Source organism: Colobus angolensis, unplaced genomic scaffold (assembly GCF_000951035.1).
Source record: "Colobus angolensis palliatus isolate OR3802 unplaced genomic scaffold, Cang.pa_1.0 Scaffold145, whole genome shotgun sequence".
In the NCBI taxonomy this organism is placed as follows: domain Eukaryota; kingdom Metazoa; phylum Chordata; class Mammalia; order Primates; family Cercopithecidae; genus Colobus; species Colobus angolensis.
Window position 1 is genome coordinate 1,745,499 of NW_012114544.1, and position 62,361 is coordinate 1,807,859.

Consider the following 62,361-nt stretch of genomic DNA (forward strand, 5'->3'; position numbering starts at 1 on the left):
TACACCGGATGCAGTACGGAAGCAAAGAGAATCTCAGGGCTCTGATGGTTTAGAAGAAAGGGGGACCTTGCTTAAGGTGTGTACTCATTCAAGTGTGTACATTCTGGGAGCTAAGTTGTCTCTCCAGTCCTTGTTTTATAATTGCAGGACAGTTTTTTTAGTGGCATACCATTCTTCATTTGACATGGTGGTTATTTCAGTCATTGCTGGCAAACCAATGATTTTGAACCAAAAAGAAAAATATCAGGCCACGCATGGCAGATTGCTAGAGGCCAGGAGTTCGAGACCAGCCTGGCCAACGTGGCAAAACCCAGCCTCTAATAAAATTACAAAAAAATTGCCAGGCATGGTGGTGCACACCTGTGATCCCAGATACATCGGGAGGCTGAGGCACAAGAATTGCTTAAACCCAGGAGGCAGAGGTTGCAATGAGCTGAGATTGTGCCACTGCATGATTTGTCACTCCAGCCTGGGTGACAGAGTGAGACTCTGTCTCAAAAAAAAAAAGAGAGAGAGAGAAATATCAAGTAATAAGACAAGAGTTCCTTGACATCCATATCTGTTTAACAGTACTTAGAAATAGGAAAGCTTTAATTTCAATTTCCGTGTTCATCTCTTTCCTATTTGCAATGACAGCAGAGAGCATCCAAGCCGTGGGACCTGTTGGGGGCTGATCTGACTAGCCAATGAAATGTTCAGCAAAGAGAATCAGAACCCTAAATGTGTGTATGTGTGTGTGTATGTGTCTGTGTATGTGTGTATTATCCTTTTTTTTTTTTTTTTTTTGAGACAGAGTCTCGCTCTGTCGCCCAGGCTGGAGTACAGTGGCCGGATCTCAGCTCACTGCAAGCTCCGCCTCCCGGGTTTACGCCATTCTCCCGCCTCAGCCTCCCGGGTAGCTGGGACTACAGGCGCCCGCCACCTCGCCCGGCTATTTTTTTGTATTTTTTAGTAGAGACGGGGTTTCACCGTGTTAGCCAGGATGGTCTCGATCTCCTGACCTCGTGATCCGCCCGTCTCGGCCTCCCAAAGTGCTGGGATTACAGGCTTGAGCCACCGCGCCCGGCCTATCCTATTTTTATAGATTTTAAAATCTGAGCCTTTGTAATACTTAAAGATTTTAAAGTTGACTAAAGAGGATGTTCATTTTTCAGATCATTTTTCCTGATTCTTTTCCATGAAAATACCATAAAATATCCAAATGATTATCAAAACATTCATCCTGGGAGGCTTTGTACTTATTCTAGTGATGCTGTCATCTTTCAAAACACTTTTGAAACTTGTCATTTGGATGGATGGAGGTGATACCAGATGAGGAGTCTGAGAAGCAGCACAAATAAAATATGAGATGCTAGTAGCATGGCATAAATAACCGGATGCAATCTCCTCATACCAAACAATAGAATACTTTTGGACCCCTAAGTGGGGTGTATTTGGAAGTACTCACATCAGTACCATACCTGTTATCCCAGTTGATAAAATTGGTAGGAAATAGTCTAAAAGGATATGGACAGACTAAAGAATTACCAAGCCGTGAATAGCTCCTAAGAGAAACTGAGTTAACCTTTAAGATTCAGCCATTCAACAAATGTTGATTGAATACCTACTAGGTGCCAAGGGCCATACTACACAAAGGAGATACAGAGATAAGTAAGACACAGCCCCTGACTTTGAGGAGTGCAGAGTCTAGGGAGGGAGACAAGTATGCGTACATACAAACTTGGTAATGGCTCTGGTAGGAGGTTTTCAGGGAATACCATCATGCCCTCCCAGGACATGACCCTGGGATCCCTGTCAGCCATGGATAAGCCAAGAGGTACAAGTTAGCACCAAAAATATTTAAAAGAAGCATTGCAAGTGGTAAGTAGTTCTCTTAGAAGGATGTTTAATTTTTAAATTGTTTCTGCTATATGATTCCAATCTTAGATATAAATCAATCTACTTAACTGTATTTTTCAGGTCACTAAAAAGAAGTCTACTCTTCCAAATCCATTTCATTTGGGAAACTTGAAAAAGGACCTTCCAGAAAAAGAATTAGAAATATATAATAAAGTGAAGTAAGAAACTTTCTTATTCTTGTTCACTTAAACTCTTTCAGGAAGTTTTACAGTGAGAAAGTACAATTCTATAACATGTATTTTACTCAACAAATGTAATTCTGATATATCTTACATATTAAAGGTAAGATCTGTGGTATTTCTTTAATATTTCATTACACATTTAGGAAAATTACCATATTAGTATTATAAGAGAGAAAAAACACACAAAGTAATATTTCCTTTTTTTTTTTGAGACAAAGGCTTGCTCTGTCGCCCAGGCTGGAGTGCAGTGGCACCATCTCAGCTCACTGCAAGCTCCACCTCCTGGGTTTCCGCCATTTCTCCTGCCTCAGTCTCCCAAGTAGCTGGGACTATAGGTGCCCGCCACCACGCCCGGCTAATTTTTTGTATCTTTAGTAGAGACAGAGTTTCACCGTGTTAGCCAGGATGGTCTCAATCTCCTGACCTTGTGATCCGCCCGCCTCAGCCTCCCAAAGTGCTGGGACTGCAGGCGTGAGCCACCACACCCGGCCACAAAGTAGTATTTCAAAATGTGAAAGTCCCCCTTTATCTCTCCACAGGTAACCTCCCTTTTGTATATTTAATATAATTTTTAAATTAGAGTTTACTATTTTTTGGAGTGTTTAGTGGATGCAGTGGTGTGCTGTCCAGTTACACCTTAGCTCAGGGTATTCCTTCCCAACACTTGAGAATGGTGGTGGCTAATGCCTCACAGATCCCCTAGCCTTGTCACTCCCCTGGCTGTGTCCTACATGGAAACTTGTTGACTCAGCTAAAGTTACACTCCTCCCTGGGAGGAACCCACTTCTAATGACTAATAAATAAGTGAGTACAAAGGCTTGGCCCCTTGCCTAAATTGAAGACAACTCTGAAAGGCCAGCCAAGCTTCACAGTACCCAGTAGTATCGGCTGAGACTTGTTGCCACTGCAGGGCAGTTCATCTTCTCCCTTTGCTCAGGTCTGCTGAGTCACTCCACCCCATAGCTGTTTTTCCCAAGAGTACTTCCTAATAAGTTTCCTCCCGGTATATCTCACTCTCAGAGTTTGGGAACCAGGGAACTGGTCCCTTAACACTCTTTAGAAAGTAGGTATAATTTCAAACTTGCATCGAGTAGGGAATTCTGAGGTAAAAGAAAGTGAGGAGAGAATGTTTAGCAACTTAAACTGTATGTAATTAGTATAATATGAAATGTTATATATTCACTTCTTATGCACTTATGTGGTGACACGCAGGTCCGCCTGCGCCTTGGCAGGTATTTATGACATCGTGTGTGGGATCAACTGGTATAATAAACTCAATTGCATACTTTTATTTGAACAACTAGACACATACTAATAGAATTCACACACATACACACACACACATATACACACAATACAGAGCTACCACATTCTTAACTACTGAAACACTTGGCAATAAGTTCAAATGTATGTGTTACAAAGTTGTTAGGAAATTCTTTTTTTCTTAAGACAAAAAGTAACTTGTCTGCATAAAATAATATATCAGAAATCTGATGCATTAAAATTTAGTATTTAATGCCTCCAAATATAAATGTTTAATTTTTTGATAGTTAAACATGATTTTAAGACAAATAAATTGGAACCAAACCTTTTATGGAACCCAAAAGTACCCTCACAAAACTCTAGTCTTCCGTTTAACAAAAATTATTGCTCGGAAATTTTATTAACTCCATATCAGAATTTTTAAAATATGTATGTTATATTAGCATTGTCTCTAGTAAAAGGAGACTCTTTTTCTCAAGTTCAATGTTGTAAACATAAATTCACATGTGGTGTAAATCATAGGCTCTCCTATTTTAAAAGGTGCCAAAGACGTGTGTTTATTCTCATTATTGACATGCAAAGGTGTTTTTATACAATGCAGTTCATTTTAAAAGCATGATCTAAAACAGGATGTAATATATTATTCTAACCTATATGCACCTGTCTTTGTAAAATAAAATATATATAATATATTGAAAATAACATATAGAAAACATCTCATTCAGTAACTAAGTCCTACCCATTCTGCATTCCAGTAGTTCTTGAATCCATTCACCCCCCTATTGACACTGCCCTAGTTTAGGCTCCCATTTTCTTTCACCTGGTTTTATTGCAACAGCTTCCCAACTCCTGGCCTACCCTAAACCCATTCTCTATTGCAGGAGTGACCTTTCTGAAGACCAAATTTGATTTTATCTGCTTTTTTGTATAAATCTTTTATCTTCCTACTGGGTAATTGCTTATTTGGTGATTTTTTAAACTTTTAGTTAATATATACTGAGTGAGTTTATGGTTTCAAGAGCTAAACCTGCTTATTGTATTGTGGTTTACTTTTTAGAGAACAATGTAAAAGATAACAAAAATGTTAATTCTGACCCCCTCCAAAAGAAACTTATTTTGTAAAGAATAATGTTGTAAGTTATTTTGTAAAGAATAATTTTTGTTCTGTACTTTTTTTAACCTGAAGATCTCCAGATTAAAATGTATGTTTTAAATTATTTTCCTTTTAAAATAATCATAATTCTTTTCATCTTATTTAAGTTTTTATTTCTGGAAAGGTGGTCAGCCACTAGTTGTTAATGAGCCAGCTACCCTGTGGAAAAGTGAAAGAAGAATTTATAAATTATTTCCTTCCCTCCCTATCCCTGGTCTCAAAAGAGTTCCAAGGCCATAAATCAATGATAAGAAGTTTATTTGGATCATGCTGCCTGATTAACTGTTTAACAATAATTTAATCTGCATGGATGAGCTAGGCAGTATCTAGGCTAAGAGCTGAAATATGCCTTTTTCTTGTCTCTGCTATGGCTGGAAAAAAAAGATCAACTGATGATATTTTTTAGTATAGACAGCCTTTTACCATAGAAGGATTAAAATGGGGCAGCTTGAGTATTTGAGATGCAGGAGGGGAATTGCTGTAATCAGAAGTCGGCCCTGGAGAGGAAAAAGCATGGTTTTACAGAACAAGCTTCAGAGTCAGCTAAAATCTGCCATTTGGCTATGCGACCTCTCAAGCACGTTAATCCAAGTCCTCTGACCACTGATTTTCTCATGGCTAAAATGAGGATAGTAATGGATTTTACCTTGCAATATCATTATGAGAATTAAGACTAAGGTATTTTAAAACACCTACCCTGATATATAGAGGGCATTCACTATACGTTAACTATTATTATTATTTCATTGTTGCTATTACTATTGTTCTTTTGCTTATCTTACTACAGGTAGAAATTAACAGTATTTATAGGTTCTGCTGGCCTGTTTGAGACTAAACCAGGGAGGAAAGATGGGGAAGAAAGTAAAAAATGAGTAAGAGAACATAGGAAAGAAAGAAGATAGTAATAATGAGAAGTGGTAGAATACTACCACGAATTGTCATGGTATTATAGAATATTAATCAAATTTTTCAGGTTGTAATAATAATTTGATTTTTCTTCAGGAACATCAGTTTGACTATCATGGTAAAATACTTTAATGCTACTAACTTAAATGTATTTAGTTTGTTGGAAGGTATTTTTATATGTGGTCTACCCTAGAGGGATATCTTGTTTATGGCTTATAGCTATCTGGTTCAGACACGAGCTGAATTATTTAATACCAACCATGGAAAAAGAGGCAGTTAGCCAATTTGGGTTGTTTAGCAAAGGAGTGATTAAGTTACTTGCAAATGAATTGATATTTACTTATCCTTGCATAACATGTAGTATTTGCCTCCATTAAGGGAATGAATAACCCTAGCTTGTACTTCAGTTAAGGATGAAGAGGGAATTAAATGTTTGGCCCAGTTTCCCATCCCCAATTATACTACTAATATTATATTGTAGGTAAAAGCTTGTAAGAAGTCTACTAAATTCAAAATGAACCAATATTTTAAAATTTACTAAAATTTCTTTTTTCTTCTCATTTTTTCTTTTTAAGACTGACATCTGGTCCTGAGAACACACTTTTCCATTATGTTGCCTTAGAAACAGTGCAAGGAATCTTTATTACTCCTACCCTTGAAGAGGTGGCGCAGCTAAGTGGCTCTATCCACCCTCAGCTAATAAAGAATTTCCATCAGTGTTGTCTTTCCATTCGTGCAGTTTTCCAACAGACATTGGTTGAAGAGGTAGGGCACTGCTATAAATACAGTTTTCCGCCAGTTTAATTTCCAGATCTCTAAGCATTCTGTTCTCTAATCAATATGCCCTGCATTGTTTTCATTTAATTAAGTTTTTTTAAATAGTCACTCAATCTAACTTGGGTGCCAAAACATTTATACTCACAGTACTTCAAGGTTTTATTTCATACTGAATTTGATGTCTTGAGTTACTATTTCAGGAAATGGTAGGCCTGTGTTTTCTACAGCAAAGCACAATACAGTCATGTGTAATGTAAATTAACCTTCCACATTTCGTATCTGTGACTCAACCATTACTTGGGTAATAATATCTACCAATTGGTTCCTAAAATAACTTTGATAATTCTTTAAGTATTTAGCCAACAGTATAAGGTACTTTGGAATATAATGGGTTAAGGCAGGGGTCCCCAACCCCCGGGCCACATACCAGTAGCTGTCTGTGGCCTATTAGGAACCAGGCTGCACAGCAGGAGGTGAGTGGCGGTCCAGGAAGTCTTACCGCCTGAGCTCTGCCTGCTGTCAGATCAGCAGTGCGTAGGAGTGCAAACCCTATTATTGTGAACTGTGCATGTGAGGGATCTAGGCTGTAGACTTATGAGACTCTAATGCCTGATGATCCGAGGTAGAACAGTTTCATCTTGAAACGATCCCTCCCCCAGAAATTGGTCTCCGATGCCAAAAAGATTGGGGACCGCTGGGTTAAGATATAGCTATAGACACAAGACTACGGCAAATTTTTTGGCCTTTGGTTGGTTGATTGCTTGCTTGCTTTTCTATCCAGGATGAAGTTTCATTGAATGTTGTCATCTGTTGAATAAATAATAATGTTGTATACAATTACAATATCAGATCGTTTAAATGGCTGGAAAAGATAGGTGTTGATTTCTTGAAAAGGATAAAACATACAGAGGTTTACTTGTGACATTATACAGCCAAAAAACCTCTCTGAAAATGATTGTAATGTATATAGCAATACATGTGTTAAGGATGCCAAATTTGTGAAGAACTTGGGTTTAAAAGTGGAAGAACATTGGACAAGGAATAAGGAATCCCCGGACTGAACCTCACCTCCTCCTGTTTCCTTAGCTATGAAGCTAGTGGGATAGATTTTATCTTCTCTCCAGGCTCATTCAGCAGTAAAATTCTGTGTCTTATAGGATTTTTTCTTTGAGTCCTCAGAAATTGTTATTCTGTAGAAATACTGTGTTTGACCATATATTCCTATATGCTTTGGATTCTTATTCTCCTATTTTCCTTTTTAACATAACATAAATGTTATAAAGGAATATTTCACTTACTTATTTGATAATATTTAGTAATATAAATTAGTTTTCCCTATCTTATTTAAACATTGAGGTACCTACTCTGCACCAGACACTATTCTAGGAGCTTGGGATACAGCAGTGGACAAAACAAAGTCCCTTCCTTCATGAAGCCTATTTTCTAATGGAGGAAAGAAAAGAATTAGAAAATAGTATGCTAAGAAGAACCAGTGTCAAGCAAAATAATAGGACATGGTAAGGATGAGAGGTGGGAGTGACTATTTTGAAAGGTCTTTCTGATATGTCAAGTGATACTTGAACAGAGACCTGAATGAAGTGAGCGAGCAAGCCATGTGGCTCTCTCGGGGCAGAACTTCCAGCAAGGGGAACAGCAAATGCAAAGCGGCAGAGCATTACTGCCTGAGCTCCGCCTCCTGTAAGGTCAGCTGCGGCATTAGATTCTTAGAGGAGTGCAAACCCTACTGTGAACTGTCTATGCAAGGGATCTAGGTTGCCCAGTTCTTATGCGATTCTAATGCCTGATGATCTGAGGTGGAACAGTTTCATCCCGAAATCATCCCCTAGGGGCTGGAAGAGTGCTGGAGCAGACTGAGAAGAGAGTGGAGGAAGAGATCACAAAGGTAGCAGGGCCAGCTTATGCATGGCCAGATAGACTATGATAAGGACTTTGGGCTTTGTTCTGAAAGAGATCATACATTCTTGAACAGTTCTGCCCAAAGAAGGGACATGATCCATAATTTTGTTTAAAGAATCACTCAGGCTACTGTGGGTAGAACAGGAAACAGAATAGCAAGGGTGGAGGCAGGGACCAGTTAGGAGGCTTTCAAAATTCTGAAAGCAAGAAATGATTACAGCTTCTGGATTCTGGATATATTTTGGAGGGCAAACCAAAAAAAATTGTTGAAGGATTAAATAAAAGCTATGAAGGAAAGAAAAGGATCAAGAATCACTCCACTGTTTGGCCTGAAACTTATAAGAAGTCTTTATAGTCCAAATGAGTCATTGTTTTGCTAATGCTTGTAATCAGTATGAAATTTAGAGATTATGGGTCAAAGGAAGACAAAATGCTACTTTAAATATATATTTTTTCAATTTATTACAGAATTATCTGTTCATTTAGAACATATTTATTAAGCACCTGCTATGAACCAGGCACTGCTGGTTTTAAAACACACAAAGGAGATTGTATATTGTCTGTGCCCTGGGAAAAAAAGTTTATAATTTTCTATCTTCCACTGTGGAAGACAGGTCTATAAACTGCTAATATAATATAATGCACATACTAATAACATAGGGCTGTCAACAAAGTGTTCCCTAGAAAAGTCAAGGGACACTTTATCCATGAAGCCTCCTTTAGGATATGGTATTTAAATATTGAGGAAGAGTAGAAATTTTCCTGCAGATAAGAAGAATGTCATTGCAGGCACTTAAGTATTTGGATCAGCCAATTCAAATTAATCTGTGAAAACATTTTAAAGTAACACTAGTAATACCAGTTAATACTAACAATACTTATTAATTTACAGAAAAGGCAAGGACTAAATAGTGGAGACCGTTCAGATTCCACAAAGTCGGTGTCTTCTCTTAACCCTGTTAAAGAACATGGTGTGTTGTTTGAATGTTCACCTGGAAACTGGACTGATCAGAAAAAAGCACCACCAGTTATGGCCTACTGGGTAGTAGGGTAAGTGGGAAAAAAAGTATTTGAAAGTAAACTGTCAGAAAAGTGAAAGAAAAGTGATAAAGGAGATTAACATTTTAAAATGTAGACATGGAATTTTTAATCTAGCTATAATATTTTAATATATTTTATTTTATTTGCTAAGTATCTCCTTTAAATCCCTCCCAAGTATTTTTCTATTAAAAATTACCTTACAAAATTAAATTTTAATAATACACTGAAAGAATAATTCCACAGTTTTTCTCCTCTTCCCTTTTTCCCCTGCTTCATTCATTTCTTCCCCCTCTCTCCTTTCTTTCCCTCTTTCCATCCTCTCCCTTTTCTTCCCTTCCCCTCTCTCTGCCCTGTGCCACAAGACCATGCCCAATCAGGACCCTGCCCACCTTTGTTTCCATCTCCTGTCTTCCCTCCTCTTCCATCCGCTGTGCACCAGCTGCATGAGTACCAATCAAATCTTGTTTCTGCTGTTCCTTCTGCGTGGGATATTCTATCCCTTGACCTTTGCACTTCTGGATCCTTGATATTCAGACCAGTGCTAACAGGTAGGTCATCTTGTCAGAGAGGATCCATGATCTCTTTCCCTCACCAAAGTGGCTACTCAGTTATTCTCTATATCACTCTTTTATTGTTTATTTTCTTGTCCTTCTCCACTTCCCACCCTCATTACAATGTCAGCTTCATGAGGTCAGGAATTGTATCTGTCTTGTCCACCACTGGCACCTGCAACAGTACCTGGCACATAATATAGTCACTTGATAAATATGTGATGGTTGAGTAGGTGAGACTGTGCCTGGCAAAATGTGGAACTGGTGGTGGGGTTGGTGGGCGGTGGGCGGTATGGCAAACACAGAGACGTAGTCATTGCCTCTAAGGGCCTTATATCTAGCAAAAGAATTATGAAATATGCTCAAATTTCTATATATTTCTATATATTATATAGATATAGAGAGAAATCCTATATATGTGTGTGTTGTATATACATATATGTAAAATGAATCAGGTGATACAACCAAATGCTATAGAAATTCTGAGGGGGCAAAATCTAATGAACAAAGACCCAAACAATGGAAATTATACAGCACAGCAGTGAGCAGACTGGTTTGCCAGGATGGTAGAGGAATGACATATACATAGATTAAGTGAAAGATCAAGTTGGGAACCTAAGTTAGGACCACTGCGGAAGGTTCTTTGAGTTGGAGTAAAGGTTGGTGGAGGAAAGGGCACAGAATTAGTTCGGAGTAGGGGTAGTGGACATGTACCAGGTAGTATTAAGCTGTATGACAGATACTTTACAGACATTATCCAAAGCAGAAATGCCCATATGCTGGTCCATAGGATTTAGAATCACCCGAATCACTTGTTAAAATCTGAGATGCCTGGGCCCCAGATCTACTAAATCAAAATCTATGAGAGTGGGAATCTGTATTTTTAGTAAGCTCCCTTGTGATTATCGTATGAACCAGGCTTGGGAACATCAGTGTAAGCTTAATTCCATGTAGTTGTACTACTGGAAGATTCAACTGGGAGCAGCCAATGGAATGATGTGCACATGAGAGAGACTAGAAATGGGAAGACCAGTTAGGCACACATGTAGCTGTTCAGTGTAGTGTTAACTACGTTCATGACTATAGAAATAGAAAGAATCAAAAGGTATTGAATTATGATAATGCAGATTTATGCAGAACAGAAATTTAAGAAAATCAGACAGAATTACCTCCAGTTTAAATAGATCAATTTATATAAATCAGTATTGATTAGATTCAAATTTTAACTCAAGAAAATCAAATAAAATTTCAATGTTAATTCCAATTCAGTTGTTTGCCAAAAAAAGCTACCATATATTTAATGTTTTAATAAAAATTAAACATTAGAAAGTGAAGAGCAATAAAATATTTAATAACTATTGTGCCTATGATGCTAGTGCTATTGCCTTTATTGTAATAACTAGATTTACTATTTAAAAACTTAGTGGTATCATAATACATATTGATAAAATAGGATTATTACACTCCAGAGCAATAAAAACTATTGTCCTAAGGCATATATTATTTATTTAGAAATAAATCTAGCTGCTTTCTCCCTAGTATAGATTTAGATTCGTGGATTTTAAATTTACTACTGATACTTTCAGAAACAAAAATTAAATTAATTGGACAGTTAGAGTTTTTGTTGTTGTTGCTGTTGTTGTTGTTTTAATTTCTGAAATGAGTGTGTTCTTTTCTTCTGCAGGAGACTTTTTCTTCATCCAAAACCTCAAGAACTTTATGTCTGTTTTCATGACTCAGTCACAGAAATTGCCATTGAAATAGCTTTTAAATTGTTCTTTGGGTTAACCTTGTAGCCGTGCTTTCTTGATGTGTAGAAATACGTGCATAGAGGATTAAACACTGTCAGAATTGCTGAAATCAATACACAAAGAGATAAAATTTAGCTTCTTTTTACTTTTCAATATTGAACATAATATTGTTAAATATTGAGATGAAATGCTGTTGGATTTGATACATTAAATCTTAATGTAATATTGTAAGACTTTTGAGAATATACTTGATCAAAATATGAAAGAAGGGATTGTTAACTTATTGCTATTTTGATATATAATGTTAATTTATTGACTAGTTTGAAATAATGTGAAGTGTTTTTTTATATGATTAATATAGGAAATTACTCTTGAAAACTATCCAATTTATTGTTTGTTTTTCTCAAAATTCATACTTATATCTGGTGAAACAATTTTGATTGGGAGGAGGTGACCAGGTGCTGTAGCTAAGTAGTGCTATGACCATGAGCAAGTTTTTGTACCTCTCTAAGCTCAGAGTTTTCATGTAAAATGAGATGATTGCATTGAGGTTTCAAAAGTCCCTCTTAAGTAAAATGTGCTTTTATTTTAGTTTAGTTTTAGTTTTAGTTCTGGGGTACATGTGCAGGATGTTCAGGTTTGTTACATAGGTAAACATGTGCCATGGCGGTTTGCTCCACCTATCAACCTGTCACCTAGGTATTAAGCCTAGCATGCATTAGCTATTTTCCCTAATACTCTCCCTACCCCCACAACAGGCCCTGGTGTGTGTTGTTCCCCTCCCTTTGTCCATGTGTTCTCATGGTCAGCTCCCACTTACAAGTGAGAACCTACATTGTTTGGTTTTCTGTCCCTGCATTAGTTTGCTGAGGATAATGGCTTCCAGCTTCATCCATGTCCCTGCAAAGGACATGATCTCATTCCCTTTTGTGGCTGCCATAGTATTCTATGGTGTATACGTACCACATTTTCTTTATCCAGTCTATTGCTGATGGGCATTTGGGTTGATTCCATGTCTTTGCTACTGTAAATAGTGCTGTAATAAACATACATGTACATGTATCTTTATAGTAGAATGATTTATATTCCTTTGGGTATAAATTCAGTAATGGGATTGCTGGGTCAAATGGCATTTCTGGTTCTAGATCTTTGAAGAATCACCACACTGTCTTCCACAATGATTGAACTAATTTACATTCCCAACAGTGTAAAAGCATTCCTATTTCCCCACAACCTTGCCAGCATCTGTTATTTCTTGACTTTTTAATAATGGCCACTCTGGTGTGAGATGGTATCTCATTGTGGTTTTGATTTGCATTTCTCTAACAATCAGTGATATTGTGCTTTTTTTTCATATGTTTGTTGGCTGCATGAATGTCTTCTTTTGGGATGTGTCTGTTCATGTCCTTTGCCCAGTTTTTAATGTGGTTGTTTTTTTTTCTTGTAAATTTGTTTGAGTTCCTTATAGAGTCTGAATATTCCTTATATCATTGTCGGATGGATAGATTGCCAAAATTTTCTCCCACTCTGTAGGTTGCCTGTTCACTCTGATGATAGTTTCTTTTGCTGTGCAGAAGGTCTTTAGTTTAACTAGATCCCATTTGTCAAGTTTAGCTTTTATTGCAATTGCTTTTGTGATTGCATCATGAAATCTTCACCCATGCCTATGCCTTGAATGGTATTGCCTAGATTTTCTTCTAGGGATTTTATAGTTTTGGGATTTACATTTAAGCCTTTATTCCATCTTGAGTTAATCTTTGTATAAGGTGTAAGGAATGGGTCCAGTTTCTATTTTCTGCATATGGATAGCCAGTTCTCCCAGCGCCATTTATTAAATAAGGAATCCTTTCCTCATTGCTTGTTTTTCTCAGGTTTGTTGAAGATCACACAGTTGTAGATGTGCAATCTTATTTCTGAGTTCTCTATTCTGTTCCATTGGTCTATGTGTCAGTTTTCGTACCAGTACCATGCTGTTTTGGTTATTGTAGCCTTACAGTACAGTTTGAAGTCTGGTAGTGTGATGCTTCCAGCTTTGGTCTTTTGGCTTAGGATTGCCTTGGCTATACAGGCTCTTTTTTTTTGGTTCCATATGAATTTTAAAATAGTTTTTTTCTAATTCTGTGAAGAATAACAGTGGTAGTTTAATGGGAATAACATTGACTCTATGAATTACTTTGGGCAGTATGGCTATTTTCATGATATTGATTCTTCCTGTCTATGAGTATGGAATATTTTTCCATTTGTTTGTGTCCTCTCTGGTTTCCTTGAGCAGTGGTTTGTGTTCTCCTTGAAGAGGTCCTTCACTTTCCTTGCTAGCTGTATTCCTAGGTATTTCATTCTCTTTGAAGCAGTTGTGAGTAGGAGTTCATTCATGATTTGGATCTCTGCTTGCCTGTTGGTGTATAGGAATGCTGGTGACTTCTGCACAATGATTTTGTATCTTGAGACTTTGCTGAAGTTGCTTATCAGCTTAAGAAGCTTTTGGGTTGAGACAATGGGGTTTTCAAGACATAGGATAATGTCCTCTGCAAACAAAGATATTTTGACTTCCTCTCTTCCTGTTTGAATACCCTTTATTTCATTCTCTTGCCTGATTGCCCTGGCCAGAACTTCCAATACTATGTTGAATAGTGGTGAAAGAGGGCATCCTTGTCTTGTGCTGGTTTTCAAGGGGAATGCTTCCAGCTTTTGCCCATTCAGTATGATATTGGCTGTGAGTCTGTCATAAGTGGCTCTTATTATTCTGAAGTGTGTTCCTTCAATACCTAGTTTATTAAGAGTTTTTAACATGAAGGGATGTTGAATTTTATTGAAGGCCTTTTCTGCATCTATTGAGATAATCATGTGGTTTTTGTCTTTAATTCTGTTTGTGTGATGAATTACGTTTATTGATTTGCATATGTTGAACCAGCCTCACATCCTGGGAATGAAGCCAACTTGATCGTGGTGGATAAGCTTTTTGATGTGTTGCTGGATTCAGTTTGCCAGTATTTTATTGAGAATTTTTGCATTGATGTTCATCAGGGATACTGGCCTGAAGTTTTCTTTTTTTGTTGTATCTCTGCCAGATTTTGATATCAGGATGATGCTGGCCTCATAGAATGAGTTAGGGAGGAGTTCCTCCTTTTCAGTTATTTGGAATAGTTTCAGAAGAAGTGGTATCCGCTTCTCTTTGTATTTCTGGTAGAATTCAGCTGTAGATCCTTCTGGTCCTGGGCTTTTTTTGGTTTGTAGCCTATTAATTACTGCCTCAATTTCAGGACTTTTTATTGGTCTATTCAGCAATTCAGCTTCTTCCTGGTTCAGTCTTGGGAGGGTGTATGTGTCCAGAAATTTATCCATTTCTTCTAGATTTTCGAGTTTATTTGCACAGAGCTGTTATAGTATTCTCTGATGGTGGTTTATATTTCTGTGGGATCGGTGGTAATATCCCCTTTATCATTTTTTATTGTGTCTATTTGATTCTTCTCTCTTTTCTTCTTTATTAGTCTGGCTAATGGTCTATTTTGTTAATCTTTTCCAAAAAAAAAAAAACCCCGCCCCCAGATTCATTTATTTTTTGAAGGGTTTTTCATGTCTCTAGCTCCTTCATTTCCACTCTGATCTTGGTTATTTCTTGTCTTCTGCTGGTTTTCGGGTTTGTTTGCTCTTGGTTCACTAGTTCTTTTAGTTGTGATACTAGGGTGTCGATTTGAGATCCTTCCAGCTTTTTGATGTGGGCATTTAATGCTATAAATTTCCCTCTTAACACTGCTTTATCTGCATCCCAGAGATTCTGGTATGTCATCTCTTTGTTTTCATTGGTTTCAAAGAACTTCTTGATTTCTCTCTTAATTTCATTATTTACCCAGGGGTCATTCAGGAGCAGGTTGTTCAGTTTCCATGTAGTTGTGTGGTTTTGAGTGAGTTTCTTACTCTTGAGTTCCAATTTGATTGCACTGTGATCTGAGAGACTTTGTTATTATTTCAGTTCTTTTGCATTTGCTGAGGAGTGATTTACTTCTAATTGTGTGATCAATTTTAGAGTAAGTGCCATGTGGCACCAAGAAAAATGTATATTATGTTGTTTGGGGGTGGAGAGGTCTGTAGATATTTATCAGGTCTCACTTGATCCAGAGCTGAGTTCAAGTCCTGAATATCTTTGTTCATTTTCTGTCTCAATGATCTAATATTGACAGTGGGGTATTAAAGTCTCCCACTATTATTGTGTGGAAATCTAAGTCTCTTTGTGGGTCTCTAAGAACTTGTGTTATGAATCTGGATGCTCCTATATTGGATGCATATATATTTAGGATAGTTAGCTCTTCTTGTTGAATTGACCCCTTTACCAATATGTAATGCCTTTCTTTCTCTTTTTTTTAATCTTCGTTGGTTTAAAGTCTTTGTCAGAAACAAGTATTGCAACCTCTCCTTTTTTCTGTTTTCCTTTTGCTTGGTAGATTTTCCTCCATCCTTTTCAGTCTGTGTGTGTCCTTGCATGTGAAATGGGTCTCTTGAATACAGCACACTGATGGATTTTGACTGTTTATCCAGCTTGCCACTCTGCATCTTTTATTTGGGGTATTTAGTGCATTTACATTTAAGGTTAATATTGTTATGTGTGAAATTTTATTCTGACATCATGATACTAGTTGGTTATTTTGCAGACTTATTTTTTTTTTTTTTTGCTTCAGTGTTACTGATCTGTGTATTTCAGTGTTTCTTATAGTGGCTGGTAACAGTTTTTCCTTTCCATATTTAGTGCTTCCTTCAGGAGCACTTGCAAAGCAGGCCTAGTGGTGAGAAATTCCCTCAGCATTTGCTTGTCTGAAAAAGATTTTATTTCTCCTTCACTTATGAAGCTTAGTGTAGCCAGATATGAAATTCTAGGTTGGAAATTCTTTAAGAATGTTGAAAATTGGCCCCCAACCTCTTCTGGCTTATAAGGTTTCTGCTGAGAGGTCTGCTGTTAGTCTGATGGGCTTCCCTTTATAAGTGACCTGGCCCTTCTCTCTGACTGCCCTAAACATGTTGGGCATGATGGATGATTGACATTCATCCATCTCAGCCTCAGCCCAGGTCTGTGCCCTTGCTGGAGACATGTTGCAATCTTTTGGAGAAGAGGCATTTTGACTTTCTGAGTTTTCCATATCTTTGCATTCTTTCTCATCTTCATGGGTTTATCTACCTTTGATGTTTGAGGCTGCTGACTTTTGGATGGGGTTTTTTGTGGTTTCTTTTTTGTTGATGTTGTTGCACTCTGTTTTTCTTTTAGCAGTCAGACCCCTCTTCTGTAGGGCTGCTGCTGTTTGCCTGGGGTCCAATCCAGCCCCTATTTGCCTGGGTCTCTCGCATGCCCGGAGATATCACCAGTGGAGGCTGTAGACCAGTAAAGATGGCAGCCTGCTCCTTCCTCTGGGAGCTCTGTCCCAGAGGGGCACTGGCCTAATGCTAACCGGAAAGCTCCTGTATGAAGTGTCTGGAGACTCCTGTTGGGAGGTCTCAGTCAGGAGGAGCAGGGTCAGAGACCCACTTAAATAAGCAGTCTGTCTGCCCCTTGACAGGGTGGGTGTGCTACACTGAGGGGAATCCCCCTCATCTGGGCTGCCTTGACTCTCCAGAGCCAGCAGGCAGAAAAGACTAAGATCACTGATCCACGATACTGCAGCCATCCCTCCTCCTAGGGGCTCCTCTCAGAGTTATCAGTGTTTTGTCCATAAACCCCTGTCTGAGGATGCTGAGATTCACACAGGGAAGCCCTGTCCAGTGAAGAGGAGTGAATCCGGGTCCCACCCCATCTCACCAGCGCCAGCAGCAAGGGAAACTGGCCAATTGGAGCTGCAGTGATGGTGGGCTTCCCTACCTCCTTCCCCCACCTCTTCCCCCACTTCCAGAATTCAGTCTTCTTAGGCAGTTTCTAGCCGGCAGGGGAGGATTCCAAGCCAGTGGGTTTTAGCTTATGGAGTTCGGAGAGCAAGGCTGCTTGGCTGCCTGGCTTCAGCCCCTCCCCATGAGAGTGGACAGATCTCCTGTCTCACGGGAGTTCCCAGAACCAGAATATGCAAATACTCCAGTGTCTCAGTGCTTACTCAAAGTGGCTGCCCATCCAAGCACAGCTTTGTGCTTGGGACCCAAAGCTCTGGTAGCATGCACTCAGGAGGGGACCTCCTGATCTAAAGGTTGCAAGGATCTGTGGGAAAAGCCTGGTTTTCAGGAAGGGGAAGCAAAATCCTTTACCATCTCCCTTGGCTGGAGGAGGGAGTTGCCTTTGCCGTGTGCAGCTTCCAGATGGGGTCTTGCTCCACCCTGTTTTTGCTCACTCCCCGTGGGTCAGGCCAGCCACCTAGTCAGTCCCAATAAGAGAACTTTGGTACCTCAATTGAAGATGCAGAGTTCACTCGCAGTTTTCTTCCTTCTCGGTGGGAGCTGCAGAGCAGCGCTGCCTCTCTCTGACCATCTTGGCTCTCTGTTCACTTTTTTTTTTTTTTTTTTTTTTTTTTGCTTCTTGCGTATTGGTCACCTCCTAAATTAGTAATGTCCAAGTACTTATTCCTTATCGAATACTTTTCATTAATTTAACCCAGTACATACCTCACTGTGGGGAAAGGGGGGAAAGATGAAAATTAAACTTACTTTTTATTTATTTGATTCTCTTTAAGTTTCAGGTAAGCTCGATTTTGACTAAGATATATATGTATGTATTTTTTTTAACTATTTGTCAACTTTCATTGTTTTTGTTTTTGTTAAAATATATTCAGCAGCTGGGCTTGGTGGCTCATGCCTGTAATCTCAACACTTTGGGAGGTGGAGGCAGGTGGATCACTTGAGTCCACGAGTTCAAGACCAGCCTGGGCAACATAGCAAAAACTCTGTCTCTACAAAAAAATACAAAAATTAGCTGAGTGTGGTAGCACTCTCTTGTAACAGTCCCAGATACTTGGGAGGCTGAGGTGGGAGAATCACTTGAGCTCAGTCGGTTGTAGCTTCAGTGAGTTATGATCATTCCACTGCACTCTAGCCTGGGCAACACAGTGAAACCCTGTCTCAAAAAAAAAAAAAATTGCATTCAAATATATTACACATGCATTTTATATACTTCATGAATTTCAGGAAAGCTGCATGTAAATCTTTTTTTTAAACTAAATCATGTTAAAGACACTCAAAAAGTTAACTGAAATTCTACGGTGACTTCTTTTATAAAATACTAATTTTTGGCTGGGTGCGGTGGTGGCTCACACCTGTAATCCCAGCACTTTGGGAGGCCAAGGCAGGCAGATCATGAGGTCAAGAATTTGAGACCAGCCTGACCAACATGGTGAAACCCCATCTCTACAAAAAATACAAAAATTAGCTGGGCGTGGTGGTTTACGCCTGTAATCTCAGCTACTTAGGAGGCTGAGGCAGGAGACTCACTTGAACCCAGGAGGCAGAGGTTGCAGTGAGCCGAGATCACGCCCCTGCACTTCTGCCTGGGGGACAGAGCGAGACTCCATCTCAAATATATGTATATACTAATTTTTATCTTAGAAATATAGATCATTATGCATTGGGTTTTTTCAAAAGGGGGAACACTTTAGCGAACAATAGTTTACTTGACCTTTAGTTGGAAAAGAAAACTAATGGTGGATAATTTTCTTTGGCTATGAGAATTTGGTAGATTGAGAGAAAGGAAGAACATCAATACTGCATTTTTACTTGACATTTAACCTTTAGATCCTCCTAGAGGTTCGATGCCCCCAAGACATTCCAGCACTGAGCTGTTTCTTCTTCAGGTCTTAAGCTTTGAAGACAAGCTACACCAGCACATCTAAAATTGGTCTCTGCATTTTTCCGTCTTAAACATGAGCTGTCCAGCTTAATCAAAACTAATTGCAAAACAGTGGGTGTACTGTTTGAGTCATTTGGTCTTAAAAGAATCACTATTATCACTCTGTCATACTTTCAGAGATTTTCACCTAAGCATTTAAGTTGCAAACCACTACATATTTGTCCCAATAGTGACTAGTGGGCCTTAATTTTGGCATTCAAATTAGGGTAAAAAACCTTGGTTCTTGAAACGCTATAGAAAACAGATTGACACCAGGCACAGTTGCTCACACCTGTAACCCCAGCACTTTCGGAGGCTGAGGCAGGCGGATCACTTGAGGTCAGGAGTTTGAGACCAGCCTGGTCAACATGGTGAAACCCAGTCTCTACTAAAAATACAAAAAAAAAAAAAAAATAGCCAGGCATGGTGGCAGGTGCCTGAAGTCCCAGCTACATGGGAGGCTGAGGCAGGAGAATTACTTGAACCCGGGAGGTAAAGGCTGCAGTAAGCCTAGCTCGTGCCACTGCCACTCCAGTCTGGGCAACAGAACAAGGCTCTATTTAAAAAAAAAAAAAAAAAAAAAAAAAACTTGAAATATCCTCCCCTTAAGATCACAATATTGTCACATGCTACCATTTGACCCACAACTGCTGTCTTAGGACTGCTTATTTACATATATATGTATTAAGACACTTTGGTCAAAACAATTTATTAAATGTCTTAAATTTCTGGAAATGTCCCTGAAAATACCATGAACTACTTCTAATACTGATAATTATGAATAAATGTAGCTGTTGATCACCTCAGATTTTCATACAAACTGAACTAAGATAGGGTTTAATCATAGGGTACTTTTTGTTTCATTTAATGAAATTTTGATGTGTTGAACTGCTTTCCTGGTGTCAGAGAAACATGAGACCATCGCTCAATATTGGAAATAAAAAGGCAGAGCAGACTACTGATCTTAATAAAAAGAAAATTATTTGCTGTATCATAGATGTGCACTGTAATTTCCATGTTAAAGAGGCACTACATTTTTAGGAAATAAAATCACACATCTTATTTTTTCATTTCTAAATGGATACTGAACTAAGCTTTGCAGGCAAACTTAGCTGCCTATTTTTCCAAATATGTTCAGAATCACATCTGAAACATCAAACTGATTATCAGACAATAAAGTGCCTATTACTTTATTAAATAAAGGGGGACAAGATGATAGTGCAGATATCCTAGAAATATGCTTTAGAAGACAGAGAAACATTGTTAAGTTGAATTTTATTAGTATCATGCAAATGTTCCCTTCCACCACCGACTATTAATGTGAAAAATTATATATAGCTAGCATTTTTTAAAATATCAAATTGTCTCATCATGTTTTAGCCCCCCAAAATTACATTTTAGACTCTTACTTTCTCTCCTTCTCCCCTTTCTTTAGTTCTTGTTTGTTTTTGTCTTGCCAGAGAAGTGTAGCTAGTAAGGGAATGTTTCTTATTTGTGCCAAGGGAACATTGATGATGCTGTATAATGGCAAGATAGTATTTTGTAATACCTGCTTTTTTATATTTCTAATACAAATGAGCAAAGCTGTGAAACCAATTTACTAGGTTTTTCTGCTTTGAACATTATTGTACTTGTTAATTCTTTCTAAACAGTGCCTGGCACATATCGCTTGCTATAAAAGTGTTAGCTGCTACTGCTACCATTTATTATTATTATTAAATATTCATTGGTTGAAAACCAAGTAGTCAGCTAAATCATACCTGCTACTGTACAAAATGTTGGGAAAAAGCTGAGAAAAATCATTTATCAATAAACAGTTTTGAGAACAAGAATTTATACTTTGGATATTTTTAAATTATTAAATGTTATTGAAACTTTATGCACCAAAACTGTATGAAATAATTTTGCAGAGTTGTATTTCTGTATTCTATGTAATTAAAGCTATTTTTATACTATATTGATAGTTTTAAATAAAACTGATTTGGAGGTTTGTTTGCAGTTGTATTGCCTTTTCATGCATTCATCCAACATGTATTTATTGCATATCTACCCTGTGCCAAGCACTGATCTGGATGCAGAGGCTATAGCAATGAATAAAAGAGCTAAAAATTCCTGCCCTCGTGGAGTTTATGTTCCAATGGGAGAGGCATACCACAGACAAGATAAGTAAGTAAAATATGTAAATGCTGAGAGAAAAAATTATGAAGCAAGAGAAGGGGATGTAAGATGTGGCAGACAGGGTGACCAAGGAAAGGGTTGCTGAGGTGACTGCAGACCTGAAGTGAGGAAACTAATCATACTGATTTCTTCGGAGAGCAAAGTGAACAGAACAAAGGTCCAGAGACTACACTTTTAATACTAACATAAATTACTAGAATTTTTTTTTCCTTCCCTTATCAGTAAGTAAAAGCAATGCGGTAAATTACTCATTTTCAGCTCCGACCTACTGAAGAGTTGATTTAGTGCTCTTAACAAGGTTAAAAAGCTATTGGGCACGGTGGCTTACTACTGTAATCCCAGCACTTTGAAAGGCTGAGGCGGAAGGAATGCTTGAGTCCATGAGTTCAAGACAAGCTTGGGTTTGTCTTGATAGGGAGACCCCATCTCCACAAAAAATTTAAAAAATTAGCTGGATATGGTGGTCTTTGCCTGTAGTCCTAGCTACTTGGGAGGCTGAGGTGGGAGAATCACATGAGCCCAGGATTTCAAGGCTTCAGTGTGCCATGATCTTGCCATTGCACTCCAGTCTGGGTTCAGAGTGAGACTCCATCTCAACAAAAAGTTTTTTAAAAGGTTACAAAGCTACATTTCTAAGTTGATACTTTCACTTTTGTCTATCTTCTACCGATGAATACATGCCAGAAATAAGCTTGATACCATAAAGGAGTATGATACAAACATTGGCAACTATCAAATCAAATGTTAGAGGAGGGTAGAAAGAGAAAATTGCCCTGGGGAGCAGCAGAACACTTCCTTTCTGTCCTCGGAGATGGTTCCTTTGACCTTTCTTGGCATCTTAAAGAGACACTCTTACCTGTAGTGATTCAAGTAATTTCCCCCTTAAATTTCTCCCTATGTGCCTGATAATGCTTCAAATTCCCTTGAAGGAGAATGAAACCTTTCATTTTTCAGATGTTTGCTAATAAAAAGCCAATTGTTAATTGAATTTACAATGAATTTGACAGAGGATTTTGAAGTCAATGCAATGGAAAGACTTTGTTTTGTTTAAGCCTAGGAATTAATTAATGCTTTAGACACATTAATCTGGCTGCTGTGTGTGAAAGAGAGAAACAGAGATTTGAGTTGAAAAACCCAGTTAAGAGCTGAATAAGCCGGTCGGGTGCGGTAGCTCACGCCTGTAATCCCAGCACTTTGGGAGGCCAAGGCGGGTGGATCACTTGAGGTCAGGAGTTTGAGACCAGCTTGGCCAACATGATGAAACCCTGTCTCCACTAAAAGTACAAAACTTAGCTGGGTGTTATGGTGGATGCCTATAATCCCAGCTATTTGGGAGGCAGAGGCAGGAGAATTGCTTGAAACCTGGGTTTCAGTGAGCCAATATTGCACCACTGAATTCCAGCCTGGGCAACAGAGCGAGACTCTGTCTCAAAAAAAAGTTGAATAAGCCACCATGGAAAGGAAGTAGCACCAAACATATGACATCAGTAAGACTTGCCAATTGATTTTATGTGAGGTAATCAAAATATTGACAACATTCCTGGTCTGGAATCCTGACCTAAATGGTTTTTTACTAGTGACAAGTACTAGTAGAAGGGTTATAACACATTTAAGACAAAGGAAAAATTAGAACCTAACATTCAAAAAAAGCTAAAAACTCATCTCACATTTTATAGATGTGTTGTAAGGCTCTGCAGGTCCTACAGAGTAAGAGGTGATAAGATGGGATCTCCATTTATTTAAAACCACCAAACAAGCTGTAAAAAGGGACATATTAAATGTTACTATAGAAGGATCTCCACGATATATTAAGTGGAAAAAGTGAGGTGGAAGAAAAAGACAAATGTTATGTACAGGCTAGATGTACCTCTACTGAGTATTTTTGCCGAAAGAAGTCAAACCTGAATCTGCCAACCGCCTCTAAATGAGTTCTCAAAGTGCAGTCTGGAACACCCCTCTGTGTCACGGAGACAGGAACACCATGAGGTCAAAGGTATTTTCTTAAATGATACTATTATTTGCCTTTTTCACTTTCATTCTGTCCTGAATAAACTGGAGTTTTCAGTGGCTACATATGTGATATTGCAACAGACTGAATGCAAGAGCAGTAATGTGAATCTAGCTGTCTTTTATTAAGCCAGACATTAGAGATTCAAAAATATAAAACAATACTATTTTTCTACTACATTTTTTATTTAAAAGTCTTACTTACGCTATCCTGTAATGGATTATTTTTATTTTAAATGAATTAAATGTTTTTAAATTGTGTTTTAATTTCTGAGTAGTAAATGTCAATATACATAACAAAAACAGAAGCTTCATTGTGTCTTCGATAATTTTTTTTAAGAGACAGGGTCCTGCTCTGTTGCCCAGGCTGGAGTGCAGTGGTGAGATCATAGCTCACTGCAGCCTCCAACTCCTGGGATCAAGCAATCTTCCTGTCTCAGCCTCCTGAGTAGCTATACTTAGGACTACAGGCTTGTGCAGCCATGCCTAGCTTTTTTTTTTTTTTTTGTAAAGGAGGGGGTCTCACTATGTTGCCCAGGCTGGACTTGGCCCACAAGTTTTGGGATTACTGGTACCCGGCCTTTAATAATTTTTCAGTGAAAAAGAGGGGTCCCACAGTTGAAAAGTTTGTGAACTACTCTTCTAGATAGGTCATTGGCCCTCAACCCTAGAATTAGAATTACTTCAAATATTAGAATTACCTGGAGAATTTAAATACTGATGCCAGGCCTCTCACTTCTAGACGTCCTGATTTAATTGGGCAGGGCCTAATCCCAAGCATCAATTTGAAAAACAAAACAAAACACCACTCATCCCTTTGAATGTGCAGTCTGGATTGAGAACCACTGCTCTGGATATTATCAATTTAAATACAATATGAAAAAGAGAGAACATGTATTATGCTATGGGGGCATAATCAGCAAAACGACACAGAAAGTGACTAGGCAAAGGATCCCTGCTTAATTAAAGGAACGGATTAAAGCAATTTCCAAGGGAATTTGAAGGATTAACAGGCACATAGGGAGAAATTTAAGGGGAACATTACTTGAATCACACTACAAATAAGACTGTCTTTTTTAAGATGCCAAGAAAGGTCAAAGGAATCATCTCTGGTCAAAGAGAACATAACGGATTAAAGCGATTAAGAAAGTGAAGGGGATAATATTGGGAACTAAAACTAAATTCTGGCCGGTGGCTCACGCCTGTAATCCCAGCACTTTGGGAGGCCAAGGTGGGTGGCTCACAAAGTCAGGAGATTGAGACCAGCCTGGCTAACACGGTGAAACCCCGTCTCTACTAAAAATACAAAATAATTAGCCCGGTGTGGTGGCGGGTGCCTGTAGTCCCAGCTACTCTGGAGGCTGAGCCAGGAGAATGGTGTGAACCTGGGAGGCCGAGGTTGCAGTGAGCCGAGATGGCGCCACTGCACTCCAGCCTGGGTGACAGAGCAGAGACCGTCTCCAAAAAAAATAAACAAAAAATAAAAATAAAAAACTAAATTCTGTTAATGTCACACCGCTGGTTGACTGCTCTGGCCTAGTCTCAGCTACTAAATTTCTTCATACAGAACTGGCTCTGGTGGGTCCCTCCACTCACCTTTCCTGCTCGGTGCTCACCACCTCGGGACCCCTCCCTCCCTCATCAGAAAGCCCAGGCTCCACTAGTAGAAGTGCGCAGGCGTCACTGCGCACCCAGAAGCCGCGTGTCAGGCGTCACGTGTCAGGCGCCACGTGTCTGGCGCCTAGTGGCTGGAGGCCGTTGGAGCGCCTGCGCAGCTTTTCCGAACGCCCCACGCCAGCGCACAGCTATCCCAGCGTCCCAAGAGCCACTTCCTCGACAGGACGATGCTACAGCGGTTTTCAGCTTCCCTTCATCGTCACTCCCACACTCATTTGTAGCCACTGCTGCCGGTTTTTATATCCTTCTCCATCATGCATCGTGAGCCGGCGAAGAAGAAGGCAGAAAAGCGGCTGTTGGACGCCTCGTCTTTCGGGAAGGACCTTCTGGCCGGCGGAGTCGCGGCAGCTGTGTCCAAGACAGCGGTGGCGCCCATCGAGCGGGTGAAGCTGCTGCTGCAAGTGCAGGCGTCATCGAAGCAGATCAGCCCGGAGGCGCGGTACAAAGGCATGGTGGACTGCCTGGTGCGGATTCCTCGCGAGCAGGGTACGTAAAGGCAGGCCGCCCCGTCAGCCTCTCCTGGCGCCGCCGTCAGCTTCCCAGAGAAGAGGGGTGGCTGGGAGGGGCACGATTGTGGGCCCCACAACCATGGCTACAGCTGTAGGTAATGAATTTGCTTCTTACCCTTCCAGAATTTAGTTTCTGAACCTAACAGGCTCTGCTTTCCCAGGGCTGCCTTGGTCCTGACCAAGTCCTGGTACAGGGAAGACCACTGCCTTCTCTTTATCTAATCTGCTGCAGCGCGATTTACACCTTGGTACACCTGTACCAGGTCCAGAAGGAAAGTGGTTGACCTCCCAGGATTGAGGGACATGCCGTTAGGCACTCTGCTATAACTAGTGTTTTAAGTTGCTTAAATATTTGTTAATATAATCACCCCACTATGCTCCAGCATGGGCGACAGTGCGAGACCTTGTCTCAAAAACTGTATGTGTATTTGTTGAAATAGTACGTCTAAGAGAAGTACAAATATGGAAGCACTGGGGCCTCCCAGTACTCTGAAACCTATTAGTGAAAAGAGGTTCTGCTTATTCTTGAACTACTGAAGACCAAGGAGGCACTTCGTTCTGCCCAAAATTCAAGGGGGTGCTAAAACACACACACACACACAGACACACAACACATACACACACAAACCGTCAGTCATCAAGATAAAAAGTATTTTAAGGCCGGGCGCGGTGGCTCACGCCTATAAATCCTAGCACTTTGGAAGGCGGAGGCGGGCAAATCACTTGAGCTCGAACTCAAGAGTTCTAGATGAGCCTGGCTAACATGGCGAAACCCCGTCTCTACTAAATATACAAAAATTAGCCGGGCGTGGTGGCGCGCACCTGTAGTCCCAACTACTTGGGGCACACTGATGCGGGGGTTTCAGGGAACCCAGATCGCGCCACCGCACTCCAGACAGGATGAAGGAGTGAGACCCTGTCTCAAAAAAGCAAAACTTTAGGGTCCTTCCCTTTCCGAAGCCCCTCTCTTTCACTAGAGAGAGAGCTGTTCTCTTTTCTCTTTATTTTGTCTATTAAACCTCCACTCCTAAAAACAGAAGAAAAAAAAAAAAACAAGTTTGAACTATTTTAATACAATCTTTTAAAAAATCAAGTCATGGAAAAAAATTCATAACCAACACAATATGTACAAATTTAAAACAAAGATGGGCTCAGTATTACCAGCTTTTCTTTTTGCATCAAGTGCTGTCCTTATTTAAAATTTCATTTTTGTTCATCATGGATTTTTTCTATTAATATTGGAATGATTTAAAGGAATAAATAACAAAAGTGCTTGTAAACCATCGCTGCAAAATGGCTCCCAGGTTAGCTAAAGGGATAAGTTTATCAGATATTTTTTATAATCCACCCATATAGTTGGATTCAATAGAAAAATCTGTATGCTCTTTTAAAAAGAAATAGACCTATTTGTTGTGTATTCTCAACAAGAAATGAAGTGGCTTCAACTCCAGTGCAGACCTTTCTTTTAGTCCTGTTCTAGGGCCAGATACTATCCCATTCAAAAAAGCACCTTGTCCCTAGGAATGCTAGGGATGTGGTTACAACTCTTCCAGACCTGTGGCGTGGAGTATATGGGGTAAGGGGTAGAAACTTAATGCATCATCTGGGAGCTAAGCTCGGATCTTTCATAGTTTGCCTCTCTCCACTCTTTCATTTAATTAAAGCAAGCTTCTCATTTCCCCCGAGATTTTTTTCAGGAAAAGCAAGGAACCTGTCTCTTCTTTATTTATATTCTAAGACTTCTGACAAGAAGTAGGGGCCTGTTACTGGCTTTTCTGCTTTAAATATTTTGTCAGGTAAAATGAAGTATTCTGATCAGATAGGGCTGACTAGTGCTAATTTATTTTATATTTTAAATGTTTTTCACAATATTTAAACCTAAATATATTCAGTATGGCTCTTGTAAGTTCATGTCATTCTCAAATGTATCCTGGTCCCTGCTTTCTTTACCTTCCAAGATGAGAGCATCATAAGTAGAACTTGAAGATGTTTTCTGTTATATATAAAGCTTTATGAAGGTACCATGGTATATCCTATGCTAAGAGATCAGTAATTTACAACAAAGATACTATTGCCATCTAGAGGCAATTTTGGAAACTTGTGGGGCAATTTTTTTTATTTAGCACAGAGATAGAGGGGTGTAATCCTACGTTACAATGATATGAAAGGCAAGGGCCAGGGATGTTAAACGTCCTGCTGCTATATCCCAGCCAGTCATACACAGTGAAGATTCTGCAACCTGAATGACCTTTAGATCTCCCCATGCATATTCGTGTAGCAGTGAAACGTGTTTATGATTCTCTAAGCCTAGAAAGAACTTAACTCTGATTTACTTATAAACACACATTGTCTGGGGCATGGTTTTAGTATACACTGATTCCAGTAATGCAGCTACCATATAAGGAAGTAGAGGAAAGATTGTACTTTCTTCTCTTCAGAAGTTTACTAAGAGTTGTTCATGGTTGCAAAAAAACTCATGTCAGCAACTCTGCTTATAGTATTTGGTCATTTATAAAGGTTGAGTATCTGAAAAGCTTGGGACCAAAAGTTTTGGATTTTTTTATTTTTTCAGATTTTAGAATATTCACATTATATTTACCAGATGAGCATCCCTAATTTAAAATACAAAATGCTCGAATAAGCATTTCCTGTGCCCATCATGTCAGTGCTCAAAAAGTTTCAGATTTTGGAGAATTTTGGATTTTTGGATTAGTGATGCTCAACCTGTATCGTCTGTATTTGTAGCTATTGAATCTATGATGATTGTATGTGTACTTGTACACATGCTTATTTGATGTATTTCAAAATGTCAATATGCAGTTAATTACAAATGATTCTTTAAAAGTAGAGGCAAGCTTGACATTATATTTTGTTATGGTCATGACCTACCAACTTACTTATTTTAAAACATAAATTTCTTGCAATTTGCCTTCTCTTTCTTCTTTGAAAGTCAAGGCACATGCCCATCTCAAGTGTTCTGAAGATTGTTTTTATGTGTTCTCTAATTTTATTCACAACTTTTCCTTTCTTTAGGCAATGTGAAATGAGCTGGAGAAAGAGACATGAACTCAGAATTCACAACTAGATGCTCTCTAGTTTCTTACCTTATCTCTGCTTTCTTTCCATTACAAGGATAGATCTCTGTATTCTTGCCTTGAATATAGCTTTAAATATCGCTTTGAGTGTTTTTTGACACTTTTATAAGCTTTTCTTGGCTTATGAAAGCTTCTGGATTTATCCTTATGTTATTCTTAAAGATTTGTTATATTCTTTAGTTGGTTCTATCACCTTCCAACTTTGTATGTGTACTTCTATTTAATGCTGTTTAAACCTTTATTATGCAAATAATGCATAATTATTGTAGAAAATTAGCAAATATAAAGAAGCAAACAAAAAAAAAAATCACTGCTAAAGTCACCATAGTTAACATTTTGGTTTTTCACTGAGCAAAATATGCGTATGTAAATATGTGTTTAATCAAAGGAACTGTCTTATTAGTATATTGTAAATGTAGCCTTTTAAAGAACTGATCTTCTGGGTGTGGTGGCTCATGCCTGTAACCCCAGCACTTTGGGAGGCAGAGGTGGGCAGATCACTTGAGGCCAGGAGTTCAAGACCAGCCTGGCCGAGATGGTGAAACCCCCTCTCTACTAAAAATACAAAAATTAGCTGGGCATGGTGGCACATACTTGTAGTCCCAGCGACCTGGGAAGCTGAAGCACAAGAATCACTTGAACCTGGGAGGCACAGGCTTCAGTGAGCCAAGATTGTGCCACTACACTCCAGCCTGGGTGACAGAGCAAGACTGTCTCAGAAGAAAAAAAAAAAAAGATCCGTACAGTCTCATTGTTACAAGTCTATCAGAACTCTTCTCTTTTAGGAGTTCCATGTCATGAGTTTATCACCTTTCATCTAAGCATTTCCCAAGCCCATTTTTCTGAAGACTTAGAACAGTGAGTTTTTTTAATATCCTATGGTCCATCTTGAAGATGCTATTTTGGAGTATGGGAAGAAAATATTAGGTATTTTACTTATATGTACTTTAAGTAAAATACAAAATAAATTTTACTGATATTTAATATATAAATTGGCATTGTCACCTATGCTTGGGCCTAATGTCAGTTACATATCACAGGACATTAAGGGATCCTGAAAAAACGAGTGGGAGTTATACAGGGTAGAGGGAATGACAAGCACCCTTCCTCAATAATATATTATTGGTTATGTTTGCCCAATTAAGTGGATTTATAGATTCTATTATCAGGTTTTAACTAAATCCTCAAAACATGGACAAAACTTTGAAAAAGATTCTGCCATGAAAACCAAATCAAGGATAACACCAATATCAAATGATGAACCACAAGAAAAAGACATAGCTGATGCCATTTACTCCAAGAAATGGCATATTATTTCATCATTCAGATTACATTCAGTGTAGAAACAATGACAGTCTAATTGGACCTGAGACAAGAAGACTATTTGAAATATAGATTCCTATATACTGTTCTTAAAAATGAACCTCACCCTAAAAATGCCTTGAGATAATAGCAAGTGATGGTGTGAAAACATCATAATTAGCAAGATATTTGAAAATATTGTTTTTCGTCTTTTAAATAAATGTTTAACTTTGCTCTAGTATCCTCTAACATTCAAGTTTCCCTAACAACGCTATCGAAATAGCCTTTTATTATTTCCAATCTTCATATATTGTTTTTTTCTTTACAGTTTTTTATTGCTTACAGACATAGTTATTTGCTACCTATCTCCCTGGTCCCTCCCTCTTAAGATGTAAGCTCCATAAGATCAGGAACATCGTTCCTAGTGCTATCTCCAGCAGGCACAAAATGTCTGCTGTGGAGGAGGTACTAAATAAAAGTTTTTAAATGAAAAATCTTTATCTCATTCTTTAATTTATATTTTGGGTATGTTTGACAGACGTACATAATATGGTAGTATAGTTGCAAAGGTATATAATTTATTAATGTATACTATTTGGAAGTCATGACTTTTTTTTAATTGATAGGCATATCATCAAAACATGTTGAACCTTCTCTGCAAAAAAAAAAAAGTCAGTTTAGACTATGTATCCAAACATGCCTAACATTCTTGTTCTTGGCAAGGCCAGCCAATAAATGTCCCAGTAACTTTTTCCTGTCCCTTTTATTTCAATTCTTATTTATTTGTTCAAAATTAGGTTCAGAGCAGGTTTTTCTCATCCTTTTAAATATCGAAGAAATTTTTTTCTTAGGAATTAGGTCAGAAACTTTTAAACTTTTATTTATTTATTTTTACTTTTAACAGAGAAAGAGGTCAACATCACTATATTTTTCTGTACCAATTTTGTGATCTGTATTAGGAAACCATCCATTTATTCTGTATGACTAGAGAGTCAAAACATTCCTGCCACTGTATCACTTCTGCTTTAACCTTGTTTTATTCTAACCAAAAAATACTGTTTTATCCAAAATGGATTTTTATATAGAGGCATTAGAAGTGCAGTAACTCTAGACCTGGAGTTAAATGGACCTAGAACCAAGTCTCAGCCTTTCCCATACCTTGTAACTTTGAACAGTTTTTATTTAACCTTTCTCAGCCCCAGTTTCCTCGGTGGTATGCTGGTATAATAACTATACCTATCTGATATGGTAGTTGTGAGAATTAAAGAAGATAATGCATGTAAAATATTCAGTGTGTGTCTATACCATAGTTAGTGCTCAAGTAATTGTAACTAATGTGTATGTGTGTGTTCCTGAATTTATAAACATGTATTCCAGATGTTCATTTGTGAATGAAATAATTTGGGATAAACTTGCATTACACATAGAGTAGATTTTGTAGTCTATCCAAGGGAACTGGAACCTATGTAGTACATAGCATATCTAACTAGAGTTGAATTAAAACGCTGAAACCTGACTCCCAAATATAGTTAGAAATGCATTCAGAATTTTACTTAGGGGCTCCTCCTGCATTGTACTCTTAGCAGGGACATTAGAGTTTCTAACAGCAAGGTACAGCAGAGGCAAAGAAGGAAATAATATGATGTTTTAGTGTGATCTATGGCAAAAGAGATTAAAACATGAGTTCTTAACCTGACACCTGGAGCTTCAGGGAATTCAAGAATTCTGTGACATCCATGTAAAACTATTTTATGTATGTGAGATTTTATATTTTTTCTGGCCTAACCCATTAAGAATTGCCTGCTCTACTACTTTAACAGTTTTCCTATTACATTTCTAGGGATTTGTTTGTAAATTTTCATTGAGATACTGACATTTCTTTTGATGTAAATGGTTTTATTCATGCAAATACAATTTTTCTCGAAGGAACACATTCTTCAGCCAACTCTAGCAAACTTCTTTAGTCATAAATCTGACACTGTCATCATGGTCTCATGCTAGTTTCCAGATGTCTTTATCATTAAAACCTTCTGTTTATGTTCAGTACACTAGTCAAAGTTACAAACCTTTCTACTACTATTTTATTTTTTAGATAGGGTCCTGCTTCATCGCCCAGGCTGGACTGCAGGGCACAATCATGACTCAACTGCAGCCTGGAGTTTTGGTGTTCAAGAACTCCCACCTCAGTCTCCTCACTAGCAGGGAACACAGGCCACGCCACCATGGCAGCTAAGTTTGTTTGGGGTTTGTTTTTTTTAGAGACAGAGTCTCACTGTGTTACTCAGGCTGGTCTCAAACTTCTGGCCTCAAGCAGTTCTCCCTCTTCAGCCTTCCAAGTCATTGGAGTTACAGGCATGAGCCACCATGCCTGGCTCGTATTACTATTATATATGATACTCATTTTTATATACTCAGCAATATAATCATAATTACAGAATTATAACTAATAACTCCTAGCCTGAAACCCATAATATCTCATACCAGTCAGCTGAATTAGCCATTTCCAAAGTGGCCATTAATAGTTAAAAAGCGATGTGTAAAATAGGCTTCAAAAGAACTAGATTATTAGTTTTTTCCTTTAAACAGCTGATTTCAATTTTTTTTTTTTAGGACAGGGTCTCACTCTGTCCCCCAGGCTGGAGTGTGGTGGCACAATCACAGCTTAGTGCAGCCTTGGCCTCCCAGGGTCAAGTGATTCCCACCCCGGATTTAAGCAATTCTCATTCCTCAGCCTCCTGAGTAGCTGAGACTACAGACGTTGCACCACCACACCCAGCTTATTTTTTGTATTTTAGTAGAGATAGATTTCAGTGTGTTGCCCAGGCTGGTCTCAAATTAAGCTCAGGCAATCTACCTGGCTCAGCCTCCCAAAGTGCTACGATTATAGGTGTGAGCCACCACGCCTGGCTGAAATTGTTTAATTTCCATATAATTTGTGGTTTTGAGATATCTTCTTGATATTGACTTCTATTTTTATTCTGTTGTGGTCTGAGAGTATGGTTGGTATAATTTCAATTTTGTGTATTTATGGAGACTTGCTTTATGGCTTAGCATGTGCTCAATCTTGGAGTATGTTCCATGTGTAGAAGAGAAGAATGTAATTCTCTGGTTGATGGGTGGAGTATTCTGTAGATGTCTGTTAGGTTCGAATGGTCAAGTGTGGAATTTTATTTCTTTGTTCATTTTCTGCCTTGATGGTCTGATGCTGTTGGTGGGGTGTTGAAGTCCCCCACTCTTATTGTGTGACTGGCTAAGTCTTTTTGTAAGAGTAGAAGTACTTGTTTTATAAATCTGAGTGGTCTAATGTTGGGTATGTATATATTTAGGATAGTTAAATCTTCTTGTTGAATTGAACCTTTTTCATTATGTAATGCACATCTTTGTCCTTTTTATTTTTGCTGGTTTAAACTCTGTTATATCTCATATAAGAATAATGATCCCTACTCTTTTTTGTTTTTTATTTGCATGATCCTTTTCCAACCCTTTACTTTGAGCCTGTGGGTGTCATTACATGTGAGATTAGTCTCTTGAAGACAGCAGACAGATGCATCTTGTTTTTTATCCAGTTTGTCCCTCTGTACCTTTTAAATGGGCTGGTTAGATGTTTACAGTGAAGGTTAATATTTGATGTGTGAGATTTTGATCATATTGTGAATTTGTTAGCTGGTTTCTTTGTATTTTATATTGTGTGGTTGCTTTCTAGGGTCTCTTAGCTATGTTCTTAATAGTGTTTTCGTGGTAGCAGATATTTTTCTTTCATTTCCATGTGTAGAACTCCCTTAAGGATCTCTTGTCAACTGGTCTGGTGGTAACCAAATTCTCTTAGCACTTGCTTGCCTGGATAAGATTTTATCTATTCTTCATGTATAAAATTTAGTTTGGTGTGATATGATATTCTTGGTTTGAATTTTTCTTTAAGAATGCTGAAAATAGAACCCCAATCTCTCCTGGCTTATAATGTTTCTGCTGAGAAGGCTACTGTTAGCTTGACGAGTTTCTCTTTGTACATGATCTGACCTTTTCCTTTAGCTCTCCTTAAGATTTTTTCTTTAGTGTTGACCTTGGACATTCTGGTGACTATATCCTTGATGATGTTCATTTTGTCCAGTATCTCACAGGTGTTCTCTGGATTTCTTGTATCTGGACAAAGATTAGGGAAATTTTCTTGAATTATTTCATCAAGTATGTTTTTTGGATTGTTTGCTTTTTCTTTTTCTCTCTCAGCAATGCCAGTATCTTGCAGGTTTGGCTGCTTTATATAATCTTATATTTCTCAAAGACTTTGTTCATTTATTAAAATTCTTTTTTTCTGTATTTTTGTCTAACTGGGTTAGTTAAAAAGACCAGTCTTCAAGCTCTGCATTTCTTTCTTCTGCTTGGTCCAGTCAATTGATAATTTTTAATTGTATTTTGAAATTTCTTAATTAAGCTTTTCAGTTCCATAAGATCTGATTGATTTCTTTTGAAGATATTTATCTCTTCTTTCATTTCCCAGATTACTTTAGAAGTTTGTGTCTCTTTTCAACCGTCTTTTGGATCTTGTTGAGCTTCCTTGCAATTCATGCTTTGAATTCTTAGTCATTTCTGAGTTTCCATTTTGGCTAAGAACCATTGCTTGACAGCTAGTGTGATCCTTTGGTGTTGTTATTACATTCACAATTTTTGTGGTGCCCGATTTCTTGCCCTGTTCCTTCTCATCTGGGGACGCTAGTGCTTCCAATTTTTGTAGTCATTTTAATGCAGGTAGGATTTTTGCTGCTTCTATGGGCTATGGGATCCCACCTACAGGTCAGTAGATGGCATATACAGCTAAGTCAACTGAGGCAAACACAGCTACATGTATACTTAACCCTTATTTACTGGGAGAAAGGATGGGCCAGACTGATGATTCAGGTGAGCAGATGGTCAGAATGCCTGGAAATCTGCCTGGTTGTGGAGCAGAGACAGCCCCACTTTACCATAGTGTCTGCCCAGGAAAGATGGGGCAGCTCAGACTGCTGATCATGGCAAGTAGGTGCTCTGCCTGCCTGAGTGTGAAGCTGAGAAAGTCCCCTCCACACAGATCTCTGCAAAGGAAGGGTGGGGTGACTCAGACTGCCAATGCAGGTGAGCAGGTTCTTTGAATACCTGGAGATCTGCCTGTGTGTGGAGCAGAGAGGGTCCCACTGCACCACAATCTCTGCACAGAAAGGGTAAGGTGGCTGAGGCTGCTCATCTAAGTGAGTGGGTGCTCCAAATGCCCGGAGATCTCTTCAGTTTGTTTCATCAGTTTTTTAAAACTTTTTGGCGTACAGATCTTTCACCTCTTTGGTTAAATTTATTCCTAATGTTTTGTTTATGCTATTGTGAATGATATTGTTTTATTACTTTTTCAGGTAGTTCATTGTTAGTATATAGAAACGTGATTGATTTTTCTGTGTTGATTTTATACCCTGAAACTTTACTAATTGTTAGTCTAATAGTTTGTTGGCATATTTAGAGTTTTCTGTATGTAAGATCATGTCATCTGCAAACAGAGACAGTTTAACTTCTTTTTAATTTGGATACTTTTCTTTTTTTCTTTTTTTTTGCCTAATCACTCTGGCTAGAACTTAAGGTACTACATTGAATAAAAGTGCAAAAGTGGATCCCTTTGTCTTATTTCTGATCTCAGAGGAAAGTTTTCAGCTTTTCTCCACTGAGTATGATGTTATCTGTGAGCTTGTCATATATGACCTTTACTATGTTACAGTACATTGCTTCTATACCTAATTTGTTGAAAGTTTTTATTAGGTAAAGATAAATTCTGTCAGATGCTTCTTCAGCATTTTTTGAGATGCTCATACGGTTTTTGTCCTTCATTCTGTTAATGTGGTATATTACATTTACCAATTTGTGCATGTTGAGCCATCCTTGCATCCCAAGGATAAATCCCACTTGATTGTGGTGAATGATCCTTTTATCACTATATTGAATTCAATTTGGTAGTATTTTGTTGAGGATTTCTGCATGTTTGTTCATTGGAATATTGGCCTGCAATTTTCTTTTCTTGTAGTATTTTGGTTGGCTTTGGTACCGGGATAATGTTGGCCTTGTAAAAGGAATTTAGCAGAATTCAGCTGTGAAATCATCAGATCCTGGGCTTTTCTTTATTGTTAAGTTTGTGATTACTGATTCAGTCATTGTTGGTTTGTCAAATGTTTATTCATGATTCAGACTTGGTAGATTATGTTTCTATAAATTTATCAGTTTCATCTATATTATTTAATTTCTTGGTATATAATTGTTCATAGTAATCTCTTATGACCCTTTGTATTACTGTAGTATTAGTGGTAATGTCTCTTCTTTCACTTATAATTTCACTTATATTAGTCTCCTCTCTTTTTTTCTTAAGTCTAGCTAGAGGTTTGTCAATTTGGTTTGTCTTCTTCTAATAAAATACCAACCAGCACTGGATCTGAAAAAAATAAACTCTTAATTTGATTGATATTTCTCTATTACTTTTTATAGTCTTTGTTTCATTTATTTCTGCCATTGAAACCAGCTCAGTTGGCCCATGGAACTGATGTTTATTGTTTATCATTAATAAACCAAGAAATTGACCTTTTCAGTCTTAAAACTTGAGAAACTCGTATTTGTCGTATCTGAGTTCCTTTCTCAGGAAACCAACCTTTGGGCCTCCCAGATAGTATCAAAGAACTGAAACTTACCAGATCACCACATCTGGACATTGAGACACTGACCCCTCACCTGTCATGATTGCCTGATTGATTACCTGTTGACCAAGTCATTCTTCTTATTCCTCCCTAATTCTTGCTTTCCCACACATAGTTGCATTTATTTTCTGCTATATAAACTCCTAATTTTAGTGTGTGAAAGAGATGGATTTGAGATTGATCTGTTCTCCTCAGACATAGCACCCAAAAAAGCCTTCTTCCCTGGTAATACGCATCATCTCTGTGATTGACTTTCTGTGCAATGAGCAGCAGGACCTAGACTAAACCCTTGGCATTTTGGTAACACTAATTTTTATTATTTCCCTCCTTCTTCTAACTTTAGACTTAGTTGTTCTTTTTCTAGCTCCTTGTGGTATAATAATAATAGGTTATTTGAGATCTTTCTTCTTTATGCACATGCATTTATTGCTATAAACTTCTCTCTTAACTGCTTTTGATGCATCTATAAGTGTTGGTATGTTGTGTTTCCATTTTATCCCAAGATTTAATTTTCCTCTTCATTTCTTCTTTGACCCATTAGTTGTTAAGAGCATGTTGTTTAATTTCCACGTATTTGTGAACTTTTTAATTATCTTCCTGTTTAAAAATTGTTAGGGCAGTTTCTTTTTTTAATAAAGCATCTGTTATAATAATTTTAGAACTTTTCTGTGATTTGTTTCTCCAGAAATCCAGGCCTAGAGTAGAGTTTTGGAGTCAGACAGAAAGCCTGATTTTAAGTCTTGGCTGGCTAGTAATCCTCAGACAGTTTTTCTTTTTTCTTTTCTTTTTTTTTGTTTTTTGTTTTTTGTTTTAAAGACAGGTTCTCATTCTGTCACCCATGCTGGAATGTGGTTGTGTGATCATAGCTCACTGCGGCCTCTACATCCTCAGCTCAAGAAATCCTCCTACTTCAGCCTCCTGAGTAGTTGGAACTACAGGCATGTGCCACTGCACATGGCTAATTTTTTTTTTAATTTTTTGTAGAGATGCGGTCTCACAGTGTTGCCCAGGCTGGTCTTGAATTCTTGAACTGAAGCAGTCCTCCCATTTTGACCTCCCAAAGTGCTGGAATTACAGGCCTGAGCTACTGTACCTAGCCTAGTTTTTAAACTTTTTAAAGTTTTACTTTGTACATACTTAAAATGGGTGCTGTTAGAGAACCTACATAATAAGCATAAGTGATTAAATGATACACATGTAAATTCTTTGCCAGCGACTGGTTCGTATAGTGAATGCTCAGTAAGTAGTAGTAGTTACCATCACATGTTGAATACCCGAGTAAAGATAGAGTCAGCTGTGAGTACTGAGATTATTTATTTGCCATTAAATATGCTTCTGAATTGTCTTTGTGCAGTCACTTTATATTTAGCCTTGGGTTCACCAAGATTCTTTATTTTTTTCCCACAGGGTTAATGTTACTTATTTAACAAATAAATATCTTTCCCTCTATGTACGTATCTAATCTAACTTTGTTCAATTCTGAGCACTAGCCCAGTTAACTGAGATTATTTTCTTTTGAATCTTTATTTTTAAAAGACTGATTCTGGGTATTCTCCAAACTGATGCTAGAGGTATCCTGTTCAGAACAGCAAGGCCAAAGCATTTTACGATTTGTAATCTAGTGAAAACAACCAAGGCTATTGAAGAGCTAGCCTGCCATGCTCTAGGGCAGCTCTATATCATAAGGATAGTCCTGAATTTTAAGGGGTACACAATGAATTATATTCCCCCAAGGTTGGTCAATCCGTGGAGAATTCAGGTAGGGAGATTACAGGCCTCAAAGATTTCTTCCAGTCTCTTCCTCAGTTCTCTAGAAACTGCCTAGAATTGAAGTGGATCCCTTTTCTGGATAAGTTTTAACACCCATTCAAAAATGGTTCCAGATCATAAAGATAAGGGCACTTTAGATTCTTTTATCCTGTTCTCATTCTCATAAGTATATGTACAAATCAGTAAGTGGATTTATTCTGTCATACTCATTTGTGTGACAGCCTTACCACCATAGGTGTTGTACATCAGGATTTGGGAGTGAACCTAAGGGTTATTAGCCTCTGACAAATACTACTGAGCTCTGTTTTTCTGCTAATAAAGAGCCCTGTATTCAACTGATACCACTTTCCGTTAGTTTTTAGGTATTCAAAGCTCTTTATTTGAAATTCTTTTAAAAATGGAATGGGGTGCAATACAGTTAACACTACCTTTTTATTTTTCAGTGGAGACACACATTTTAGAAAACTTTTTCTCATGAGAAAGAGTATGTTTTAGATAGTTCATATCGCTAAATTTGTTAAAACTATGGCAATTGTTCAATAATGATACAAAGTAGGTTTATGTATTTGTATGTTTCCTTCTATAGGTTTCTTCAGTTTTTGGCGTGGCAATTTGGCAAATGTTATTAGGTATTTTCCAACACAAGCTCTAAACTTTGCATTTAAGGACAAATACAAGCAGCTATTCATGTCTGGAGTTAATAAAGAAAAACAGGTAATTATATATTTTTTTACTTTTTCCTTGCAATATAGAAATTTTCCATCCAATATAAATTTCCTATCCAATGTAAATATATTTCACTATCTCTACAATTTTCTTTAAAATGGTTAGATTTATCTTAACTGTGATGTTTTATTTGGGGGGAAGGTGCTCAAGTAGTGGGAAAAAATAATAAGTGTGTATTGTTACAAAAAATCGTAAGTCTCAAGGCAGTATTTTTTGAATAAATATTACACTTAATGTAATTTCATCTTATCACTGTTTTGCACTGGGGAAACACAGCATTTTGTCTGCTTATTTTAAGCACAGAAAGAAATCAACAAGTACGTAGTTCCTGTTACTGAGGTAATTTATATCCTGAAGAAGTAAATTATTTCTTCTTTGAGAATAAAGATATATTTAGGTGAGATTAAAGCGTATAGGAAGTCCAAACTGAGCAAAAGTGGAAAATGATAAATTTAAACTAGAGAATTCTTTTTATTGCAAGGATAATTTTTGGTTTTCTTTTTTTTTTTTGAGAGGGAGTCTCGCTCTGTCGCCCAGGCTGGAGTGCTGTGGCCGGATCTCAGCTCACTGCAAGCTCCGCCTCCCGGGTTCACGCCATTCTCCTGCCTCAGCCTCCCGGGTAGCTGGGACTACAGGCGCCGCCACCTCGCCCGGCTAGTGGTTTTTTGTAGTTTTTAGTAGAGACGGGGTTTCACCGTGTTAGCCAGGATGGTCTCGATCTCCTGACCTCGTGATCCGCCCGTCTCGGCCTCCCAAAGTGCTGGGATTACAGGCTTGAGCCACCGCGCCCGGCCAATTTTTGGTTTTCAAAGTAATTACTCCCTTGGTTACAAAACTCAATTTCAAACTTTCCTACTCATATAAACTACATGTCATTTATTCTGATTTCTATTTGTTTGGTTGTATCCAATACACTATAGTATCTACATTACTCCCGAGATCTTCCCCTCACTCTTACAAAATCTCCCTTCCCCCTCATCTTTTGTCTTTTTCTCCCTATCACTCCTCACCTCCCACTCCTGCCTCAGCCAACCAAGCTATCTTAGAAGGTTTTTTAAAAGCAAGTCTTTGTGGAACATTTCTTTGTTGCTGCTTCATTAAATTTCCTTTTATGCTCTGTATTCTCTTTTTTCACAGTTTTATTAAGTTGTTCATTGAATGCTTTGCGCTTTGGCCAGGGTAGTGGGGTGGGGTGAGGGGACGCAGGTAGAAAGGTAACCAAGAAAATTCCCTAGACTTAGAATTGGAAGGTTTAAGATTTGGATCTTATGTAGCTACATGAGGTTTTTTTACTTTTATTTTAGGTTTGGGGGTACATGTCAAGGTTTGCTTTATAGGTAAACTCGTGTCACAGGGGTTTTTTGTACAGATAATTTCATCACTCAAGTATTAGGCCTAGCACCCAATAGTTATTTTTCCTGCATCTCTCCACCCTCCCACCCCGCACCCTAAAGTAGATCCCAATGTCTGTTTTTTCCTTCTTTGTATTCATAAGTTCTCATCATTTAGCTCCCACTTATAAGTGAGAACATGTAGTATTTGGTTTTCTGTTCCTGTGTTAGTTTGCTAAGGATAATAGCCTCCAGCTCTGTTCACGTTCCCACAAAAGATATGATTTTTTTTTTATGGCTGCATAGTATTGCATGTTATATATGTACCACATTTTCTTTATCCAATCTGCCATTGATGGGCACTTAAGTTGATTACAGGTTTTTGCTATTGTGAGTAGTGCTACAATGAACATTCGCATACATGTGTCTTTATAGTAGAATGATTTATGTTACTCTGGGTATATACCCAGTAATGATACTTCTGTTTTTAGCTCTTTGAGGAATAGCTATACTGCTTTCCACAATGGTCCAACTAATTTACACTCCCAGTAACAGTATATAAGTGTTCCCTTTTCTCTACAACCTCGCCAGCATCTATTATTTTTTGACTTTTTAATAGTAGCCATTCTGACCATGAGACAGTATCACATTGTGGTTTTGATTTGCATTTTTCTGATGATCAGTGATACTGAGCCTTTTTCATATGGTTGTTGGCCATGTGTATGTCTTTTTTTAAAAAGTGTCTGTTCACGTCCTTTGCGCACTTTTTAGTGGGGTTGTTTTTCTGTTGCAAGTTTTTTTTAAGTTCCTTGTAGATGCTAGATAGTAGACCATTGTCAGTTGGCAAATATTTTCTCCCATTCTGTAGGTTGTCTGTTTACTCTGTTAATAGTTTCTTTTACTGTGCAGAAGCTCTTAAGTTTAGGTCCTATTTGTCAATTTTTGCTTTTGTTGCAGTTGCTTTTGGTGTCTTTTTCATGAAATCTTTGCCCATTCCTATGTCAAGAATGATATTGCCTGGGTTGTCTTCCATAGTTTTTTTAGTTTTGGGTTTTACATTTAAGTCTTTAATCCATCTTGAGTTGATTTTTATATATAGTGTAAGGAAGGAGTCCAACTTTAATCTTCTGTATATGGCTAGCCCACCACTATTTGTTGAATAAGGAGTCCTTTCCTCATTACTTGTTTTTGTCAGCTTTGTCAAAGATTAAATGACTGTAGGTATGCAGTTTTATTTCTGGGCTCTCTGTTCTGTTCCATTGGCCTGTGTGCCTGTTTTTGTCTTAGTACCATGCTGTTTTGGTTACTTTAGCCCAGTTCTATAGTTTGAAGTTGGGTAAAATGATACCTCTACCTTCATTCTTTTTTCTTAGGATTGCCTTGGCCATTTGGGCTCTTTTTTGGTTACATATGAATTTTTAAACGGTTTTTTCTAGTTCTGTGAAGAATGACATTGGTAATTTGATAGGAATAGCATTGAATCTGTAAATTGCTTGGCGTGGTGGTATGTTCCTGTAATCCTAGCTACTAGAGAGGCTGAGGCAGGAGAATCGCTTGAACCCAGGCGGTGGAGGTTGCAGTGAGCTGAGATCGTGCCATTGCACTCCAGCCTGGTGACAGAGCGAGACCCCATCTCAAAAAAAAAAAAAAAAAAAAAAAACTGAAAATAGAACTCCCACAGTATTCAGCAGTCCCACTACTGGGTTATATATCCAAAGGAGTTGAAATCAGCATGATGAAGAGAGATCTGCACAGTCTGCAGTCTTGTTTATTGCAGCATTATTCACGATAGCTAGGATATGGAAGCAACCTAAGTGTCCACGAGCAGATGAATAGATAAAGAAAATGTATGTATTCAGTGGAATATTATTCAGCCTTATAGAAGACAGAAATTCTGTCATTTGTGACGTGGAATAACCAACTAAGCGAAGTAAGCCATGTGCAGAAAGACAAATACTGCTATTGACTTTTGTACATCCCACTTATATATGGAATTTTAAAATGTTGATCTCACAGAAGCAAAGTAGACTGGTGGTTTCTGGGGTCGATGGAGGGTCGGGAGATGAGGAATGGGGAGATGTTGCTCAAAGGGTACAAAGTTTCATTTAGACAGGAGGAATAAGTTTTAGGGCTCTGTTGTATACCATGAGACTGTAGTTAATAATAATGTATATTTCAAAATTGCTAAAAGAGTAGATTTTAAATGTTCTCACAATAAAAATTTAAGTATGCGACATACGTGTTAATTAGCTTGGCACTCAACAATATAAATATATATCAAAATTCCACATTGTACCCCATAAATATATACAATTGTCAACTAAAAAAATTTTTAAGTCATTGATACTTTTAGCCATTGTACCTAAAAAATTTTTAAGTCATTGATACAACACAGTAAGATATCACTAAATACCTACAATAATGACAACACCAAATTGGTCACAGTGCAGAGAAACCAAATCACTCTTACATTGCTGATGGAATGTGAAATGACATTGCCACTCTGGAAAAAAGTATGGCGATTTCTTAGAAACTAACATGCACCCACCATAGGATGCATGTTTACACTTTTGGGTGGGAATTTATCCTGGAGAAATGAAAATTTATGTTTATACAAAAACCAGTGTACACAATGTTCAATAGCAGCTTTTCTTGCAATAGGCAAAATCTAGAAACAACTCAGATGTCCTTCAGTAGGCAGATGGTTAAACTATGATAAATCACATCACGGGATATTACTCAGCAATAGAAAGGAAGAAAATTTTAAAATAATAGATTCGGGGGATACATGCACGTTTGTTACATGGGCATATTGTGTAGTGCTGGGGTTTGGGCATCTGTTGAACCCATCAACCAAATAGTCAACATACTACCCAACAGGTAGCTTTTTAACCCTTCCCCCCTTTCCTCCCTACTTTTAGAGTTGCCAGTGTCTATTGTTTCCACCTTTATGTCCACGTATACCCCTTGTTTAGCTCCCACTTACAAGTGAGAACATGCAGTATTTGATTTTCTGTTTCTGCATTAATTCACTTACGATAATGTCCTGTAGCTTCATCCATGTTGCTGCCAAGGACATTATTTCATTCTTTTTTTAAAGCTGCATGGTATTCCATGGTGTATATATACCACATTTATTTTCTTTATCCAGTCATCCATTGATGGGCACTTAGGTTGATTCTATGACTTTGTTATTGTGATTCGTGCTAAGATAAACATACAAGTTCAGCTGTCTTTTTGATACAACAGTTTCTCTTCCTTTGCATAGATAGCCAGTAATAGGATTGCATAGTAGTTCTATTTTTAGTTCTTTGAGATATCTCCATACTGTTTTCCATGGGGGTTGAACTAGTTTACAATCCCACCAACGATGTATAAGCATTCCCTTTTTTGCACATGACTGACATCTATTATTTTATGACCTTTTAATAGCCTTTTTGACTAGTGTGAGATGGTATCTCATTGTGCTTTTAATATGCATTTATCTGATGATTACTGTATTAGTCCATTTTCATGCTGCTGATAAAGACATACCTGAGACTGGGAAGAAAAAGAGATGTAATTGGATTTGCAATTCCACATGGTTATGGAGGCCTCAGAATCATGGCAGGTGGTGAAAGGCACTTTTTAACGTGATGGTGGCAAGAGAAAAATGAGGAGGAAGCAAAAGTGGAAACCCCTGATAAACCCATTAGATCTCATGAGACTTATCTACTATCATGAGAATAGCACAGGAAAGACTGACCCCCATGATTCAGTTACCTCCCCTGGGTCTTTCCCACAACATGTGGGAATTCTGGGAGATAGAATTCGAGATTTCAGTGAGGACACAGCCAAACCATATCAGTTAATGATGTTGAACATTTTTTCATATGTTTGTTGACCAGTTGTATGTCATCTTTTGAGAAATGTCTGTTCATGTCCTTTGCCCATTTTTTAATGGAGCTATTTGGTTTCTTTCAGGTTGATTTATTTAAGTTCCTTATAGATTCTGGATATTAATCCTTTGTCAGGTGAATAGTTTGTACATATTTTCTCCCATTCTGCATATTGTCTGTTTCCTCCATTGAATGTTGTGCAGAAGCTCTTTAAGTCCCATTTGTCAGTTTTTGTTTTTGTTGCATTTGCCTTTGAGGTCTAAGTCATCAGTTCTTTGCCACGGCCAATGTTTAGAATTTTTCCTAGGTTTTTGTCTAGGATGTTTTTAGTTTGAGGTCTTACATTTAATTTTAGTCTTTAATTCATCTTGAATTAATATTTGTATATGGTGAAGGGTAGGGACCCAGTTTCATTCTTCTGCATATGGCTAGCCATTTTTCCCAGCACCATTTGTTGAATAGGGTGTCCTTTTCTCATTGTTTATTATTGTCAACTTTGTCAAAGATCAGTTGATTGTAGGTGTGTGGCCTTGTTTCTGGGTTCTTTATTCAGTCCATTGGTCTATGTGTCTGTTTTTGTACCAGCACCATGCTGTTTTGGGTACTATAGCCTTGTAGTGTAGTTTGATGTCAGGTAATGTGATGCCTATGGATTTGTTCTTTTTGCTTGGGATTCCTTTGGCAATCCAGTCTCTTTTTTTGGTTCCATGTGAATTTTAGAATGCTTTTTTCTAATTCTTTGAAAACTGATGTTGGTAATTTGATAGGAATTCTGTTGAATCTGTAATTGCTTTGGGCAGTATGGTCATTTTAATGATACTGATTCTTCCAGTACATGAGCATGAAATGTTTCTCCATTTGTTTGTGTCATGTATGATTTCTTCCATCAATGTTTTGTAGTTCTCCTTGTAGGGATTTTTCACCTCCTTGGTGAAATGTATTCCTATGTATTTTTGTGTGTGTGTGTGTGGCTACTATAAATGGGATTGAGTTCTTGATTTGAGTCTCATCTTGAATGCTATTGGTGTGTAGAAATGCTACTGACTTTTGTACATTGATTCTGTATCTGGAAACTTTACTGAAGTCATTTATCAGGTCTAGAGGTATATTTAGGGTTTGGGAGGTATATCTAGAGTTTTCTTGGTTAAGTTACTCATGTAATTTAACTTCCCCTTTTCCTATTTGGATGCCTTTTATTTCTTTCTCTTGCCTGATTGCTCTGGCTATGACTTTCATCACTATGTTGAATAGAAATGGTGAGAGTGGACATTTTTGTCTAGGAACAAACTTTTGATAGGGCAAATATTGTATGATTCTACTTAAGTACTTAGTATAGACAAATTCATAGCGACAGAAGGCAGATTATAAATTAACAGGTGGTTAACCTCTGTTAAACTACTGAGAGGGGAGATGGGGAGTTAGTGTTTAATGAGTTACAGAGTTCTGTTTAGGATGATGAAAAAATTCTGGAAGTAGTGACAATGTTTAAACAACATTGCAGACATACTTAATGCCATTGAATTGTACACTTAAAATAGTTAAAATGGTAAATCTTGTGTATATTTTATCAGTATACAAAAAAGGAACAAACTTTTGATATGTGCACCAACTTTGGGTTTTAAGGTAGGAAAACCCAATCTCAAAGGTTATATGCTGTCTGATTGCTTTTATATAACATTCTTGAAATGATGAAATTATAGTGATGGAAAAAAGAATACTGTTTGCCAGAGGGGAGAAAAGTGGCTGTGATTTTAAGAGTGGCATGAGGGATCCTTCTCATGGAACTGTTGACCAATTTGAACATGTGACAAAACTGTGTATAACTGAATAAACACACAACTAAGTACATGTTAAACTGACAAAATCTGAATAGGGTAGGCCTCATCATGTCCATTTCTTGTACTACAGATATGCTGGTACACTGGGGATAATTCGTTGAATGATTTATAGTCTCTTGGTATATTACTCCTTATAATACATGTGAATCCAAAATTATCTCAAAATAAAGTTTTTTAAAAAATGGTAAGAGAAGTATGTGCCTACTATATGTTGTTTCACTGAATTTTCATTTCACTCTTTGAGGTAGTTATTTTTACCCAAAAGGTACAGATAAGGAGTGTAGGACTCAGAGCTTAAAGCATTTGCTCCGCTAGTTTGTTCCAATCTAACTCCCAAATTCACCTGAGGCGACTAGAATGGATGAGCCTCAGCTGGGCCTGGGCATAAACTGTTCGTCAGCCACGCATTAGCAGCTTTCAGCACAACCCTCAATGAGGAAGACTAGAGCTGCTCCCAGCTCTCTTCCCTGTCCAGACAAGTTGTTTTAAACAACTTTGGTCTCAGGGCATTTGTTGTTTGATGCATCATTGAGTCTTTTCACACAGTATTTGTCAACAATTAAAAATAAATAGGATTATTTTTCCTCAGAACTCTCAGACTTTCATCATCTTCTCCCTTCCTGAGTCTTTTCACACAGTATTTGTCAACAATTAAAAATAAATAGGATTATTTTTCCTCAGAACTCTCAGACTTTCATCATCTTCTCCCTTCCTGATTCTTCTCTGTGCCTCTTCTTTTAACAATATAGTATGCTGGGCGTGGTGGCTCACACCTGTAATCCCAGCACTTTGGGAGGCCGAGGAGGGCAGATCACAAGGTCAGGAGATCAAGACCATCCTGGCTAACACGGTGAAACCCCGTCTCTACTAAAAATGCAAAAAATTAGCCAGGCATGGTGACGGGCGCCTGTAGTCCCAGCTACTCGGGAGGCTGAGGCAGGAGAGTGTCATGAACCCGGGAGCTTGCAGTGTGCGCAGATTGCACCACTACACTCCAACCTGGGGGGAAGAAAAAAAAACACCAATATAGTAATACTTTAAATTACTAACTTACAACAACCAAAACTCATTTATACTTATATACATACTACCTCTTATGGGTCTGTTTTATTTTCAATCTTACTTGTGGAGGGACAGGTTTTGTTACATAAATGCAGGATCATCACTCAGCATGGGCAGATTCTTACTGCCTTTCTCCCTCTATTTCTATCCTTCTTACCATCACTACATAGATTGGCCATACTGTTTATACATGTTGTGCCTGCCCCTGTCGTTTTTTCATAGCTCCCACTTTCTCTATTGGAAGTGTCCTGGTTTGAATGATAAAGTACACGATTATCCACACCAAAAATCATTGATCTACCTTCTTTCTCATCAAGAAAGATAAACAGATTAAGTAGAACTTAAGGTCTACTTTATAAATCTTTATGCCACATATCTTGTTTGGTCGATGTGCTTGGTTTTCAGAAGCAGAGATTGACTCAGATTACCTCAGGAAAAAGAGGATTTATTGTAATGATACAGTGGCACTTGAATTTCAACTACAGGCACCTCTATGGACCAAACTATACTCTCATCTTTCGCTCCCAAGACACCTGGTCTTTCTCTCTAATTACCTGCTTTTCGTGTGTATGTTTGCTCTGTTTTCTCGTTATTGCCTACTTTTTTTACTTACTGATATTTTCTTATTCCTTTACACTCAATATTTGCATCATAGTAATCCTTTTTGGCCTTTCTAAAGTCAGAAGTTCTTAACCTGGGATCCATGAATGCTTCCAGAATCCCCCACACTCTAAAAATGTATGTTTATACATGTGTAATTTTTCTTAGGAGAGGATCTATAGCTTTAAACAGTCTCCAAAAAGTCTAAGACATTAACTTTTCCTTTTCTGTCCTTATTGATAACTAGTATTGAATCTTTAAAGTTCAGTTCCCAAGAAAGAGGCCCAGCTCGTCTTTTTCTACCAGGTTACCAATCATCTACTACACTGTGGATTAACTACTCTTGTGTCAGATGCAATCTCCTGATCTAATTATTTCTGTGTGATGAGACATGCTGCCTATACAATAAAACTGATGAGTGTTGCTTAAAAAGATCCATGGGAGTCTGGGAAGAGTAAGTGGCATTACCAGTATACTTAATTAAACAAATATTTATTTAATATACATCTCTGGGCAAGACCTCATGACTTGCTCTGTGAAATAAACAGAGGAATTAAGAATCTTGGCCTCAAACAAATGGAAACAACCCAGATGTTCATCAGCTGATGAGTAGACAATGTTCCTAAAATAGAATATTATTTGGCAATAAAAAGGAATGAAGTATTAATACATACTGCTACATGGATGAACCTTGAAAACATTATGCTAAATGAAGGAAACCAGTCACAAAAGAGTGTGTCTTGTGTGATTCCATTTATATGAAATGTCCAAGTAAGCAAATAATTAGAGACAGAAAGTAATTTAATGGTTGCCTAGGACTGAGGGAGGTAGGGAGGAAGTGGAGTGACTTATAACAGGCCTGGGGTTTCTTTTTGGTGTGATGAAAATATTCTAAACTGTGGTGATGGTTGCACAACTCTGTGAATATAGTAACGATTGTATGCTTTACATAGGTGAATTTTATGATGTGTGAATTATACTTAGTAAAGCTGTTAAGGGAAAATAATGCTGACCTCAAGAAATTTATAGTGTGGGCTGGGCGTGGTGGCTCACACCTGTAATCCCAGCACTTTGGGAAGCCTAGGTGGGTGGATCACGATATCAGGAGATGGAGACCATCCTGGCTAACACGGTGAAACCCTGTCTCTACTAAAAATATGTATATATAAAATTAGCCAGGTGTGGTGGCAGGCACCTGTAATCTCAGCTACTCGGGAGGCTGAGGCAGAAGAATGGTGTGAACCTGGGAGTCAGAGCTTGCAGTGAGCCGAGATCATGCCACTGCACTCCAGCCTGGGTGACAGATCAAAAGTCTATCTCAAAAAAAATTAAAAGAAAAAAAGGAAATTTATAGTCTGTAGGAGTATAAATGTACACAAATAATTATAAATTGAAAGTAGAAAACGGTTGTAAGTGCTATTTAAAAAATAAGAGTCTCTGCAGTGAGCCGAGATTGCCCCACTGTACTCCAGCCTGGGCAACAGAGCAAGACTCCATCTCAAAAAAAAAAGAGTCTATAACATGTTAATACGTTTTACGTATTGGTCATGGGATTCAACTTTAATTCTCTGACAGAGATGCAGTATTTATGGGAAAAAGATATGATCATATACAGTTTCAATAGATGGGTTGGAGATCAGATATTTCATGAGAGAAGTGGAACTTGAATTACAGCATGAAGCAATAACTATTTTTTTGTTTAAAAAAGGAAGGGCATTCCAGGACTAGAGAACATTGAGAATTGCAAAGCTGTCTGACACTTTATTGTTAGAAATAAAAGCCAGAAAATAAAGCAAGAAATTGAGCGTGACTAGAATATTATTCACTTTAATGTATTTAATGCTTGCAGTGGCCTCATATCCTGGATTTTTCATAACAGCTCCAATTCAGATACTCCTTTCTTCTCCCGTAAGCACTAGATGTTGAAAAGCATCTTGCTGACCCTGGGGAGGGCACATTTTAAATGTGGATCAAAAATAATTATACTTCTTCAATAGCTCATGTGAACTAGTAGACCAGTGAGGCCAACTTAAATTCCATGCAACTACATTATGATTGATGTCTGCCAATTTCCATGTTGTCATTTGAACATAATTAAATATATATTTTTGAGCTATTCAAATTTAATTCTATTTAAATTACAAAGTGAAGCTGGGGCATTATGAAATATTTTAGGTTGGTGCAAAAAGTAATTGCAGTTTTTTGCCATACTACTATTTACTGTACCCTTCCCAGTAAAAGGGCACAACTAAAGCCTCCATATGTGCCTGACATTATAATCATAGCAAGCACTATTATTAAGAATGTATGTAGCTGTTAATAAAAAAGAGTATGCAGTGTGAAGAGTTGATTATGTGACCTATTTTGCTAATTTGGGCTGCTTTGCTGGAGAACATTAAAATACCCTGGAATTTCAGTGTGTCAGCGTCCAAACTGTGTCTTCCAGACTGCGTGAAACAAAGGCTACGTGGCTGAGAAGAGAAAATATTTTGGATAGCATGGTATGCATTATTATAGATGTTTACTTTATAAAAGTAGCTTATAAATCTGTTGTTTTAACATTTATAAAAACAAGAATTTACCAGGTATCTTAAACAGTTAGATTCTGTGGTTTAATAATCACTTTTAAATTAATATGTTTCAGTTCTGGAGGTGGTTTTTGGCAAACCTGGCTTCTGGTGGAGCTGCTGGAGCAACATCCTTATGTGTAGTATATCCTCTAGATTTTGCCCGAACCCGATTAGGTGTCGATATTGGAAAAGGTATGAGATTTTTAGAAATACTAACTATTCCCTTCTTTGCATTTGGAACCATGTGTTATTTATTATCATTAATTGTGCTATGATAGTGTTACCAGATAAAGTCTACAAACTTTATTCTCAACCATATGGTAGAGTCATAGGGCCCAAAGTATATTACTTGCTGCTTTTCCCTTAAAAAAGGGAAGGAGGGAAAGCCTGTTGTAACCAAAAAGTGAGCGTTAAAAACTGCTTATAACTTAGTCCCATTTTTCTTCCTAGAAAGCCCTTCCTAGATTTTTTTCCATGCAGTTAGTCCTCAGCTATAGCTCCTTTCTAGGTTAGATGCGCAAATCTCATCCTAGGGAGTCCCTTTGCCTCTATCCTTACTTAAATATCACATCTTCCCTTTTTTGTTATTACACCCTTTTTTTTTGGAAGAGTATGTTATTTGGCAACTTTTTGAGAAAGAGTGAAAAAAATAAAATAACCTCTTACATATCTAAAAAAAATTATTTGTCTTACCCTCTCAAAAAGGGTAAGACATATATAAAAGTCTGAGTTTAGAATTATTTTCCTTCACAATTATGAAAAATTACCCTGACTTCTAGTTTCTAATGTTGCTCTTAAGATACCAATTTGCTTACCCTGGATCCTTTAGTATATGTTTTTTCTTTTTAGTTTCTTTCTATCCCTGATGATCTTATATTTCACAGTAAAATATCTTTATGTGAGTCTTTTTTCAGTGTTCGAGTGTTTGCAGAGATCACACAACTGCCCAGTTAAATCTGGAACCTTGTGTTCAGTTCTGTGGGTGGCAGCACAGTCAGTCATTTGGCTGCTCAGGGTGAGGTTGTGAATATTGAGCATCTCCCTGCTCCTTTGCTTTCATCCTGGAAGTAGTAGTTAGTTCCTCTGATTTCTAAGTCTTTCTGAGGTTATTGTGATCAAATGGCTTGCTTCCCAACAATATCTTCCTCTGTAAGAAAATAAGTTCAGCTTTTTCTGCTCTGTTTAGTGAGTTACCACTCCTCCCTATTCTCTCCATCTGGCAAAATTTTGTGGATTTCATTCTGTCATGTTCTCTTCTTGGCCTATCTGGCTTTAAACCTGTTTTATTTCGTTATTGTTAATGTAACAGAGTTTCTTCAGGGTACAGAGATACATTCAACAAATATTGAGTGCCTTCTGGATTACAGGGTGCCTGCAGATACAGGGTGTGTGTGAGTGTGTATATGTATATATATGCACACATATTCACACCCCACCCCCCATATAAGACATAGAGCTCACGCCTCGTGTACCTAAGAGTCTAGTGGAGGATACAAGTAATAATAAATGAATAAATGACTAAAATATATTGTCACTTAATGATAAATGCTAGGGAAAAAAGTTAGAAGAGAGTGATACCAATTTTAAATAAGTGATCAGAAAATGTCTCAGAAGGGGTGACAATTTGAGCAAAAATAAAAATGTGAGTTTCATCTATTTAACTGGAAGTTGAAATTTTACTTTTATTAATAAGAGGGTAAAATAACTCAATATTATCTTGCTTTAAGTCCCATAGTTTTGTTTTCTCTTTCAAATCAGGAGGATTTAGTTTATTTTTAGAAGATTGTGTTGTACTTTTATAATAGTTTTAAAATATTGTCAAGGAATTCTTGGTCAAGGGAAAAGAAAAATAAAACCAAAAAATACTAGAAAAATATGACCCCTTCATGTGAAATGTTAACTATCTTAAACTATGCTTACAAGTTTTTAGCTTTATCTTTTTGCTTTTCAACAGTCCCAGAGTTTTTCATTTCTTTTTTTTTTGAGGCAGAGTCTCGTTCTGTCACCCAGGCTGGAGTACAGTGGCATGATCTCAGCTCACTACAGCCTCTGCCTCCCAGGTTCAAGCAGTTCTTCTGCCTCAGCCTCTGGGTAGGGATTACAGGTGCCCACCACCACACTCAGCTAATTTTTGTATTTTTAGTTGAGACAGGGTTTCACCACCTTGGCCAGGCTGGTCTTGAACTCCTGACCTCGTGATCCACCCACCTCGGCCTCCCAAAGGGCTGGGATTACAGATGTGAGCCACAGTGCCCTGTCGAGTTTTTCATTTCTAAGTGTTTCTTTGTTTTGTTTTGTTTTGTTTTAATAGAGACAGGGTCTTACTCTGTTGCCTAGGCTGGAATACAATCATAGCTCAGTGAAACCTCCAACTCCTAGTCTCAAGTGATCCACCTGCCTCAGCCTCCTGGCTAACATTTTTTTATTTTTTGTAGTGGCAGGGTCTCACTATGTTGCCCAGGCTGGTCTTGAACTCCTGGCCTCAAGCAGTCCTTCTGCCTTGGCCTCCCAAAGTGCTGGAATTACAGGCGTGAACCATCTCACCTGGCCCATTTCAAATTATTTTCTGAACCTCAATTAGTAACTTCTGGTAACTAATAAAATGCTTTAAGGTAGGTTGTTTGAAGTAAATTGTTTTCATGAGAGATTAATATTTTCCATAATTTCTTTTGAGATATTACTTGAAATCTTGATTATCTGTAAAAGAATGGGAGGATTTTGATTTGTGCCTTCTTTGTTAGATTTATAAGTGGGAATTTCAGACCATTTAGATCTGTGAAGGTTTATTTTGATTAAAGTGTTTATTGGATATATAATGTTGCTAATAAATTTTAAATGGCTTTATTTTAGGTCCTGAAGAGCGACAATTCAAGGGTTTAGGTGACTGTATTATGAAAATAGCAAAATCAGATGGAATTGCTGGTTTATACCAAGGGTTTGGTGTTTCAGTACAGGGCATCATTGTGTACCGAGCCTCTTATTTTGGAGCTTATGACACAGTTAAGGTAATCTGGGGACTTTAACTTGGACATATTACATATATGGTTTCCATTTATTTAATTAGTAATGTTTTCAGCAGATATGTTACTTTTAATTATAAAAATAAAAATCAGTGATGAAATACGAGAGACATGAAATTCTGCTTAATCATGATTTTGCCATAACCTAATTAAATTATAACTGTAGTGTGGATCTGACTTTACTTATAAAGCATGTATCTAAGTTTTTGAGATGTTTTCACTATACATCACACTGCAAATGAAAAAATGCTAATTAAGCTTATATCATCATCAAATCATTGGTATATGGAAAGGCATCTTCTAGCAGTTTTTCTGATTTCATGTTAACCATATCACTTTTTATATGCAAATAATCAAATGTTGTCATTTTGAGAAGTAGGCAAAGCAAATTAACTAAATAAATGCTACTGTAGCTTGGTTATCTCCTGGATATTGTTAGATTCTGTGTTGTATTCTCCAGGTTGTTCTGCAATTTACCTTTTCATTTCAGATTTTAAGAACACTTCCATGTGGTAGGAAGAAGAAAAATTGTAATAATAGCTACCAATTTTTAGCTATTACTTAGTTCTAGGAATCTTTTTTAAGTACTTTACGTCTTAAATCTCAGAAATCACCAGTAAAGAACTTATTCATGTAACCAAAACACTACCTGTTCCCCAAAAACCTATTGAAATAAAAAAAAAAACAAGAAAATAAAGATACTTCTAGTTGTTTAAAATAAATAATAAAAAAATAAAATCCCCCCTTTGTTTAAAGATAAATAGCCTAGGAATTGCTAAGTAAATAGCCTAGAAATGGTAAGTAATTTACTTGTTAAAGGCAAGCAAAAAAACCCATATTCTTAATGCCTACATTATAATGCTTCCAAAAGGAAGTAATGAAATCTGGACAGATCAGTTTTTAGTGTATTTTTTAGACTGCTATGTTAATGGAAATTACAGGATCTCATACATTTATTTAATCACAAAAAATGTTATGTGCATACTCTGTCTCTAGTTTTCTTTGTTATCACCTGCAGTAGTGAAATTTAGGAACGTTTCTCCACTAGCTTAAAGTTTTAAAGCTGCTCATCAAATATGTGTTGATGATTAAAGCAAGCATTTTTTTCACTTTTTTTAACCCCACAAGGAAGAGCCATGGAAGAACTTCTTTGTTGTCAATGTCTGCTATCTTCCCTAGTTTTATGTGCATTAATAACAAATTCTTATCATGGCAAATATGCTTTATATTTTTGAAATATACTTTTGAAATGTAGTCATGTGTGGCAGTCCACTTTTTATTGATCTGCCACTATTAAATCTAGCTTTTTTATTGCATTTTAAGTATAACTGGACCCTCTTTCATATATTTATAAAAATTATCCTTTAACTTAACGAATGTAAGATATTTTAGAAATTTGGATAGTTACTTGGTACATTTTTCTTTTCTAGGGTTTATTACCAAAGCCAAAGAAAACTCCATTTCTTGTCTCCTTTTTCATTGCTCAAGTTGTGACTACATGCTCTGGAATACTTTCTTATCCCTTTGACACAGTTAGAAGACGTATGATGATGCAGGTATTTTATGTTATTGTTTCTAAGCTTAGTTGAGTTTTTAATATCTCTGATATTTGGGTATAATCAAATTTAAGTGAAATTTTGGCTGAAAGGCATAGATCATTTGTTTTACTTAGCTAAAATAAATACTTGATGTATTCTGTCTTATATTCTTTCCTATCCTAAAATAACCATCAGCCAGCAAAGCTTCTTCCTCACCTACATCAAAACAGAAATGCCTACTATTCCTGTAGCATATATTGCTTGGAAGGTAGAGGGTTATGGCAGAAATTGGATGAGTATGTCTATCTTAACTGATATACTAGATTAAGTAGAATGAGCCCAGTCATGAGCCATTGAAATATTTCATTGTTTATTGTAATATATTTTTAAGAAAGTAAATAATTTTGAACTCCAAGGACAAAAACTTGTTTGTAATGGTTTATGTTCTAAATATAAATCCCTAAACCAAATTTTTGATGAATTTGATCTCTATTGTTATTACCAGTTGACCATCCCAAATCTGAAAATCCTAAATGCAGAACACCCCAAAATTCAAAATGTTTTGAGCACCAACATGATGCTCAAGGGAAATGCCCATTGGAGCTTTTCAGATTTCAGATGCTCAGCTGGTAAGTATACAAAGCAAATATTTCAAAATCTGAAAAAATTCAAAAAACTTCTAGTTCCAAGCATTTCAGATAAGGGATAACAACCTGTACTTATTGCATTCATTCATTCAGCAAATATTTGCATGCTTTATCTATGCTACGCTCTGGTGAAAGAAAAAGACAGAATCTGCACCCAAATTCATAGTCTAATATTGAAGACAACAGTTAATGGTTTAAATACAAATGTGTGTAGTTTCCAGGAATACACAGAGGAGGGTTGCCCAAATGCTTAAAATGATCAGACGTGGTCTTTTAGAGAGCTAAATCTCAGTGAGTAGGCTTACTTCAGTCAGTGAGAGAACATTCTAAGCATAGGGGGAAAATCGTACATAGAAATATGGCTTGAGAAGTAGTTCAGTATAGCCAGGTCATAAGTTTTATGAGGGCAAGTGAAAATAGTGAGGTCAGAAAACTAGAATAGTAATATAGTGCTTATTATATGCTTTATTCTGTCCTAAGAATTCTATACTTTTACTCATTAAATTCTCAAAACACTGAGGTGTAGTTACTATCATTACCCTCATTTTTATTGACTACAGAATGGTCCTGGAAGGACCAGTAGGCAATCTGGCAGGATAAAACTAACCTGTTACTTCTTTTCAGGATAATACTTAGAGTTATTCCATTTACGTCTGTGTTTCTTCTCTTTCTATAGTTATCTCTAATTTAACACATTGAGAAACTTTTTAAAATAGAAAATTAGTATGCATGTAGACTGTGGATTGGGTCAATGGTATTAAATTTCCTGAATTTGATAACTGTACTTTGGATATGTAAGAAAATATCCTAATATTTAGAAAATATGCACTCGAGCCTAATATTTAGAAAATATGCACTCATGCCTGTAATCCCGACACTTTGGGAGGCCAAGGTGGGCGGATCATGAGGTCAGGAGATTAAGACTATCCTGGCTAATGTGGTGAAACCTCGTCTTCTATTAAAAATGCAAAAAATTAGCTGGGCGCGGTGGCAGGCGCCTGTAGTCCCAGCTACTCCGGAGGCTGAGGCAGGAGAATGGTGTGAACCAGGAGGCGGAGCTTGCAGTGAGCTGAGATGGCACCACTGCACTCCAGGCTGGGCAACAGAGTGAGACTCCGTCTCAAAAAAAAGAAAAGAAAAAAAAAATGCACTTGAGTGTAAGGATAAAAAGGGCATGATGTCTTCAACCTAATCTCACAATAGTACAGAGAAAAAAAGTGGGAATATGATGTCTTATATATGTGTGTCTGTATTAGTTTGCTAGGGCTAGTATCATCCCCAAAAGTGGTTTGCTTAAACAACAAATTTATTTTCTCACAGTTCTGAAGGCTACAAGTCTGAGATCAAGATGTCAGCAGACTTGGTTTCCTCTGAAGACCTCTCTCCTTGTCTTATAAATGGCTATCTTCTTCCTGTGTTTTCACAGGGTTCTTCCTCCTCTTTTCCTTTTTTTCCTCCTCTGTTCCTCCTTTTTTTTTTTTTTTTTTTTTGGAGATGGAATCTCTGTCGCCGAGTCTGGAGTGCAGTGGTGCAATCTTGGCTCACTGCAACCTCCGCCTCCCAGGTTCTAGCAGTTCTCCTGCCTCAGCCACCCGAGTAGATGAGATTACAGGCACACACTGCCACACCTGCCTAATTCTTTGTATTTTAGTAGAGACAGGGGTTCACCATGTTGCCCAGGCTGGTCTCGAACTCCTGAGCTCAGGCCAGTCCACCCACCTTGGCCTCCCAAAGTGCTTAGGATTACAGGCCTGAACCACCATGTCTGGCCTGTTCCCCTTTTTATAAGTACAGTCATATTGGCTTAGGGTTCACTCATGTGATCTCATTTAATTCTAATTACCTTTAAAGACCCTATCTCCAAATACAGTCACATTCTGAGGTACTGGGGGTTATTAGGACTTCAATATATGATTTTAACAATTCAGCCTATAACAGTACTACTTAATTTTTGTATTTTCATTTTATATCCCACAACTTTGTTAACCCTAATACAAACACGAATGTGTATGTACATACCTTCCAAGTTTTTATATACATGAACAGGCATATAATCTGCAACTAATATCAGGGTTTTCTTCCTTCCTTATCAATTCTTACACCTTTTATTTCTCTTTCTTGCCTTTCTGTACTCACTGAGACCCCGGATTCAGTGTTATATTTACAAAGTAGTAACTGGCAACCTTATCTTGTTCCTAATCGTACAGAAAATGACTTCAGTGTTACATAATTTAATATTAACTGTGGGGATTTTTTGTTATTATCCTTTATCATGTAATGACAGTTCCTTTCTGTTCCTGGATTACAATAGTTTTTAATTATGAATGGCAGTCATATTCTTTCTCTATCTGCTGAGATGATTAAACCTTTTTTTCTTTTAATATGTTTACATATTGTGTTAAATTAATCTGTTTTCTAGAGCTAAATCTTGTATGCCTGGGATAAACCCAGTTTGTAAGTATTGTATTCTGTAGCCCTTGCTAGATTTGATTGCTGGGTTTTGTTCAGGATTTTTGCATTCATGTTTCAATGACACTGGCTTGTATTTTTCCTTCTTGTATTGCTCTAGTTTGACTTCGGTAGCAAGGCTGTGAGAGCCTCATAAAATACGTTGTGGAGTCATCCCACTTTTTCTCTTCACTAGAATAATTTCTGTAAGATTGGAATTAAATGTTCATTGAATGTTTAGCAGAACTTACATGTAAAGCCGTTTGGACATGTGGTTTTCCTTATGAGAAGATTTTCAACAACTGATTGAATTTTTAACAACTGTAGTATTCCAGTTCTTTTGTACACTGTTGGTAAATTATACTTTTCTAGGAATTCATCCATTTCTTATGACTTAAAAATAATTGTCATGACGTTTTTATGATATCATCTTGCTCTTAAATTTCTGGATCATCTGCATTTTTGTTACTGTTGCCATTTCTGATAATCTTGGGGCATTTTCTCCTCAAACAATATTTCCAAACTTTGTCAGCAAAGTATTTCAAAGACCTAACTTTGGACTTTTTTTGTGTTGTTGTGTGTGTTTTCTATTTCCATTGTTTCTGCCAGTTATTTTCTTGTTTTTACTTTCTTTAGCTTTATACTTTGTCTAAAAATGTTTAGGTTGCTCATTAACTTTCAGCCTTTTCTAATATTTCAAGGTCATTAATTTCCTTATAAATTACCACTCAAGCTGCATCTTAAAAATTTAGGTAAGGAGTTTTGCAGTTATCATTTGGTTTTCATTGTTTTCTAAGAATAAATGTTTTTCTTAACATCCCAACGTATGATTTCTTTTTATTCTTTTTTTTTTTTTTTTAGACAAGGTCTTACCCTGTCACCCAGGCTAGAGTGCAATGATGTGATCATGGCTCACTGCAACCTTGACTTCCCAGGATCAGATGATCCTCCCACTTCAGCCTCCCAGATAGCTGGGACCACAGGCATGTGCCAGCACACCCAGCTAATTTTTTGTATTTTTTGTTGAGATGGCATTTTGCCCCCATATTGCCCAGGGTGGTCTCAAACTCTTGGGCTGAAGCGATCTTCCTGCCTCGGCCTCCCAAAGTGCTGAGATTACAGGCATAAGCCACCATGCCTAGCCCATATGGCATTTTTCTATTTTGCTATTGATTTCTCAGTTGATTGCAGTGTGGTGAGAGGATAAATCATAGTCTATGGGATGACATCCTTTGACATTTGTTACGCCTAATGTATGGTCAGTTTTCAAGTGTGCCTGAAAAGTATGAATGTTCTCTAACCACTAGGGACAGTAGTCATATATGCCTGTTAACACCGTGCTACTCAACACAGTGTTTATCTTATCCATCCTTAGTGCTAATAGAAGACTATCTTAAGATAAAAGATATTCAGATAATGGAAAACCCTTTGTCTTTCTTTATATAGAGTGGTGAGGCTAAACGGCAATATAAAGGAACCTTAGACTGCTTTGTGAAGATATACCAACATGAAGGAATCAATTCCTTTTTTCGTGGCGCTTTCTCCAATGTGCTTCGTGGTACAGGGGGTGCTTTGGTGTTGGTATTATATGATAAAATTAAAGAATTCTTTCATATCGATATTGGTGGTAGGTAATTGGGAGAGTAAATTAAGAAATACATGGATTTAACTTGTTAAACATACAAATTACATAGCTGCCATTTGCATACATTTTGATAGTGTGTTGTTATTGTCTGTATTTTGTTAAAGTGCTAGTTCTGCAATAAAGCATATATTTTTTCAAGGATTTAAATACTAAAAATCAGATAAATGTGGATTTTCTTCCCACTTAGACTCAAACACATTTTAGTGTGATATTTCATTTATTATAGGTAGTATATTTTGTTAGTTTAAAATTCTTTTTATGATTAAAAATTAAACGTATAATGCTGAAATCTAAGAAATGAAAGTATCCTCTTTTAAATTGCCATTCATTTAGTATACCTGTTTTCCCATCTTTTAAAGTCATATGCTATGACATATTTCTTAAAAGCTTATCAATAGATGTCATCATATCTCTAGGCACAAATAAACTTTGTTCTATATCTCTTCTAAGACAGCTGTTATTACTGTGTACAATATTTATAGTATCAGCCTTTGATTATAGATGTGATCATTTAAAGACTTTAGTGACATTATAAAACTGAAACTGGAAAATAAAAATGGCTTATGTGCTAATGTTTATCTTTAAAATAAATAAAATCTTGCTAGTGTGAATATATCTTAGAACAAAAAATATCCTCTTGAAAATTAGTTTGTATATTTTGTTGACAATAAAGGAAGTTTAAAACTGTTATAATCTTTTCTTCCCTGACTCTGACTTTATTAGTAAGCAGACTATAGCAAAATTTTTGTCAGAACTGGCTTAACTAAAGAGAAAGGTATTTCTCAATGGGTAGATATAAACAGCATTCCAAGGTTTTGTACAGGAGTTTGTCTTGTTTTTCAGAGCTGTTGTAGAATACAGTATGTTTGAAATCCCCAAGTTTTTAACGTTCTAATGAGTAAAGGGATGTTAAGCTAGTGGGGATAAACTATAGACAGATTTTGTGAGGCTGTGAATGGGCAAACTGGGGTGGGTGAACTTCCTCATGCACAGGGACAGTGTATTTCAAGGACAATAATACAGACCACACTTTTAAATATATTGGTGTTATCACTCAAGAGGAAAAAAAACATCAAACTCTAAACATCATTTCTTGCAGTGGTCAACATAACGGAGTTATAGGAACAAAACAGAAAATATTTTCCTTTCCTTCTACACTATCAAATGGTTCAAAGAAAGATGGTTAAAATAACCAAATATGAGGAATAGTTTCCCATATAAAGAGTAAGATAATATAAAAGTTTTCAATTTGTACAGAGGCATGCATAGAGGAAAAAAGGCTCGAAACTCTAAATTGGCATGGATAGAGGGCAAACAGGAATTTAATCGCTAAATTGCTAGATAAAATGCTATTCTTTGAAGCCTAAAAGATGTATAGTTAAAACAAAAAGTAAAAATATTACTTAGTAGCCTGGACAGAGCTAAAACTGTATAAACTAAATTAAACTGTTATTAATGAGAGATAGTTTATAGTGAGCAAAATCATAACGTGATTATATAAGGAAATTATTTTTTAAAATCAACATTGGAAAATGAATAAAAATATATTTAAAATATGTACAATTTTTATCTTAAATGACTAGTGCTGCATCTTTTTTTTTTTCTGTAGAAGACAGCTGGAGTACTGCATCTTTTACAGTGTCTTATTAGATAGGATTTTTAATTTCTTGCCCTAAAACTATCTCCCCAAATAATACCTAAAATTCCATACTCAGAGCTTCATTCTCTTAATTCATTAAAATACACCCTCCATAAAACAAGATGACCTTTTAAGTTGATAGTCATTTATACTTACTGAAACTACATTTATTTTGATGAATTTTACATTGTTTTCTCATTATGCTAGAGCAAGTGGAGGGGGGAATGAAAATAACACATTGTCTGGGTAGTAAGAAGCCAAAAGCCCCTGAAGAGATTTTTGCTATTTTATATTCCTACTCTAGATTCATGCTTTCTAGTAAAACTTAGAACTTTGGTACCCTCACATTAAATTTTCTGAGACAGTTCCTTTGTTCATATATAAACATTATCTACAAAAGTAAGAAATTGATACCTTAATTCCTCATTAGCTGATAGATCGAAATGTAGATTCAGAAGGGCTCCTTTTCTTCCACCACTTCTTAAATGTTAGTATTCTCCAGGGGCCAGTCCTTTGCTCTTTTCTCACTTTATATATGGTAGATTGTGCTGACACAGATGCCCCTCCCCCACCAAGAACATGCTGGATAAAATATATCCAAAAAGATTTGGTTTTGTTTTGTATTGTTTTAAGTAGGGAAATAGCATATCGAGAGATGTCAGAAATAAGATACTGAAGGCCAGGAGGGTAACTGGGAGCTAACATTGTAGCAACCCACAGATTTCAAAAACAAATAGACACTAAGCGTGATTTTGACACCCGCATGTGTAGATAGGAGTTAAGGAATTGGGGACCTGGTAGAGTAGGCGGTTGAAACTGAAACATACCATGCCTACCAACCACACAAACTGTCCAGTGAAGCTACAAACTTGGGTCCAGGCACGGGATGCGAGGCAGGCGGCTGGTTTGAGGCCAGGAATTCAAGACCAGCCTGGGCAACATACCAAGACCCCTGTCTCT

The 62,361-nt window shown here is 37.3% G+C and overlaps 2 protein-coding genes across 3 annotated transcripts in view; both read left to right on the forward strand.

Annotated features, from left to right (window-relative positions):
- The window catches only part of INTU (inturned planar cell polarity protein), a 96,100-nt gene extending 84,282 nt beyond the window's left edge, over positions 1-11,818 (forward strand). Inside the window, exons 12-16 of the mRNA XM_011935591.1 lie at positions 1-76; positions 1,960-2,057; positions 5,979-6,168; positions 8,990-9,147; positions 11,374-11,818. The exon at positions 1-76 is cut by the window's left edge and continues 407 nt beyond it. Of these exons, the coding sequence (XP_011790981.1) occupies positions 1-76; positions 1,960-2,057; positions 5,979-6,168; positions 8,990-9,147; positions 11,374-11,485 (634 nt within the window). The 3' untranslated portion in view covers positions 11,486-11,818. The remainder of the gene's footprint in view (positions 77-1,959; positions 2,058-5,978; positions 6,169-8,989; positions 9,148-11,373) is intronic.
- A 13,364-nt stretch (positions 11,819-25,182) lies between these two features.
- SLC25A31 (solute carrier family 25 (mitochondrial carrier; adenine nucleotide translocator), member 31) lies at positions 25,183-60,455 on the forward strand. Of its 2 annotated transcripts, XM_011935593.1 has the most exons (7): positions 25,183-25,574; positions 39,046-39,173; positions 50,539-50,656; positions 53,315-53,469; positions 54,915-55,040; positions 58,819-58,869; positions 59,564-59,653. In XM_011935593.1, the coding sequence occupies exons 1-6, from the start codon at positions 25,343-25,345 to the stop codon at positions 58,867-58,869; spliced, it is 810 nt and encodes a 269-aa protein (XP_011790983.1). In that variant the 5' UTR covers positions 25,183-25,342; the 3' UTR covers positions 59,564-59,653. The 2 variants fall into 2 exon arrangements, with proteins under 2 accessions (XP_011790983.1, XP_011790982.1); XM_011935592.1 differs by lacking the exon at positions 58,819-58,869 and having other exon boundaries at positions 59,564-60,455.
- The last annotated feature ends 1,906 nt before the right edge of the window (positions 60,456-62,361 follow it).

Coding starts and splice junctions, on each gene's coding strand:
- SLC25A31 (XM_011935592.1), top strand. CDS start 25,343: ATGCATCGTGAGCCGGCGAAGAAGAAGGCAGAAAAGCGGCTGTTGGAC. Junction 53,470..54,914: donor GAGCTTATGACACAGTTAAG/GTAATCTGGGGA, acceptor TTTCTTTTCTAG/GGTTTATTACCAAAGCCAAA. Junction 55,041..59,563: donor GAAGACGTATGATGATGCAG/GTATTTTATGTT, acceptor TTCTTTATATAG/AGTGGTGAGGCTAAACGGCA.